Source organism: Mus caroli, unplaced genomic scaffold, assembly GCF_978045245.1.
Source record: "Mus caroli unplaced genomic scaffold, Mus_caroli_1 scaffold_18, whole genome shotgun sequence".
Lineage (NCBI taxonomy): Eukaryota > Metazoa > Chordata > Mammalia > Rodentia > Muridae > Mus > Mus caroli.
In genome coordinates, this window is record NW_028227273.1 from 68,428,024 (window position 1) to 68,498,856 (window position 70,833).

General features: G+C 51.7%; 1 protein-coding gene and 1 long non-coding RNA gene across 2 annotated transcripts; one reads left to right on the top strand and one right to left on the bottom strand.

Moving 5' to 3' along the window:
* Nucleotides 1-3,916: 3,916 nt before the first annotated feature.
* LOC115029716 (uncharacterized) lies at nucleotides 3,917-8,012 on the bottom strand. The gene is made up of 3 exons (XR_003835267.1): nucleotides 7,781-8,012; nucleotides 4,403-4,629; nucleotides 3,917-4,221 (listed from the first exon to the last, which is right to left on the bottom strand). It is a non-coding gene; the product is annotated as an uncharacterized LOC115029716 (long non-coding RNA).
* Nucleotides 8,013-8,202: 190 nt separating this feature from the next.
* On the top strand, nucleotides 8,203-12,925 carry Sox8 (SRY-box transcription factor 8). Its single transcript, XM_021149037.2, has 3 exons — nucleotides 8,203-8,759; nucleotides 9,834-10,066; nucleotides 10,777-12,925. Exons 1-3 carry the CDS (start codon nucleotides 8,347-8,349, stop codon nucleotides 11,523-11,525), a joined length of 1,395 nt encoding a protein of 464 aa, XP_021004696.1. The 5' UTR covers nucleotides 8,203-8,346; the 3' UTR covers nucleotides 11,526-12,925.
* The last annotated feature ends 57,908 nt before the right edge of the window (nucleotides 12,926-70,833 follow it).

Sequence of the window (70,833 nt, forward strand, 5' to 3'; positions counted from 1 at the left end):
AGGACTCAGATTTACCCTCCAGTGGCATGCGCAGAATCCCAAGGAGACACACCTTCAATGCTGCTTTTATATTTGACTTTATATTTAATAGCTTAGACTGGCCTTGAGCTATAAAGCCCAGAATGACAGCAAAGAAATTGTCCTCATGAGCTGCCTCCCTCGATGCTGGTATTACATGCCACTTGCCTGATAGCAATTCTTTTTTGTGTTAGGGGCCACTCCAGCACTGCCCACAAATGATACTAGAGAGGCGTTCTGCAGCAGAGGAAAGGAGGGCCACTGGTTGTTGTTTGTTTGTTTGTTTTTTAACAACTTATCCTTAGCATCTCCTTTTTGTGATTGCTGCTTTGACATATAAGTTACCAATGCTTGCATGGTTAAACATGGCATCACCAGCCAGAGGGATTATAATGCCAACTACAGGGCTCTCTGGAACAAGGGTTATTTTCATCCATCTTTCAGAGCTTTCTATGTATTAAAGATCTTGTGCCTTTCTGAATTATCACTGTTTTTTTTTTTTTTAACAACTTATCCTTAGCATCTCCTTTTTGTGATTGCTGCTTTGACATATAAATGACCAATGCTTGCATGGTTAAACAACCCATTAATATTTATATCTCTACACCAGCAGTGAGCCTTTTGTGGGTAAGGACTGGTGTGCCGTTGCTGGGACTCTTCCCAGCCTCCAGGCTTCCTGATACTAGAGTGCTAGCATAGAAATACAGCCTACAGCGGGCGTGGTGGCACACGCCTTTAATCCCAGCACTTGGGAGGCAGAGGCAGGTGGATTTCTGAGTTCGAGGCCAGCCTGGTCTACAAAGTGAGTGCCAGGACAGCCAGGGCTACACAGAGAAACCCTGTCTCAAAAAACCAAAAAAAAAAAACCAAAAAAAAAAAAAAACAACCCCCCCCCAAAAAAAAAACAAAAACAAAAAAAACTAAACAAACAAGAAATACAGCCTACAAAGTGCTTTGGGTGTTTTTCTTTAAGTTCCCTTTTCTTTTTCTTCAGAAGCACTCCCTTGGGAGCCCAGCTGAGAATATGCCCCATTACAGATGTTGTGATAGGTAATACTAATACTTCCCACCTGCCAGGCCTCCTACAGGCCAGCATTTGCCCAAGGTCTCAAGAATTTAGAGACTGAAGGAACTGTGTATCCAGATCTTTCAATAGGAACCCTTAGCCCTGCCTCTCCTCACTGGCATATGCCAGGCATGGGATGGGCCAGCAGAGACCTTTGGGGAGGGCAGCTTTAGTCTGCACAACTTCCTCAAATTATTTCTGGAAGCCAGAGCTATGCAGGGGATAGAAGGAGAGGAAGGACCGCTCTGCCATCAGGTGTGACCCTGGGTGCTGTGGCTCAGGTGGGGACCATCCTCACAAAGAGCCCTTTGTCCTCAGCTTCCCCTTGCAGTGGTAACATTGTCCTCCCTGCAGAAGGGCACAATGGGGCATTGTGAAGAGCACAAAGTGGACCTCTTGTTCCAGCATCCAGCGCTCCAGCTGGGACTGGGACTCAGCTCTAGGGTCCCTCTTGGATTTGCCCACGGTGGGCGAGGCCAGCAGAAGGGGTCTGCAGGAAATTTGGGTCCTCGGTGGCTGGAGATTCTTGCCCCTGGCCTGCCTTTCTGGGATGCCATCTGGAACCAGCTTTCAAGCAGGTCACACAGGGCAGGGTTGAGTCAAGAAGAGGTTATCATGCTTGCCTGTTTCTGCCCGAGTTTAATACAAAGTACATTGGGAAGCTGGGTATGGTGGTGCATACCTGTGATCCCAGTACTGGTGGTGCTGAGGCAGGAAGATTACAGCAAGTTTGAGCTGAAACACACTGGAGTGTCGCTCACCCATAAGAAGTGATAAAGCCGAACATGCTATATAGTATGGATGAACCTCAGGCTGAGATGAGCCTGATACATTGTAGGATAACATGCTATAGTATGGATGAGCCCTAAGACCTCAGGCTGAGATGAGCCTGATACATTGTAGGATAACATGCTATAGTATGGATGAGCCCTAAGACCTCAGGCTGAGATGAGCCTGATACATTGTAGGATAACATACTATAGTATGGATGAGCCCTAAGACCTCAGGCTGAGATGAGCCTGATACATTGTAGGATAACATGCTATAGTATGGATGAGCCCTAAGACCTCAGGCTGAGATAAGCCTGATACATTGTAGGATACTTTTTTTTTTAAAGGCACTTCCATTAGGAAAGACAGATTTGTGTTTTCCTGGGGTGAGTAAGAAAGAAGGGGATATGAGGCTTCCTTCAAGAATGTTGTGAAGCTAGATGGCTACATGACCATGCTGAGACCCTGCATGCTGCTGAATCCTTTGGCTTATGAGAATCGTGAATCCCTGACACCCCCCCTTTTTTTGAGACATCTTACTATGTAGCTCAGGATGGCCTTGAAATTGAAGCCATCCTCTTGCCTTTGTCTTATAAGTATTAGGATTACAGATGTGTATCATCATGCCTGTTTTTATCAGTGTTAAAAAAATGTAGATAAAAACTATGAGTCCCTTAAGTTTAATGTTTTACAATTATCTAGAAGGAAGGCATCCCTTATACTAGTCAGAGCAAGCTGTGGCTTATACCACGTGTGTGTGTGTGTGCATGTGTGTGTGTGTGTGTGTGTGTGTGTGCGCGCGCGCGCATGGATTGAACATCTGGTAGTTGAGCTGTTCCATTCAGCTGTGGTTCACATAGAAAGCAAAACCTAGACTGAGCTAAGCAGCTGGAGGCTCATATACTGGAGCTGGAGGGGGTCACAGAGAGAAGGGGCTGAGGTTTGCTCCTGTCTCCTAAGAGGCCACCATCATGAAGCAGGCTTCTAAATATCACTTTTAGCCAAAAACTACACAAACAGTCAAGCTGGCGGGCCAGAAGGAACTGAGGTGAGAGGCCCTGAGGTCTCTGGTCGCAGCAGCTATTAAAAAAAAAGGCAAAGCAGAGAGGGGTCCCAAGAGGGACTTCCAGCTCTGGACCCGGCTGGTGTCTCCAGAAGCTTGGGGCTCACCATTCCTAGTTGGGTCCCGTGTCCCAGCTGTCTGAAACCTCCAGCACAGTGGCTAAGATGGGTACAGGGACAGGGCACACTGCCCACTAGCTGGCAGCTCTCCCAGCAGCTGCGGAATGGCTTCACAGAGGAATGAGCCCCCTGTCAGCACCTCGTCCAGCTGTCCCCAGGCACCCTGGCCCAGCAGTCCCCACTGTCTCAGGGCTATTGTCCCTGACATGCAGTCGCAGCTGTTTCTGGCTCCCCAAGAACCCAGCCTGGGCTGAATATAATTGTGCAGCCTCCATTTACCCCAATTTTTCTTGTCTTGAAGTCTGCTTATGAAAGGAGGGGCAGGATCCACATCTGTTGCTTTTTCCTAGAAGAGTGGTCAGTTGAACTGGACCCCCGCCACCCCTGCCCTGACTGTCCAGCGGCCAAAACCCATCAGAGCCCAGCAGGTGCGGCAGTGAGCAGGTGTCATGCCATTTGCTGGTTGGACCAAAGCTGTGACATACAAGCGGCTGTTCTCCTGGCTACTGTCCTCTTCTGCTACACCCTCAGTTCCCCCATGTACCCCAGGGAGATGATGCCTTGTGAATCTCAACAGCAGCTGTGACTTCAAGGTCAAATGGAAGTAAGATGTCTGGGGTAGGGCCTTGAGCAGAACACGGCTGTGAGCTGTGTTCTGAACTGATAGAATTCTTGGAAAGTCCCATCCTAGAGATCAGAGCCCAGAGGCCTATGGATTGGACTCTGCCCACAGAGCCAGACTGTCACTAGGTCGACCACCAACTGTCCCACTAATGCAGCATACAGCTCCAAACAACTGTATATGGCCTGCTGGAATCTAACTGAAACCTTCTCACCACATTCAAGGGAATAAATGCAGGACAGACACAAGAAAGCCATTTATTGATGTGTTTAATTTGCCCTGGACACTTATAGGTATCTGGAACAGCAAATCATGGCAGAAAAGGTTTGGGCTATGGGGCCATTTGTTACATTTTTATTCTAAGTCACCCTTTGCTTTTCAGCGGAAGCTGGAAACAAAGTTCTGATTAGTAAAGTTGTAACTGCAGACACCAGGGATGGGATCTGAAAGGTGGAGCCTGGGAAGATGAACACAGAAATCAGGTGGCCCAAGAGTGAGTCCCCATCAGCATCTGCTCCAGGATATTATGTCTCACTTCCGAGGGGATCAACAGCCGTAGGATCCTGGCATGGAGCAGGTAATGGGGAAAGCCAGGATCAGTGTGGTGCGGAGTTCCCCAGACAAATCCAAGGCATAGGGCTAGAGACCCAGGTGTCTAGTGTCAGCATGAGTCTTTCCCCATCCACCGTAGCCCATGCTGACACGATCACTGGACTTCCCCATCCCAGTGACAGATGCCGATACCTTTGCTGAAGGCTGCATGGAGTCGGTTTCCACCCAGGGAAAGCCACTTGTGATCCCCAAGGAGCCTAGTGAGGATGGCTCTGACTTCAAAAACACCAACTGTCGAATGCCAAGGAGGAAGTACCAAGACCCACTGTATACTGTTGGGAGTCAGCTCTACCCAGGGCCCTGATAGGGTGAAGGATGGGGCCCAGCTTGAAGTTCAGGAACCCAGGAGCTCCAGAGGCCTGGGACAAAGCAGTAGAAATGATAGCTGTTCCCAATACATCTTGGGCTCCGCACACACCTGTCACACCGCAGAGGCTGTGTTGGACTCCAGTGCTTGGGTTAAACAGAGCCCCTTTCCAGAATCCTTTCAGACTGAGAACAGCTAAGTAGCCGGTCCCACCCTGCTGTTACCAGTCTCTTCCAAAGCGGTGCCTCCCGAGGGGTGTCAAACACCCAAGTTGCTGCTGGGCTGGATGGAGCATGACCACACACACAATACTGGAGCCAGAGGCATGCAGGGCTGCAGATGTGGTGCTGCAGAAAAACTGCTCCTGTGGGTCTGAGGGATGGAGCACGAAGCAGCAGAGAGGGGTGGATACCAACACCTTATCGATGACAATTCTATTGAGGGACTAGCTCTGATCCCAACTGCAGCTTCCACTGCAGACAGTTCTAACAGCATCCCTGAGACCACTGGATTACCATGGGGGTGGAAGGTCGAGTGCTTGGCCCAGTGCCCCGAGCATGTTACTGGGAGGCCAGCCTTCTGGGATTGACAAGTAGACTTTAAAAGCATCAACTGTCCAATCCCTAGGAGGACCCATGGCCTCTTGGAACCCAGTGGTCAGGGCAGCAGTCTACAGGAGCTTTGCTCTGAGTTCACCCTTCACCACCTCCACATTTGTCTCTTCTAGGCCCGCAATTAAAAATCTCCACGGCTATGCTGGGATGCCCTGCCAACTGCCTGACATACGGCTCTGGATGCAGGGGAAGAGGGAGAAGCAGGCCAAGGCTGAGGGCACACAAGCCAACCTCAGGTTCACAGGCCCACTCCATTACTTTTCCCAGGCTCCAAGACTGGTCCAGGAATGGGCACCTGAACAGAGTTCAGGCAATGATATCTTCACTCTAGAACTGCAAAACCCACGTGACGATGGGGAAGCCCAGGCTTAGGGAAAAGCCAAGGAGGCAGGTGGGGGCAGGAAGAAAAAAAGAGAGAGAAGGAGGAACTGGTCCACACCTGGACAAGGTCCGATGCCCCACAAGGTAAAACAGAGAGGCAGTTTCAATAGCTTCCACTCATGTTTTTAAAGATCTGTAGATTCCTGTGTTATTAAATGCCCTGTGCTGTCTGGGACTTCAGGGCCTTTTGCATATGATGCTGCCTACAGGGACTATTGTTTTCTCCTTTTATAGTAGCAGCAGGCTTCAGATCACAGCTAAACCATCACATCCTTCTAAAAGTCTCCTACCCTACTGGGTGCATCTTGAGGAAGGACTAGCTCTTTCCCTGCCCTCGACACTAGGAACTCCAGGTCAGAGACCATGAAGCAGGGTCCTGATGATTTGGTTCTAGGAGGCCCTGGTATGATGCTGTGTTTGATCAGTCCTAGAGAAGACATGAGCCCACCCTATTCAGCAACTTTCTTTCTAGCAGCTGCAGCTTCACGTCTGCTCAGGGTCTCTCTGGTGGCTGAGGATGTGAACCAATTGGCTTGAAAGGAGTCTAAAGATCTGGAGGGTGTACTGATCTTTTAAGATGATCATGGGCTTGGAGCTTGGAGCACTGTGTGCCCACAGATTGTACTGGGCTCAATTCTGAGCACAGAGCCTGGAAGAGCTCAGGGCACCCCTTGCGTGTCAGTGCTTGTACTGAGCGGGACTGGATGAGTTCCTGACAACGCATAGTGGTCTATACCTGTATAACAAGGGCTGACTACACCAGGGTCCGCCAGGGCCCTGTCAGGGGGTCACGGCAGCCCAAGGGACAGGAAGATGCAAACTGTAGGTAGAGCCACCTCCTTTCTTCCATCGTCCGAGCAGTCTGGGGATCAGACGTGAGTATATTCACAATGGGTGAGGGCCAGGAAGAGCTACCCAGAGAACCTGGAATACCCAATACAAACTCAGATTTGTGCTTTCTTAGAAACGTGGAGGTCTCTGTTAAGGCCTGCAGGTGTGACAGCATGGGTTCATGGAGACTCAGAAGGTAGAGACTTGAGACCTTAGGGGTCAGGTCCTGAGAGGAGCTAGGCCTGGTCTCCGTCCTCAACTCTGCCGCTAAGCCTTCTTTTGCTGGGATGGATGGTGCACCAGATAGCAGGGTTCTTTATGCCTCTAAGACAGCTTCTTTCCAAGAGGTGGGACCCTGAGTGGAGGGATCCCCAAGGGACAGGATTGCCACTACAGATGTACAGGGAAGGGTCTTTCTTGGCAGGTAATGGTTAAAATATGGAGAGAGTTCAGCAGGCAATGGCAGCTAGCTCTCCATCCACACAACACACACACATACACAGTGAGAGAGAGACAGAGACAGAGACAGACAGAGAGGGGAGAGGGAGGGAGACAGAGAGAGGTGGGGAGAGAGAGAGAGAGAGAGAGAGAGAGAGAGAGAGAGAAAGAGAGAGAGAGAGAAGAACTAGAATAAGGTCACCATTAAGGTAGTTTCTCTTCCTTAGCTGTCCCCTCAGCAGGAAGCAGGGACTTGGACCTTCTCCCTCTGTCCAGAGCTGTAGATGCCCTAAGGCCACACTGCACAAGACTGGCCTTTTCCAGGTCTGCAGGGAAAGTCTGATTGGAGGTTGGGATCCCAGACCTGAAGGTTAGGGCACCACTCACGGCTTGGGTGGAGTTGGAGATTATTAGAGACCACAGTTCTTCCCTGCAGCCGCCTCCACAGGCTTGGGAAACAGGTGGCCTCCTTTAGGGTTACCGAGCTCTCAGGAGCCACAGCTCTATGCCACCCAGACAAGCTTAGGGTGGCAGGTACATCGCCTCCTTTGAGTTTGGCGAGAGACTCCTAGCTGCACTTGGAGACCTCCAGGCTGGGAGCCAAATCGCGGGGGCGACCTCGGGCGCGGTTTGGAGTCAGGCTTGGCGCTCGCCTCGGGAGAAACGTCCCCTCTCCGACCCTGAGCACTCTCCGCCTTCTCTCTAGGCGCTGAGGAGAAGCGGCCCAGCGTGGTTTCCGCCTCCGCCAGACCACCCAGGCCCGCCCGCCAGGGCCTCCGCGCCCCCACCACAGGTCATACCCGGAAGGACCCGAGCCCCCGCGTCCGGCCCCTCCATCCGCCTGACCGCCCTCAGGGACTCAGCAGTCACTGCCAGAGCAGACCCGCCCAGCGCCCCTGCCCTCCCACCTCTGTCTAGCCCCGGGGTCCTCCAGCTCACCTAGGTGCGGGAGTTACCAGGGTCACCTGGTGGCTCTTGTCATTGCGCCACCCTGCGGGCAGAACCCAGGCTTGGTTGCAATAGCGGATTCGAGCCCCACATTGGAGGGAGGGATGTTGGACTCAGGAACCTTGTGGATTAGCATCCTCGCCTGCCGCCGTGCTGCTGAGATCCATGCACTAGGCAGTCAGTCACCCTTAGCCCTCTGACCCAGCCTCAGCCGAGGGATCAGGCTGCGGGGCGCCTGGCCCACGTGGTACGGAGGGTGGAGCGGGGTCGCAAGGCTTCTTTGGATTCGGGGAGGGGCATACAAGCTCCGCCTGGGGAGGACCTGCCAACCCGGACCGGGAGGGGCGGGGTTTCGGCCACGGCTTAAAGAAACTTGTTGCGGGTCCCAGAACTGAGACTGAGCTACTGCGGCGGAGGAGCGGCTGCTGGGCCCCTGCGGTGAGGACAAAGATTGGGTCCTGCGTGGCAACCTTGGATTCCAGAGTGTCCGTCCACAGAGTGACCGGGCGCGACCCCTGCGTCCATCCCCACTGAGTGCCCCTCCGCGCGTGGCCCCGATGCTGGACATGAGTGAGGCCCGCGCCCAGCCTCCCTGCAGCCCGTCTGGCACCGCTAGCTCCATGTCACACGTGGAGGATTCGGACTCCGACGCGCCACCGTCGCCCGCGGGATCAGAGGGCTTGGGCCGCGCGGGGGGCGGCGGCCGAGGGGATACTGCTGAGGCAGCAGACGAACGCTTTCCAGCCTGCATCCGTGATGCCGTGTCGCAGGTGCTTAAGGGCTATGACTGGAGTCTGGTGCCTATGCCGGTGCGCGGCGGCGGTGGCGGCACGCTCAAGGCCAAGCCACACGTGAAGCGGCCCATGAATGCCTTCATGGTGTGGGCACAGGCGGCGCGCCGCAAGCTGGCGGACCAGTACCCGCATCTCCATAACGCAGAGCTCAGCAAGACCCTAGGCAAGCTGTGGCGGTGAGTGTGGGGACTCTTGACACTCTGGCTGAGGAAAGGAGTGTAGGGGCTGAAGGAGGTGACTTCGTGCCCCACCTTGGGTTGTGCTCCTGGGCTGGTTCCAGGGTGGGTCTGGTCAACAGAGACACCAGGTGTGGGACTTTGGAGATGGACGGAGGCCAGTGCCTGGAGTGTGACCCTCCAGTCCTTTCTCCTCTCCTGGGATATCCTGCTGAGAACTGCAGAACTGGGGATCGTAGTATCGAGTGGTCACCACGGCCTGTGGGCATACTGGGCAGGCATCAAGCTGCTTTGTCCTGGGCAGAAGCTGGGACCCCAGGGTCCATGAGGAGTCCAAGTCCTCTGGCAGGTATTGCTCCCAGGCCACAGCAACCTGGAATTGGGGAAGGAAAGAGCAGGTGAAAGTGACAGCTCAGTGAGTGCTTTGGCCTGAGAAAGGCAGGCATTATTGAAGACAGCTGCACAGTCCCACCTCCCAAGCTGCCTCTATTCGAGTTTGAAACAGTGTGTGGTAGTGATACTGGGTTGAGCAGGACAGCCAGGTTGTCTTGCCCTCTCAGCTTGGCCGGCAAGTTGAGGTTCAAGGTCGAGAGATTCTCAGGGTGTGTGTGTGTGCTCTGAGGACAATCTCCCGGAGTTTCTCCATCACTCCTGGCAACTTGGGATGGCTGGTTTCCAGAAAGCCTTCCTTGCCTTTGTCTAAGTATAGTTTTCACTGGGTCCTGTTGTCTTTCTTGAGAGAGATTGGTGGTGGTGGTGGTAGTGGCGGCAGTGGTAGCGGTGGTGGGTGACTGGATGAGCAAATAGTGCTGGAAAGGGGGACTTCGAGAAAGATGGAGAATTGGGTTTTTTTCCTGGTCTTTAGACCACACAGGCCTGTTGGGCTCTGCCCCACTGGTGTCGGAGTTCTCAGCAGGAGGGCAGGTTACCCCTTGGAGGGTATCCTGAACTCTCCGGCACCCTATCCTGTGCTCCAACTGTCTGACTGCAGGCAGCAGTGTTTGCTGGCGCTGCCTAGGTCCTTGGCAAGCCTGGAGCTCCGTGGGCATTCTCGCTCTACTGTGTTTTCTGTAGCTTGCTGAGTGAAAGCGAGAAGCGACCATTTGTGGAGGAGGCCGAGAGGCTCCGTGTGCAGCACAAGAAAGACCACCCAGATTACAAATACCAGCCAAGGCGAAGGAAGAGTGTGAAGACTGGCCGGAGCGACTCAGACTCTGGTACTGAACTGGGCCACCACCCTGGTGGTCCCATGTACAAAGCTGATGCAGTGCTCGGCGAGGCACACCACCACAGTGACCACCACACAGGTGGGCTCCAGGACCCTTAGCATGGGGGACGGGCTGATCTGGAGTGTGGGTAGATCTTCCCTCCAGGGATGGCAGTCTGTGGAGGGCCGGGTCTTCCCCGATCCCTTGGAAAAAACCTCTGGATGTAGCTATTTCTTATGTACAAAAGGAGGGGGTTGCATAGCTCCATCTAGCACTCTGGAGATGTCTATCGTCACCAGGACTTACTCACAATCTGCCTCCACTCTACAGTAACAACAGCATGGGTCAATAACCCCAGCCTCAGAATCAGGCTGGTGGGTGGGGTCCTAGCAGCTAAGCAGCCGAAGTGAAGCTGGAGGCAGGCCGGCCGTGAGCTTCCGTTTACTGGGCTGTGGTGGGGAAAGAACGGGGTTGTGTGGGTTCACCTTGGTCCAGTGCCCAGGGCCAAGCATTCCAAAAGTGCCCCATTAATGCTAGTTCTGGTGGGGCTGGCTGGCCACCTTCCATCCCCCCACCCAGGTCTTCAGGGAGGAGCCTTGGGTCTTCCCACAGCACAGTGCCAAATGGAATTTTCTCAGCCAGTAAGTGAGGGCTAGGTCTGAATTTGCAGGAATTTCTGGGAAGGTAAGGAAACAAAAGGCCGTTGATTTGTACCTGTGGCAGTTACCAGGGTTCCTGGTGTCACCCACCAGCTCCACCCTGGTCCCACAGAAGGAGCATTCATCTTTGCAATATACTTTCTTCCTCAGGCCAGACCCATGGGCCACCCACCCCACCCACCACCCCCAAGACGGACCTGCACCAGGCGAGCAATGGAAGCAAGCAAGAGCTAAGGCTGGAAGGGCGCCGCCTGGTGGACAGCGGGCGCCAGAACATCGACTTCAGCAATGTGGACATCTCCGAGCTCAGCAGCGAGGTTATCAGTAACATGGATACCTTCGATGTCCATGAATTTGACCAGTACTTGCCCCTCAATGGCCACTCAGCCCTGCCCACAGAGCCCAGCCAGGCCACTGCCTCTGGCTCCTATGGAGGCGCTTCCTACTCGCACTCCGGGGCAACCGGCATAGGGGCATCCCCTGTGTGGGCCCACAAGGGAGCTCCCTCGGCTTCAGCTTCGCCCACAGAGGCAGGACCCCTTAGGCCACAGATCAAGACGGAGCAGCTGAGTCCCAGCCACTACAACGACCAGTCACATGGCTCACCTGGCCGTGCTGACTATGGCTCTTACAGTGCCCAGGCCAGCGTCACCACAGCTGCCTCTGCCACGGCTGCCAGCTCCTTCGCCAGCGCACAGTGTGATTACACTGACCTGCAGGCTTCCAACTACTACAGCCCCTACCCTGGCTACCCTCCCAGCCTCTACCAATACCCTTACTTCCATTCATCCCGTCGGCCCTATGCCTCGCCACTGCTCAATGGGCTCTCTATGCCACCCGCACACAGCCCCAGCAGCAACTGGGACCAGCCTGTGTACACCACCCTGACCCGACCCTGAGGCTGCTGCATCCAGGAAGTCTAGCCAGGTCTTTGAGTTCTTCCGGAGTGTACTCGGTAGAGGTTGGAGGCAGCCAGCACGGCCTTACTCCGTCAAGTGCCTGCTGAATGTGCAGGAAGCCAGGCTTTGTCACCCTGTGTCCCTTTGCTTCTGGATATCCAAACTTCTGCCAGGGGACAGAGCTCTCTTTTCCCCCTCTTCTTTCTCTGAGGTGACTGGTGGTTTCCAAAACAGGCATTCCGTTGCTCTCCGGTTTGGATACATGTACACCAGCTCCCGAGTTTTGCATCTCAGTAGATAAGAAGATAGTTATGCCTAAGGACAAAGGAGAGAATGGGCTTCATGTCCTTACCAGCCTACCCAAGACCTCCCTGGGACCAAGGGATGCTGTTCCCACGGTGAAAGCATGAAAGGACATCTGTGGATGCTTGAGGATACATCCAACCCGGAGACTCTCTTGGGACCAATGTGAGATCGAGGGGTTTCTCATTACCACCGTTCTTCCCAGCAAGGTTTGGCTGAGATGAACACTTTCTGTGTTTATTTTTATTTTTTGTTATTTTTATTTTAAGGCTTAAACATGTTTGTTTTTGAAAGGTGTTGAAGACGTATTTATGTTCCGTTGTTATTTTATCTTTAATTAATGAAGTCATTTGTGCAGAGAGTAGAATTTAAGACAAAATTAAAGTGGGGAAGCTTGCTCTGTAAAGGGCAGGAGGGAGGTGACTCAGAATCCCGAAGCATCTCTTTGCTTGGCCTTCGGATGTCCCTGGAGGCCTCCACCAGGCACAGGAGGAAGTGATCAACCTCTTAGGGTCTAGTTAGACCAAGAAGCCTGGCACCATCCTTGGGCCAGACATTGAAAGGCAGGAGTAGCATCTCTGCCTTCATGGTGCCAAGCAGTAGAAGACGGAATTTCCTGCAAGCTGGGCAGCTGCAGAACCACGATAATCTTGGCTCTTTGGCACCAGGCGCTACTTACCAAGCTGTGAAAGGAGAGCCTCCCCGACTAACCTGCTTAGGTTCCTAGTTAGAGAGTAACATCTGCTTCCCTGCCTGCGTCGCTGTGTCGAGTGTATAAACCGGCTACGTCACGGAAACTTGTGCCTTGAACACTTTGTATATTTACTCACATTTGAGAAGTTTCGCTTCTTTTTAATTTTTCTACTTTTCCTACCTTTTTTTAGAGGGGAAAAAAATCCTGCCTTTTTTTTTTTCTTTCTTCAGCTTATCTCCTTCCGGGGGCCGAGGTGGGAACCACAGCAAACTCATTTTTATGCAGTCTTTTTTTTTTTTTTTTTTTTTGGTGTTGAATTCAGAAAGACATTTGCTGTCCTTGACTTGCTGTGTTTTGTTCCTTTCTGACCAGGCAATGCTAACTTTTGTACAGATCAATTTGATAAAATTAAAAAAAAAATGTTTTCTCTACTTGGAGCACGTTTTGAGTATTACTTCTTTTAAGCCTGGGGGTTCTTGCAGGAAGGTTCCTGACAAAGATGAATACAACGCTGCTGAGAGCCTGGGTCCCGCTGCCTTAAGCAGGCCACTGGGGGGAGGGGAGAGAGCCAGCCTGGACTCCCTAAGGTGGGAACTTCCTCACCTTAGGGAGTAGCCAACCCTGTCACAACCACTTGGTCTGAATTTAAACATCATGCCTTTAGCCTTGTCTGGCTTCCTCATTTTGAAGGTTTGCTCCAAAGCAGACAGATACAGGTCCAGACGGGCCATTCCAAGCCATGCTTTCCTCCCAGCCGAATCGAGGCTGGTATCTGGGTGGCAGGACAGTGTCTCAAATCGATGGGCATTTTCTCTTCTGGGAGCAAGGTCCTGGCTCAGAGCCAGGCTGGGAGCAGAGAAGAACCATCCCAAGAGAGCCTGCTGCTTGGAGCAAAGTTTCTAGGGAGAAAATGGTTGTGAGGAGAGAGAGCAAGTAGGGGGAGGGGTTCTGGCCAAGTCTCCCGGGTGCATGTGGCTAGCAGGGGCTGCCAGAGCTGGCTGCATCTCAGCTATGTAGACTTCAGTCTTGGTCTGGGAGTGGGGTAGCCATGTTTCTCTAGAGCCCCAGTGTGTGTGTGTGTGTGTGTGTGTGTGTGTGTGTGGTGTGTGGTGTGTGGTGTGTGTGTGTGTGTGTGTGTGTGGTGTGTGGTGTGTGTGTGTGTGTGTGTGTGTGTGTGTGTGTGTATGTGTGTGTGTGGGTGGTGTGTGTGTGGTGTGTGGTGTGTGTGTATGTGTGTGTGTGTGTGTGGTGTGTGATGTGTGTGGTGTGTGTGGTGTGTGGTGTGTGTGTGTGTGTGTGTGTGTGTGTGTGTGTGTGTGGTGTGTGTGGTGTGTGTGTGGTGTGTGTGTGGTGATTTATTACTGCCCCAGTTTAAGAAGCTTGACTCTAGAGCCTGCCAAGAACAGCATTCAGAACGTCACTTGGGTTTATAGGAGCTCGTGAGGTCTGAGTGTACCAAGCTTCCAGGTGTAGGAGATTCTGAGGATGGTGCTCTGAGAACCAGGTTCATGGATGGCTGATGTCTTCGAAGGCTACTGTCCATGTAGACCCAAACCCTGCCAGTCCTGCATCCAGCCAAGGGTTGTCTGAATCCATATGGTCCCCAGAGTTCTCTCATTGACACCCCAGACCAAGGAGAACCCCAGGTTCCCGGCTCGCTGACAAAGCCGTGAAACCCTGCTGTTGGGTTAGGATTAGCTTTGGGGCTTGCCAGGTTCCCAAGGGCCGAGTGGCCCTGCCAGTTCTGTTGGGACTTGGCAAGCCTCCTGAGGATTAACTCCTGGGGCCCAGGGCCCTTCTGTCTTGCCAGCCAGCCCTGATTCTGGGTGTTGCTTCCTGCGAACCTCTTGTATCTGAACATCATGACGTGGGGGCACCAGTGTCCTGGCCTGGCTACCCAAACTTTCTTCTTGTAGATTCTCCGTACTTTGTACCTCCCTGCCTGCTTCCACCTCAACTCCTGGGGCTTCCTACTGGTGCTGTCTGTCCTCAGAGATGGAACCTTCCAAAGTTATCATCCATCCTGGGAGGCTCCCAGTGCTGGGGGTGCTGGGGCTGGGACTGGGACAGACAGCTTGGGGAGGAAGGAGTTCTGATGTGCTGGCCCATAGGAAGAGATTGTGTGGTGTCTCCTGAGAACTTTAGTCTAAAAATAGTTCCCTGGCCAGCTTCGCCCTGAGTCCAAGCTTTAGAGTCCTGTTCTTTCAGAAAGCACCCATCCTGTTAGCCCATCCCAGGGGCAAATTGGCAGAAAGTCCCTCCTCTTCATTTCTTTACCCAATACAATGTTAGCTCTGACCTCAGCGGAGGTCAGAGCTAACCTCTGTTCAACAGAAAGGGGGTAGTGGTCTTGTCGGCCCCAGCATCCGAGAGACTGGGAAAAGCCCCCTCCATCCCCTACTGATCTTCTTGGTGTAGTATCAGCTCTTGGGAGCTGGTATCTATTTGGTCAAGTTCATGTCCATCCTGGCTATCAGTAACTGATAGAGGACGTCTGTCCTCCGGGCACTCCCTATCTTTACAGACTCTCCCAGGTAGTCAGTTTGACTATTCAACATGCTGTATCCTATGGCCTCAGTTAAGGCTCAGCACAGAGAGTGGTTACCAGAGGTGCACAGTCCTGGCCTGGGGTCTCTACCCCCACCTTTCCTTCACAGTGTCTGACCTCATGTCAAGGGACTCCAGCCCTGCCAAGGACTGAGGCTCTCTGCCCACCTCACATTTGCTGTGGCTGCTGTCAGTGGCATTGGGCCCCAGTGTACTCTTGGGAGGTAATGTCCCAGCTGCTAGGCACTGGACAGATATGGACACTCATCTGTAGGCTGTGAACCAGCATTATCTCCAGTCTCCCAGTGTTACTAGGCCCAGTGTGACTCTTAAGACAAGGAGATAAATTGTCTGGCACCCAGGCAAATAACTGTCCTGAGGGAGGAGGGTTGGCTAGGACCTCATGCTGTCCGTCCCTTTTTATGCTAGTGGCACGTAAGGCGGCCTTCATCACCTAGTAAGGCCATCTGGTACTGGTTTTGCAGCCCGGCATTGCCACTGATTGGGCTGGTGGCTCCCAGTCACCTTGTCCCCCAGCCAGGAGCCTCCCCACTGGGTGCCCTGATATTTCCAGGGGTTGCGGTCAACAAAGGGATGTTAGTCACCCCCTCCCGCAACATATACCAAATTTTGATTCTTAGGGTATCCTGTAACCCAAGGCCATTTGGACTGAAACCTTCACAACTTTGGGGCCTCTGTACATGATGGGTGTCCAGGAGTTGTGCTGCCTGTATATGAGAGGCATCCAAAACACAGCCGTGCATGACTGAGTGCCTCTTCTCTCCCAACCCTAAGTCCCTCAGAGCTCCTCAGCTGTGACTGGCAATGGCTTGCTTGCTTTCTTCCTTCCTTTCTCTCTTCCTCTCTCTCTCTTTCTTCCTTCCTTCCTTCCTTTCTTCCTTTCTTCCTTTCTTTCTTTCTTTCTTTCTTTCTTTCTTTCTTTCTTTCTTTCTTTCTTTCTTTCGACAGGGCCTCTCTCTACATGGCTCTGGTATCTATCTATCTATCTATCTATCTATCTATCTATCTATCTATCTATCTATCGACAGGGTCTCTCTCTACATGGCTTTGGTACTCACTATGGAGACCAGGTTAACCTCGAACTCAGACCACCCTGCCTCTGTCTCCTCGGTGTGTGCCTCTACACTGGGCTGAGAATGCTGCTTGGGAGTGCGGGGCACTCACTGAGAATAGGACTTGCCTGTGGCTAAGCACACTGTGCAGACACCCAACAGTGACTATCAGAGGGATCGTCACTCCCTCAAACCTCTTGAGAATCTTTTTGGTCATGTGCAAAATGAGGTGGGTGTTTGAGACAAGGAAATAGCCTTCACTTTTTCCTCTCTGCCTTTTCCCAGAACTGAAGCCCAGATGCCCCTCAAGAGCCTCTTCTCCCCCGACCCCTCAGACACCCACTCCCTCCCAGCATCCAGGCATATGGACCAGCTTCCTGTGGGGAGGCAGGATTTCACAGTGGTTAGAGAAGCTGCCATTTACCAGTTTCCCCCATGCCTATGGAATGCTGACAAGCTCACTGAAATCCTGGGAGAATTAGCCAAGCCACTGGCCACTGGCTGACCTCTGTGTAGCACCTTCCTTTCTTCTTGACCCAATCTCAAGGGCACGTGTCTGGATCCTTGTCCGGTATCAGATGTCCCTCTACAAGCATTTCTGTTCCCCTAGCCCCCTTTTCTTCACCAGGTTGGAATCTAGGTGGGTCCCCTTCAGTTTGTATGTAGGGGCAAAGGGGCTAGATCCTCAAATGTACATCTGGGCCCCCTAGAGAAATCCTGGCAAAGTCTTCATCTTTCAGGAGACCCTCCCACACCAGGTTCTTGGACTAGCTCACTTCTAGATTTTCTGGGATGTCTAGCCCAGAGGACCTTGTAAAGGGTTAAGGGGCGCAGGCAACTATGCCCACACTGGGTTGAGCGGCTGGTGCCCGGCCAGGAGCTGGGAAGGCACTGCATTTTAATGAATCATTATTGCTGGCAAAGCCTTTGTCTTTCTTTATCCGGTGCACAATAAAAGAATTAATTAGACAGAAAATGGCAGGCCAAGGAACTGACAGGTCATTAAGGGCTGCTGAGTGACCGATGAGACACAGGCCAAGCGGAGTTCCGCCCCGGAATGATAATGGCCAGCCGGGTGCTTTGTATGCAGGACCAGTGGGCCCCGGTGGACAGCACTGTGGCTGCCTTTATGGGCTAGGCAGACACAGGCCCCCGATGATCTGGATAGCGGGGAGAGAGAGTTGGATAGATGAATGAAATTAGGTACTAATTTCTGTGTTTAGAATCAGAAGGGATCTTGGGGAGATGGTTCTGTCCTTTGAGCTTTCCTTCCTGGATTAGGGAGTCAGATGCAGTGTGGATACAGGGATGGTGCTCCCTGTATTACAAGAACTAGATGGGGCAGGAGGGGAGAGATGGGACAGCACAGGAGGGAGGAGCCAGCCTTGGCTGCTGCTGGCTTTGTCATTCAAACATCACCAGAAAACACAGACGAGCTCTCACACTCAGAAAATTTGAGTTCCCTGCAGATTGGTGTTCTTGCCAGGGATCACCGAGTGTCCAGAATGGATGAGTCCAGCTCAAAATAGGAGCAGAGATGCAGGCCAAATAAGAAGCTCACAGCTAGGTCCTGCTGCCCGCAACCTCTGGCCAACAGGAGGTTCAGCTGGCCTAGTCTCTGATTCAGTGTCTTATCCTCTCAACCTCCGTGAGAACCACTGGGGTTCCAATTATTGGGTGTACCCTTGTTTGCTTCCCTGACCTGCAGGTCTGGGAGAGAGTTGTAAAACCCTAGACTACTTTGAAGAAAGACCTTCCCTGCTTGCCTGCTGATGATGTCAGAACCCAAACAGGGTAAGTCAGCCTGTCAGTCAGCAGCCATTCCTGGGGAAGATGATATCACCCTCCAGCTCTGCTGCACCCAGAGCTGTGCTGCCTCCTCTCATCAGCTAGGAGTCGGGGGCAGGGACGAGGCCAGCAGCCACCATGGACTTTTATCTATGAAAGTACAGCTGCCAAGATCTGTCCCTGGGACACCAGGAACAACAAGGTTGTGTGGGAGGAACTGCCCTGCCCGGAGACCATCCCCAAGCATAGACAGAGGCAGGCACTGGAGGACCCTGGGGGACAGGCAGGCACTGGAGGACTCTGGGGGGACAGGCAGGCAGTTAAGGACCCTTGGTGGGGGGCAGGCACTGGAGGACCCTGGGGGACAGGCAGGAGGTATGGCCCCACTTTGTTCCAACTGGAGCAGTAGCCAGACCTGTTTCCAGGTTAAGGAGACATCATCTGTCCATCCTCCACCCTCCCACCTCCCAATCCGTTCTCATAGCAGGACACTGGGCACTGCGTGAAATTGTTTCATTACTTTCGCCATGTGATATCTGATGAGGAAGTTCATATTCTTTGCTCTTCTGTGTACGAGGCAGAGGAGGTCCTGGGACCCTCCACATTATCCCCTTGAGGTGTCTTTGGTGATTGGTATTGGTTGTCAACTTGACAAGATCTGGAATCCTCTAGGAGGCAATTGTCCAGGAACACCCATGAGAGATTATCTAGATTATGTTAGCCTCCGGGCTTGCCTGTGACGGATTATCATGATTAAGTTAATTAATGGGAACAGACCCACTCTAAAATGGGTGGCCCTGTGCTTTGGTCCTGGACTGTGTGAAAAGGAGCAAGATCAAGTAGATCCCAGCAGTCACGGTTCCTTACCACTGCTGTGATTTGCCCAGCTGCCTCAAAGTCCTACGGCTCTGCCTCCCCTGCCTATGACCAGCTTCCCCCAAACTGTGAGCTGAGCTAGAATCTTTCTCCCTTAAGCTGCTCTTCTCGGGGTATTCTGTAGACCAACTGCAATGTGACACAGTGCCCTTGTCTGCCTTCTCTCCCAGTTCCTGGGGCTACTCAGTTCATCCAAGAAATGTATTTACAAACAGCATAAGCAGGGGTGAGGTAGGCTAATGCTTGGGGACCCTAGCTTTAGCTGCTCCCCAACAGAAAGAGAGGTGTTGAGGAGGTTTAGAACATCTCTGAGATGCATGTGAAGTCTGATCACCTCGGCAGGGAGAGGACCGAGATGCATGGAGCTCCTGCCAACCTCCAAACAGGGTTGACCGTGGAGAAGCTACTGGTGGTCTCTTGAGCTTCATCTGTAAAATGGGAAGGTCGACATCTGTTCCCCAAGAATGGTGCCCAGGAGGTGTGTTGGGCTCAGAGGCTTAGAGCAGGGTTTTGTAAGGAGCACTCATTAGACACCGCCCAGAGTTTTCATTCCGCCTTAGAAACAGAAACTGCACCAGCATGTGATAAGCAAGGATATAGCAATTTACAGGGTCATTTTTTTACTCCATATGTCTATTCTGCCATAGTCCACTTCCCTTCATCCATCCATCTACCCATTCATTAATCACCCATTATCTATCTATCTATCTATCTATCTATCTATCTATCTATCTATTCACCTTCCCACCATTTACCCCCTTCTAATTAATCCATTGCCCATCTGCTCACTTATCCCACTATCTATACATCTTTCTATTCACCCAACCAACCACTTCCCACCATATCTCATCCATCCATCCACCCATTCATCTGTATCTCCACTATACATACATGCATCCATCCTTCTATGCATGTATGCATCCTTGCATCTGTCCATTCATCCATGCATCCATTCATCCATCACATCTATCTATCTATCTATCTATCTATCTATCTATCTATCTATCCATCCATCCATCACATCCATCTATGCATCATCCATCCATGTATGCACCCATCCATCCATGCATCCATTCATCCATCATATCTATCCATCCATTCATCACATCCATCCATGTATGCATGCATCCATCCACACATCCATCCATCCATGCATCCATTCATCCATCACACCTATCTATTCATCCACGCATCCATCCATCCATGCATCCATTCATGCATTTACTCATTATCCTCCCATCTACATCTCCACCATTCATGGATCCATCCATCCATGTACCCATCCACTCATCCATCCATGCATCTATCCTTCCATGCATGCTTCCATCCATCCTTCCATCCATCCATAAATCCATCCTTCCATGTATGCATGCATGCATGGAAGGATGTATGCATGCATGCATGCATGCATCCATGCATCCATCCATGCATCCATGCATCCATGCATCCATGCATCCATCCATCCATCCATCCATCGAGTTCCAAGCACTGGACTTTGAAGGAGAAGAAGACAGATTCTCTTCTGCACTCTCTCAGTCCAGCAGGAAACAGTCCGATGGGACAAGTGCAAGACACCATAGGGACAAGGCCCTGACATGGTTGGAAGGCTTGAGAAAGTCATAGTTCTCTGGGAGGTTTCCACTGAGTGCTGTCTGTCCCTCATCTGGACCTGACATGAGCTCGAGTCATCTAGACAGAGGAAACTTCAATTGAGAAAATACCTCCATTGGATTGACTTGTGATCAGATCTGTGGGGTTGGTTAGTGATTGATGTGGAAGGGCCAGCTCACTGCGGTTGGTGCTACTCATGGCAAGCAGTCCTGAGTTGAATTTAAAAAGCAGGCTGAGTGGGTCACAAGGAAGGAGCCTGTAAGCTAAGCGACATTTCTTCATGGCCTCTGCTTCAGCTCTTGTCTCCAAGTACCTGCTTCTAGGTTTCTGCCCTGCCTTCCCTTCATGGGCTATAAGATGAAATAAACCCTTTTCTCCCCAAGCTGCTTTTGGTCATGGTGTTTATCATAATAATATATAATAAACTAGAACAGGAAAAGAAGCAAAGAAGGCCTGGCAGGTGTCTGTCATCTGAGGTGAGCTCTGTGCTGGGACACAGGTGGCATCCATATCCCATAATATGTATATGGGATGACCTGCTTAGCTGGCACATTGCCAAGATGTTTAATACAAAAGAGTCGGTGACAGCCATGAGCTACCAAGAAATTATGGAGGGTTTTGCCAAACCCCTTTCCTTTATAAAGACATGCCACCAGCCCTTTCAGCCAAGTTTAAACGACTAGATAGATAGATAGATAGATAGATATAGAGATAGATAGATATAGGTATAGGTATAGGTATAGGTATAGGTATAGGTATAGGTATAGGTATAGGTATAGGTATAGATATAGATATAGATATAGATATAGATATAGATATAGATATAGATATAGATATAGATATAGATATAGCCGGGATTAGGTGCTTGCCACGCAGGCATGAAAATCAGAATTCAGATCTCTAGGACCTACACAAAGCCTGGTACAGTAGCATGTGTCAGGAGGAGACCTTGCCTCAAACAAGGCAGAAAATGAGGAGGAACATCTGAGGATGTTCCACATAGGCAGGGATGAGGGCGAGCAGAGAGAGCCTCCTCCTCCGGGCAGGATGTAATGTGGTGAAATCATTTCTAAGCGACCTTGTGCTCTAACAATATCACTCCCAGTTGAAATGTGTGCCTGTGTTCACAAGAAGGTTCCTTGCGGATGTCCTTGGGCTCCTTCCCCCTCCAGCATGCCTGTCTCCCCTTGGCAGGACGGCCTTAAAAGGACTATGCTGAGACCCTGAGCATCTCTCTGTCCCCCGAGCCCTGACAGAAAGGCCTGTGTGCCACCTTATGAAAACACCCTTGTTCATGAGGCTCCCTCAAATGCAGACCTCTGGACATGCATCTGGTAGCTGTCCTCCTCCATGTCCAGGTGCAAGAGGCAGCTAGGACTGGCGGGCGCTGCAGGGATAGGTTGCTGCAGAGACGGGACACTAGGCAGCCAGAGCAGGAAGCTGCCGGCTAGGGCATTTCCTTTCATTAAACACCATTCCCTGCTTCCCCAGCCCCAGGCGAGAATGGATGTCACAGGCAGCCCTCTGCAGGCCCAGGCTGAGCGAGGCATTTTTCATCTCCTCAGGAATGCATGGGGTGTCGGGGGAGTTAGCGGTTCTGTCGCCAGAGGAAGACAGAAACTGTAACGGTGGCGGCAGAGGTGGGCGTCCTGCGCCCATCTGGCAGAAAAGTCATACTGTGAAGCAGGGACCGAGCCAGCTCTGTCTCCTTTGAAAAGGAGACAAATTACACTTCAATTATTTGATAGGGTCTCGCAGCCCCCGCCCCCGCCTCCCGTTCCGCACACCCTGGAGATTTTGGAGGAGCTGACTCCCCTCAAAGAGGGCGCCCGCCCTGTCACCTGTTCCTCCCATACTCGAGCTAATTCCGCAGGGCCCGTGGGAGGCAGCGGGCGCGCAGATCTACGTGTGGGCGCTGCCGCTCCCTGCCTCAGTGTCTTTGTGCCTTCTGGTTACAAAACAGGCTGAGCGGGCTCATTTGCATGAAGCCCGAGGAGCCGACTACGAATCCTCCTTGGTTCTTAGTCTGTGAAGCTGGAGTCTTCAGGCTGCACCCCCAACCACCGGGGGATCTGTGGGAGCTAGAGTTTAGCTGCAAGGGTAGATGGACGGAGTTCTTTTCTGTGGACTAGGGTTGGGCATCCACGGAACAGCTCAGACACAGTTCTCAGCTTGAGAAGTGGGCATCAAGTGACCCTGCTTGAGGCAACCAGAGGGAGACTGTCCACAGTGAAATGATACGTCTTGGCCCAACCACAGCTCTGAGCAAGCCGATTGATTGGCTGAGCCCTGACAAGTCCTGGAGAGTGGACAGCACTAGGAAACAGAGCAAAGAGTGTGCTAAGTCCTGAGCTATTGAGCAGGGCTCACGGGGACCTAAGGGTTCAAATCATGACTCCTGCCTCCTCCCACGAGCAGCAGCAGCGTCAGCCCTGTGGGTCCTTGCCAGGAGCACAGAGGAAAGCATTGCTGTCTTCCTGGCCCCAGGGTTCAGGACAAGGCCTGGGGACAGAGTGCAGAATGCCCTTCTCAGAGAACCCTTATAAGTGACAAGCCAGATGTGAGTCCTGAGGCTAAAAGGTAGATACAAAGCGAACCAAACATGTGCTGGACCCAGGATTTCAGCTCAGCTCAGCATCCTCTTTATCCAAGGGTTAGAAAGGCCCCAGGATGGAGTGTGGTCCCAGCTTCTATCAAGACATGACTCAGCTCTGAGCTTCTCATTCCCTGTCCGTGTAGTGACCTTAATCACGGACCATCTGAGCTCTGACAGCTGAGTCTGGTTCTGTCTGGGGCCAGAAGGGGAAGCACCATTTTTGGTTGTAGGACCAGGCCACTGCTTCCCAGTGTCCTGATCTCAGGATTGGCGCTCGCCAGTCCTGGGGGGAAGCACAAGATCAGACCTGCTGAGTCTGCCTCAGGCTGCTCTGGAAAATCAAAACCACATTTCCTCTCCTGGAGCTTCCTTCCCAAAGGCTTTTAACCCAGACTCCACAAGCTGCTCTGGACAGATGCTGTCTCTTCTGGGAGGACTTCCCCTTTCCCCACATGCTAGTGAGAAAAGCGGCTGAGTTAGGGACAGCTTGGGGGGAGAAGGCTACATACTTCAGCCTCCCATAGATAAGTGCCTAGGAGCAGGTGGCAATACCTGACAGCCATTGGAGAGCGTTTGTTTCTGTTTGCTTTACTTTTTTTTTTCTTTGTTCAAGGCAGGGTCACTAGGTAGCTGTGGTGCATGTCTTTAGTGCGCTCAGGAGGCAGAGGTAAGTGGATCTCTGAGTTTGAGGCCAACCTGGTCTACAGAGCAAGTTCCAGGATAGCCAGGGCTACACAGAGAGAAACCCTGTCTTGAAAAAGAAACAAAAAAACTCCAAACAAACAAAAAAAGAGGGTCACATGTAGCCCAGGCTGACCTTGAACTTATTAGGTAGCCAAGGATGATCTTGAATTTATTTTTTTAAAGTAAAAGAAAATTGGTAGTGTGCGTGTGCAGCAGACATGTATGTGTGCAGGTGTGTGCATATGTGTGCACATGTGTGTTTGTGTACATGCTCAAGCGTGACCCTGTGGAGGTAAGCTGCCTGGTAGAGTACTGGGAACTGAACTCAGGTTCTCTGAAAGAACCATAAGTGCACTTAACCACTGAGCCTTCCTTCCTGCATCCCATCTGGGGGTTAATGTTTTTATTTTAATTAATTTGGTTTTCAAGCCAGGGTTTCTTCTGTATAGCCCTAGCTGTCCTGAAACTCACTCTGTAGACCAGGCTGGCCTTGAACTCAGAGATCCGCCTGCCTCTGCCTTCCAAGTGCTGGGATAAAAAGTGTGTGCCACCACACCCTGACCCCACTGAACCAAAACCGTTTCATTTTGAACGTTGATCCTTCTCCCTCTCTCTCTCCAGTGCTGGGATTGCAGATGTGCACATCCATGCTCGTTTACACGGTGCTGGGAAGTCAGCCTAGGGCTTTCTGGAGGTTTGATAAGTTCTCTCCCAATTCCTAGCCTCCTCCTTTAAAAATTTCTGAAATAAAAATTGGGCTCTATAATCAAAGTTGGTTTTCAACTCACTCTGAAAGCCAGGATGGCCTCAAACTTATAGTATCCTCCTGTTGTGCCTTTCATCTTAGTGTTTTGTACAGTGAGGGCTACTTGTGAACAGGGTGTCAGCGACTCCATGTGATGGGGTTGGCAGGGAAAACCCCAAGTCTCCAACACACAGCACTGTGCTATTAAAAACCAGTGATCCCAAACTATTTGGATTCATAAAGTCTTTAACCCTGATATCTCCAGGAAATGAGGAGGGGCAGGGGTGTGGCTGAGAGCCACCTAGGAAGGGTTCATGCACATGATTCTAGGAAAACTGGCCTGTAAAGGGTATTGGGGCCATGTTTCCTGAGAATGAGGGCTTTCTGAGCTGAGACCCAGAGTCCAGGGTAAATCAGAATGGCTTGTCACCCTCTCCAGGCCCAGCCTGTAACACCCCACCTCGGCCTTAAGGCTTGGGAGGTGCTACTCCTTCAGTTCCTGCAGCCTGCTCCCCAGGGCAGGTAGGACCTAGAAGAGCACTCTTTTCCTGCCTGGAACCTTGACCTGGGGACCCAGCTAGCCTGGGTTGGGGGAGATTCTGAACCTATAGGTAGTACGGTAGTTGGCATTCAGCACTGATGGCTTCTGGGAGGGAGAGCCGGTCTTTCCTGTCTATTCTAATCTCCACCAGAAGAGCTGAGTGCTATGAGCTGCTGGTATAAAACAACTTACACACTTTGTACCTCCATTTGAGGTCCAGAAGTCCACAACCAAGACAAGGGCAGGACAAGACTCCATCTAGAGGAACCAGGAGGTCCTTCCATGTTCTCCAGCTCCTTGGGAGTTCCAGGTCCCCATGTTTGTGATGGTGTCTGTTTGGTCTCTGCCTCCATCTTCACAGACTCTCTTGCGTCTCTCTGTTCCCCAAATCTCACTTTATCTTCTGTTATGAGGTCACAGTCATTGGGTTATGGGCTAACCCAGATAATGCAAGAACAGCCCATATAGAGATCCTACCCTAACTGAACCCACAACAAGGTCCTGCTGCGAGTTAGTGGCCACGTGATGGGCTTAGGGAAGTGACTGGATCGCTAGGGCTCTCACCACATGTGTAGATTAATCCATTGACTGTTTTGTCACTGACTGATGGCTTTACTGGGAAACTAGGCCTGATTGGCAAGGTGGTCCCCAGGAATGTAGCCTTGAGGATGCTGTCTTGTTTGTGATCTCTACCTCTCTTTCTCTACTACCATGAGGACTGTAGCTTTACTCCATGCTCCTCACAGGAATGCCATGCCTCATCTCAAACCCAGAAGCAATGAATCCGATGACCAAGGACTAACTCTGAGACCATGAACTAATAACAAATCTTCCCCCTATTTCAGTTTTTTCCTTCAGATGTTTAATCACAGGAACAACAACAACAAAAAAGCTAACACCGTCTTTCTAAGCAGGGATCCAGGGGTGTCCACATGGACACACCTTGGGTCTTTCTTAACTTTCTTTAGCTCCACGATCTTTAGCACACACAGCCTGACCTCATAAGGAAACAGTCAAGAAGGTAAGTCAGAGTCTCAGGGCCAAGTAGACTAGGCTGGCCACAAGTGACCTCTGAGGGCTGACACTGACCCTGCTTAGTCATGGGGACCCTGACAAACTTCCTACTCCTGAACTCCTGAATCCACTTAGATACCTTCTAAAGAGTATTCCCCATCAGGACTCCATGTCTCTTTGCACGGCTAGTATTGGGTGGCCATCTGATTGCACCTAGGGCTAAGTGGGTTCAGTCTGGCTGGCATCCATAAATTGGATCTCTGCCACCTCTTTAGCTCCACAGGCACCTTAGGAAGCAATTTCATGGGGAATGGTATGGCTGAATCCTCTGTAGTCCCCAGGGCTCTGTCACCAGGGTTTGAGGGGAACAGTTCTCAGGGTGATCAAGATATGAGGAAGTATCAGGGGTGACAAAGACATACAAGTGGAAACCTGTTGATAAAGGCATTCTCCCTCTCAGGGTGTCTGCATCCTTGGAGAAAGGGTCTCCCAAATCATGGAGATAACTCAGAAGACACTGTGAGGGACTAGCCGCTTAGGGTGCAGACAGAGACAGCTGACAAGCCCTTCAGACTAACCCTTTACCTGAGAGTCTCACAGTGAAGGCAACCCCTAACAACCATCAGTGGCTGAATGGACAAGTAGGAAAGCTTACTCTGTCATGAAAGGAACAGAGCATCAACATGCACCGCTACATAGGTCAGCTTCAAGAACACGGATGCAGGAAGCCAGACTACAGGACGAACGCTATTGTTCCCACTTATGCCCAACGTCCAGGACAGGCTGGTAGAAAGAGGCAGGACCTGAGCAGGGTTATGGTTCTGTGGTAGAACACTTAGTATCTGTACAGCCCAGGGTTCAGTTCCCCCATTCTTCCAAAGACAAACAAACAAACAAACAGATGCAGTCAGGCAGATGTAGGCCAGAGGTCACTAGCAGTTGGGAATGGACAGCTAAGGGACATGGGCTGTCTTTGAGGTCCAGAGAAAGTTCTGTATCTCCCCTGTGGTGGTGATCACACGACATTAGGAATGGCAGACATGCTTCTGAATCTCTCAGTTTAAGATGAGGTGTATATTTACGAGACCGAAGTAGGAGGGTCGGAGGTTCAAGGTCAGCCCTTGAACCAACTTAGTGAGACCCTGCTCAAAATAAAGGCAAGGGGCTAGAGAGCTGTCTCAGTTGATGAGATACTTGCTGCACAAGTGTGAAGTCTGGATCCCTCTCACTGACCCAAGGCATGGTGATTCATGCTGGAATCCCGGGACTGGGGAAGCAGCCAGATCCTTGCACTTCCTAATTCGCCAGTCTGCTCAACCAGGACTCTCCAAGCTCAGTGAAACACTGTCTCAAAAAATGAGGTGGCTCTGACATGGTGATCGGTGGGTAAAGGCACTTGCCACCAAGCTTGATGACATGAATTCGATCCACAGAATCCACATGGAGGAGGGAAAGAACGCATCTCCATAGGTTGTTCTCTGACCTTCATACTCTGAACAAGGCATATGGTCTCTTAAGAGATATTTTTAATTGTGAAAAGGGAAAGACTGAGAGTGACTGAAGGAAACATCCAACATCAGCCTGTGGCTTCTGTGTATAAATGCACACATACACATGTGTATTGACATACATACATGTATATACATACAAATGTGCATATATACTCGAAATCAGTAGAATAAAATAAAGCAAAGATTAAAAAAAAAGAGGGGCTAAGGATGCAGCTCAGTTGTAGAATGCTTGACCAGCAAGCACAAGGTCCCGAGTTCAATCCCAGAATAAAAAGAAAGGGGGGCGGGGAAGAAGGCGTGTGTGTGTGTGTGTGTGTGTGTGTGTGTGTGTGTCTGTCTGTCTGTCTGTCTGTCTGTCTGTCTGTCTGCCTTGCCTTTCACCTCAATAAAGTTCAAGGCCCATCTGACCACTGGTGGTCACAGAGCCACCTGATCTTTCCCAAGAGTTCAGGGACAAAGTGGTCCCACCAGCATCTTGCTGGGGTGTGGATGATGCTGGGGCATGGATGAACACCTCATCCAGGGTTGGTCCTCACTGAAGCTGTGAGATGCTTATTTAAACAGTGAGCAGGGCTGAGTCTTCCCAGGCAGAAGTAGCAAATTTCTCACCAGAGCTGGGCCAGGTGGGTGGTGGACGGGAGTCTGGAGGAGCTAGGTCTTGGGTGGACGGCTGCCTGAGAACACCCTGATGAGCCCAATGCAGTGGGCCTGTGCAGGCACCAAGAACTGTGGATCTGAGTATAAAGATAGCGTGGGTCTAGGCCCCAGCCCTCTGTTTCTGGCTTATATAACACGGGTCCCGGCCTTGAGTTCTGCACACCCTCATTTACTCACTTAGCATGGCTCTGCCACCTCACCACCACCACCACCACCACCACCACCACCATATGCCAGATACATTTTCCAGACTTTGGGGAAAGCACTGCCTGGATCCAGAGTTCAGGAGGGGCCTGCACTGGCTTTCTGGGTCAGGAGCCAAGATCTTACTCTGAGGGGCTACGGAGACTGCAGGTCACTTTCCTAGGAAAATCCCAGCATGCCTCATCCTCACACACTCTCCCAGCTGTACCTGGATGCAGTACAAGGCAAATAATACTCCCTCTAGAAAGACCAACCACATAATGGCCTCTTTCAGCACACAGTTGATGGCAGTCAGGCTTCATTAATGGCGGCCAGTCTCCGAGGGGCTGAGCCGCTGTTGCTTGTCCAAAAGCAGGCAGTCTCCAGTTGAGAGCCCAAGGGCCGAGGGCCTCCAGCAAGTCATTGTACCCGGACCTGTGATTCCCAGGGAGGGTATGACTTCTCTGGCAGGCTCCATGGCTGGGGCTGCCAGGTGGAAGCACAGTGGCACGCCCCCCGGAGGCTCCTCAGTACAGAGCAGAGCTGGGTAGATGTAAGGCTATCATGAGAAGCATACGACCCACACGAATCCCAACACACCTGACTTTGGAATGGGGACTCTGGCTAGGTCTATTCTGCAGATAGAAAAACTTGAGGCTCAGGGAGGCCATGGGCCTGCTGGCACTAGAACCTGACAGGGCAGGGTTGGCGGTGTAAAGCCTATTTGGAACTGGACGTGTTAGGGCACTCAGACAGCTTGAACAAGTGGGCTATTGCAAATTGAAGGCCCTGTACTATATAGCAATATTCTGTCTTGAGAAACAAAAATAACAAATTGATTAGTTTATTTTAAAAAATCTGAAGCATTTTCCCACTGCTTCTTTTCATAGGCAGGAGGTCCAGGATCTGCTAGGCCGTTTGTACGTCTCCCCCTTACCTCACCCAGTCATTGAGGAGTGCTGGCATCACCAGAGCTTCTCCTATTGCTGCCTACTTCCTGCTGGGGACCTTTACGAACCAGATCCGAGCAGCCTTCAGGGAGCCATGGCTTCTAGTGGTGACTTATGCCAGGGCTGACCACCAGCCCCTCATGGAGGCCTCTTATGTCAGCCTACCCGCCCTTGTTCTGTGTAGCCCAGATTCTCATCAGTTCTGCAGGGATGCTGCCAACCCAGGCAACAACAAGGGAGCTCGCTCAGTGGGTCTGATGGGACAGATGCTGGCCCCGGAAGTACTCCTCATGGGTGACACTATCTCCTGTTAGCACCATGGGAGGTTATGCCTGGTCTTTACTTCTACAGAGACCCAGAGGGGACTGAGAAGGAGGAGCAGGCTCCTGGTGGGAAGGCTGTGACCAAGGAGGAATTTCAGGGCCAATGGAGTTCACTGCTGCTCAGCCAGAGGTGACAGACTGGTCTGAGAGTGTGCAGGTGCCTCCTGTGTCCATCTAGCAGGTCCCTATGAAGGCTGGAGTGCACAGCCAGCCACTGAGGGCTGGTCAGCAGCTCCACAGCGCAGGCTGGAGTCACCACTGAGGGGCCCTGAGTTCTTCTTTGGAGGAATAAAGGCAAAGGGAATGTAAAGGAGGGAGGAAAACACAGTTCCCACATGCCATCTCTTGAGGTTTTTACTCTAGCACAGTGCCCGGTTTGGTGTTTGGGTATACTAGTGGGCACTGTGAGTAAAAGATACTGGTGAGATAGACATAAGTACACGGGTGTGGGTCCTGTACACAGATGTAGGTCCTGAGTGGTGGTGGTGGTGGGTCTTCCCAGGGTTCTAATGACGAGTTTATATCTTGTGTTGAATACTTCAGCTTCAGAACACATTTTAGGAGAGGGATTTTGTATAAAATACAGTAACGGCATGTTAATGTTCTACTTAAGAAAAGAAAATGTCGGCATCGCCTAGCACTGCCAGCAGACTCAAGACTCCAAGGCTCTGGTCTTGGAGGGGTGGTTGCTGGGGCCATCATAGCTGGGGTGCTCCTTAGACCTTCATGGTCTGGCCCTGCCCACCCAGGTCTCAGAATGTGAGTATACTTGGGGACACAGCCTGGGAAAAGATGAAGCTCTCCATGAAGCCACTGAGGTGACCTCCATTCAACAGGACCAGTGTCCTCATAGGACAGGGACATAGGCATGTTCAGGGATGACCCTGTGGGGACACAGGACAAGGAGGGAGGCCTGAGGAGGAACTGGTCTACAGTTTAATCCCAGACCTCTAGTCCCAGTGAGAGAATGACAGTCTATGAAAGTCACAACAGGCCCAGAAGACCACACAGAAGCCACTGACTGGCACGCTTGCAGGTTGAGGGTCTGTCGACCTGAGGCCCCCAGGGTTCTGGAGCGTCTCTGCCTGTTGGGCTTGCTCACTGTTAGCACTTATGGAGACTTGGGTGATAGGAATTTGGTTAAGCTGTGTAGACTTAACCTGTGCCTAAAAGGTGGACACACACAGTTCTCTGTTCAGACCTCACCACTAGAACTCTGAGGAGGATGGCCCAGAGGGACAGCCCAGGGTGGGGCTACCACTTTGAGAATTTCATCTCCGTCTCTGCCCAGCCACTAGGTGTGTCTCACCTTCCCAGTCGGGCCTGATCCTGAGGCTTCCCTTTCCTCCAGGCATTAATGAGCATTTCATGTTTTTTTTTTTTTTTTTAAAGTTGTTTTCCCAAAAGTAAATGAGAGAACTTTCAGTCTAGCACAGCATTGCAGCCCAGAGCAAGGTCTGTCACTGCGCCGCTAGCATCACCCGACCCTGGAGACCTGTCCTCAGCCACAGCCATCTCTGAGTGGAGAGGAGGAAGAGGATGGGAAAGAGAGTGGGTGGAGATGGGGTCGAAGGTGTTGATAATGGAGCTGAGAGTGGAGCTGGGCTGGAGGGTAGAGACAGGTGCAGGTAGAAGAGATGTGGCTGAAGATGGGGAAGGAGTCACCGGTAAGATGTGACTGAGAGTGGAAGTAAGTCTGAAGGTAAGGATGGAGCTGAGAGCAGAGATGGAGCTCTGGTGAGCAGATGAAGTCCTGAGGGAATTTCTGTTGTTGAGATGGGCACAGCCATGTCAAATACCCCATTTTTTCAGACCTGTAGGAATAACGAAACCCTCCCTGGCAAAGGCTTCCTCTAGTCCATTGTGTGGGTGTTGACAGTGTGCAAAAAAGACTAGCAATGGCAGTTTCCTCCTCTCTGTGATTGCAACCTGAGACCTGTCAGGGAGACTAACCCTTCCCCCTTGGGCTATGCCTATTCTCTTGTTCCCGGGTTGCATAGCAGTGCTCCCTGACAGGGAGCACAGCCCACCCAGTTCAGCCTTCTTTGCATGTGTGTCTGTTGTTTTACTAGTGTCTGACATTTCTTCATTCCTGAGTCAGGTTTTCAGGACCAAGGGAACCTTAAATAGCTGAGGGTAGAGTAGGAGACAGAGACAGACAGAGACGGAGACGGAGATGGAGCTTCTGGCGGAGGTACGTCTGAGGGAAGGAGGCAGGGCTGTGGGTGGAGGTAGGCTGTGGGTAGAGATGGGGCTGTGGGTAGAGATGGGGTTGAAGGCAGACACCTGACTATTGGTAGAGGAAGGGCTTTTGGTAGAAAGCTGGGACCATGGGCCAGGATGGAGCTCTGTGTGGGCATGAGACTGAAGGCAGAGAGGAGGTGTGGCTAACACGAAGGCCTCGGAGATCCGAGGCAATGCTCTCGATGGAGAGACACCTGCCTTCTCACGGGACCCAGTAGACTTCTGAAGTTATTCCACTTTGCCTTCAGTTTGACTAAAGTCCCTTTCCCTCCCCTAACATTGTGTCCGGGAATGTTTTGAGGTATGCTGGATAGGTTTTTGTCAATTGACCCAAGCAAAAGTTATCTGGGAAGAGAGAGGCCTAATTGGAAGTGGGTGGGAGGCATGTCTCCATCAGATGGTCTGTAGGCAAACCTGTGGGGAGTTTTCTTGATTGATGATTAAAACAAGAGGACATTGTGGACGGTGGGCAGGCATCTTACGTGTATAAAAAGTCAACTGAGCAAGCCAGGAGGAGCAGGCCAATAAGCAGGATTCCTTCATGACCTCTGATTCAGGTCCTGCCTCTGGGTTCCTGCCCTGACTTTCCTTCAAACGATAAGCTGTGAACAGAAATAAACCCTTTCTTTCCCAAATGGCTTTTGGTCATGGTGTTTATCACAGCAATAAAAACCAAAGTAATACATGAGACGACCCTGATAATCAGGCTTTTCAGTATTGAGACTATGTCCCGTCCTGCCCAGCTCTGGTCTCCCCATGTGTGAGCTCACAAAAACTGAAGGTAATATCATTAAGAGTTGTATTAGCTACTTGTTGTAACAGGATACCCAACAAGAGACCCAGAAGGAAGGAAGGACCATCATGGCAGGAATACGTGGTGATGGGCGCTCTCAGAAGGAGAAAGACCTGAGTGCTGGCGCTTGGTTCGCCTCCTTCTTTTCAACCTTTTGAATCCACTCTAGAATTAATCATGGCAGAGTGCCATCCACATTTAGGATGTGACTTCCCTCCTCAGTTAAATATCTCTAGATACTGTTAATCCCACCAAATAAAAATAATCCCACTACCATATTTTTGAGCCAAACTTGAAGCAAGTTTTATTTAATACTGTCCAGGGTGGTCCTGGGCAAGTCCATATCAAGGCTTCCCAGAGAAGGGTGTCGACTGCCGTAGTCAGGTGCTTATAAAGGCAAGACCTGCTCTCGTCTAACTGGGGGCAAGCTTACATCCTGACATACTTCCTGCCTGTGTGATCAAGTACATCATGTGCAGTGAGGGCAACCAATGTTGTTTACTGAAGTGGTAACATGTGGACAACATGTGTATCATACATGAACAACCCCCCAGCATCCAGGAAGTTATCTGTCCCTGGGAATATGGAGTTTACAGGTGGGGTTTACAGGCTAGAGGCATTTTTGTTTTATAGATCTCTTAAGTACAACAATTAAAATTAAAACGTAACTTCAGTTCTCATAATATGGGTTTCAAGGTATGCCCATAGGCGCACCTCAGAGGACCTCAAACCCAGTCAAGTTGACAATGAAAATTAACCATCAAAACTCTACTACTTGTCAGTTTGATTGATATGCTGTAGTAGTCTGGACTTTCTTCCTTTCTTTTTCTTTCTTTCTTTCTTTCTTTCTTTCTTTCTTTCTTTCTTTCTTTCTTTCTTTCTTTCTCTCTTTCTTTTTGTGTTTTTGAGACAGGGTTTCTCTGTGTAGCCCTGGCTGTCCTGGCACTCACTCTGTAGACTAGGCTGGCCTCGAACTCAGAAATCCGCCTGCCTCTGCCTCCCAAGTGCTGGGATTAAAGGTGTGCTCCACCACTGCCCAGCCAGTTCCTCATTTTGTGGTTACCCTTAACCATAACATTATTTTTGTTGTTACTTCATAACTATAATTTTGCTACTGTTATGAATCATAATATAAATATTTATTTTCTGATGGCAAAAAGTCACGCCCCTCCTAGTGTACAAGACAAGCAGTAACCAGCTATGGAAATCTGAAGCAGCCCCATATAATCCATACCTGTGATTAAAACAAAAAAATCATATTCACATAAAATAACATGGTTTTTAAAGAAAATAAACTTTTCACTACAAATACAAGCCCTGGTTTAGTCGACTCCCAACAACTAAAACCTTATCCGACGTGGACTTGGTACTGGAAGGGCTCGGAGCTCTGATGCCCCATCCTATGTGGCTGGGGCTGAGGTGGACTCTCCCTGATTATACTCCATTAACTGAATGGGGACTGGTGCTCAGAGGTTCCCCTTCTACCCTGAGCCTTATTCTCCTGTCTATGTCATGCCTGGGACACTTCTTCCTGCGGGATTTTGGGGCATCAACTCCACTATTTCCAAACTAGGAGCTGGCTGAGGTCCGTCCACCTAGTCAGGCCAAGTCTGCTCCAGAGCACAGCTACCCAGCAGCCTTTGGGCTAGCGAGCTGGAGAAGCAGCATGCTCACCTGCCCAGTGGGGTGCTGGGTATGTGGCATGGACCTGCTCACCGGGTGGGAGGGGCTAACAGGGATTCTGAGTTGGGAGGTGGATAAGGTGCCAAAGCTGAGGGACCCTCAGCTTTTCAGCCACACTGGGCAATGTAAGCCAAGTGTCACCTGACCATGGTGGCTCTCCATCTCAAGGAAGAGGAGGGTCTGGGGTACTCAACCTGGCTTAAGATGATGAACTCTTTAGAGAGATACCGTCCCACCTTGTGGGCTACTGCTCAAGGCAAAGAATGTTCTAAACCAAAAGGCCGGTGGGGACAGGATTCAAGCATGTTGACGGACTGGGCTGGAACCCCTGCTGTGGTTGGTAGTTTATGACAGACAGCCCATACTTTTCAGAGCATTGTGGTTCATCATGATGAAGGAGTATGGTCTAGGCCAGCTCCCTGAAAGTTTTGGGAACATTGAGGATGGTGACAATATGACTGGCTAGCTCCAGGAAACCATCATGATGGCCATGAACAGTTTTCTCAGGGAGGCAACTGTGGGGTGGCACCCAGGACTGTGTGTGTTGGGGCCAGGCCCATTCTCTGTGGTGAAATGCTCGCCTCTGAGTATGCTCAGTGCAAATGGGCAGGCCAGCCACTGGGGCTTATGTTAGCAGAGGACAGTGGCCTTCAGAGCCAGAATGGGACAGGAAGGTGCTTATAGCATCTCAAGGTCCCATAGGACCCCATAAACTCCCATGAATCCTCATGAGCTTCTATACACCTTAGCGCCCTCATATTCAGAAAGCCCTTCTCACTGGCACACTCTCCCTTGCCTGATCCCCACAGTCTGAACATCCAGCCACAGACAGAAGAGGGCATGTCTAGCTCTGGCCCAGTTCCTCCCATTCTCCTTGGCTTGGGTCATCTGGTTCTATCCTTTTGTTCTTTATCAAGGTGCTGACCAGACCCTGTAGAGAATGGCTGTAGAGAATGGCTTGCTTGCTACACATAGTCTCAGGACCTTAAATTGGGTGTGGTGATGCACATGCACACCTATAACCTCAGCACCCAGGAAGCGGAGGCAGGAGGGATATAAATTCAAGGTCAGCCTATGCTACATAGCAAGACTATGCCTCTAAAAAACAAACAAAAATCTGACTGTTCTGCAAGATGCTTTGTCCCACCACACTACGGTCATCCATCCACTCACCACCCAGTGAGACTCAGCAGAAGGGTTCACAGTGGCATTCCCTTGGGATTGAGACTGAGGCCTCTGAAGGTTCCATAAAGATGTCGCAGGGTTGGGGAGAAGCAAGACAACGACGGGCCCAAAGTCCACAGGACTCAGGATGCTGGGTGTGAGGATTAGGTACAAGCCAGCAGGAAGATGGGAGGGTCCCAAGGAAGGAGCAGGGTGCAGGGGCCTTGTTAATGCTGGGACTATCCCAGTCCTTCCTCTCTATACTGCACAAGGCTGGTGGGACAGCTGGTGTCTGAGGATTGTTGTAGATGTGACAAAAACACAAAACAGCCCAGCATGCTCATAACCCAGCATTCTCACAGCTCAGAATGCTCACACCAGCATGCTCATAACCCAGCATTCTCACAGCTCACAGCTCAGCATGCTCACAGCTCACAGCTCAGCATGCTCACAGCTCAGAATGCTCACAGCTCAGAATGCTCACAGCTCAGCATGCTCACAGCTCTCCATGCTTACAGCCCAGCATGCTCACAGCTCAGCATGCTCACAGCTCACAGCCCAGCATGCTCACAGCTCACAGCTCAGCATGCTCACAGCTCACAGCTCAGCATGCTCACAGCTCACAGCTCAGCATGCTCACAGCCCAGCATGCTCACAGCTCAGCATGCTCACAGCTCAGCATGCTCACAGCTCACAGCTCAGCATGCTCACAGCTCCCCATGCTTACAGCCCAGCATGCTCACAGCTCACAGCTCAGCATGCTCACAGCTCACAGCCCAGCATGCTCACAGCCCAGCATGCTCACAGCCCAGCATGCTCACAGCTCACAGCTCAGCATGCTCACAGCTCAGCATGCTCACAGCTCACAGCTCAGCATGCTCACAGCTCAGCATGCTCACAGCTCACAGCCCAGCATGCTCACAGCCCAGCATGCTCACAGCCCAGCATGCTCACAGCTCAGCATGCTCACAGCTCAGCATGCTCACAGCTCACAGCTCAGCATGCTCACAGCTCAGCATGCTCACAGCTCAGGATGCTCCCAGCATGCTCACAGCCCAGCATGCTCACAGCTCAACATGCTCACAGCTCAGCATGCTCACAGCTCACAGCTCAGCATGCTCACAGCTCACAGCTCAGCATGCTCACAGCCCAGCATGCTCACAGCCCAGCATGCTCACAGCTCAGCATGCTCACAGCCCAGCATGCTCACAGCTCACAGCTCAGCATGCTCACAGCCCAGCATGCTCACAGCCCAGCATGCTCACAGCCCAGCATGCTCACAGCTCAGCATGCTCACAGCTCAGGATGCTCACAGCCCAGCATGCTCACAGCTCACAGCTCAGCATGCTCACAGCCCAGCATGCTCACAGCCCAGCATGCTCACAGCTCAGCATGCTCACAGCTCAGCATGCTCACAGCTCACAGCTCAGCATGCTCACAGCTCAGCATGCTCACAGCTCAGGATGCTCCCAGCATGCTCACAGCCCAGCATGCTCACAGCTCAACATGCTCACAGCTCAGCATGCTCACAGCTCACAGCTCAGCATGCTCACAGCTCACAGCTCAGCATGCTCACAGCCCAGCATGCTCACAGCCCAGCATGCTCACAGCTCAGCATGCTCACAGCCCAGCATGCTCACAGCTCACAGCTCAGCATGCTCACAGCCCAGCATGCTCACAGCCCAGCATGCTCACAGCCCAGCATGCTCACAGCTCAGCATGCTCACAGCTCAGGATGCTCACAGCCCAGCATGCTCACAGCTCACAGCTCAGCATGCTCACAGCCCAGCATGCTCACAGCTCACAGCTCAGCATGCTCACAGCCCAGCATGCTCACAGCTCAGCATGCTCACAGCTCAGCATGCTCACAGCTCACAGCCCAGCATGCTCACAGCCCAGCATGCTCACAGCTCACAGCTCAGCATGCTCACAGCTCACAGCTCAGCATGCTCACAGCTCAGCATGCTCACGGCCCAGCATGCTCACAGCTCACAGCTCAGCATGCTCACAGCCCAGCATGCTCACAGCTCAGCATGCTCACAGCTCAGCATGCTCACAGCTCACAGCTCAGCATGCTCACAGCCCAGCATGCTCACAGCTCAGCATGCTCACAGCTCAGCATGCTCACAGCTCACAGCTCAGCATGCTCACAGCTCAGCATGCTCACAGCTCACAGCTCAGCATGCTCACAGCCCTGCATGCTCACAGCTCAGCATGCTCACAGCTCAGCATGCTCACAGCTCACAGCCCAGCATGCTCACAGCTCAGCATGCTCACAGCTCAGCATGCTCACAGCTCACAGCCCAGCATGCTCACAGCTCACAGCCCAGCATGCTCACAGCTCAGCATGCTCACAGCTCACAGCTCAGCATGCTCACAGCCCAGCATGCTCACAGCTCACAGCTCAGCATGCTCACAGCTCACAGCTCAGCATGCTCACAGCTCACAGCTCAGCATGCTCACAGCTCAGCATGCTCACAGCTCAGAATGCTCACAGCTCAGCATGCTCACAGCTCAGCATGCTCACAGCTCAGCATGCTCACAGCTCACAGCTCAGCATGATCACAGCCCAGCCATGCTCACAGCTCAGCATGCTCACAGCTCAGCATGCTCACAGCTCAGCATGCTCACAGCTCACAGCTCAGCATGCTCACAGCCCAGCATGCTCACAGCTCACAGCTCAGCATGCTCACAGCCCAGCATGCTCACAGCTCAGCATGCTCACAGCTCACAGCTCAGCATGCTCACAGCTCAGCATGCTCACAGCTCACAGCTGAGGATGCTCACAGCCCAGCATGCTCACAGCTCACAGCCCAGCATGCTCACAGCTCACAGCTCAGCATGCTCACAGCTCAGCATGCTCACAGCTCACAGCCCAGCATGCTTACAGCTCAGGATGCTCACAGCTCAGCATGCTCACAGCCCAGCATGCTCACAGCTCACAGCTCAGCATGCTCACAGCCCAGCATGCTCACGCTCACAGCCCAGCATGCTCACAGCTCAGCATGCTCACAGCTCAGCATGCTCACAGCTCACAGCTCAGCATGCTCACAGCTCACAGCTCAGCATGCTCACAGCTCAGCATGCTCACAATCCAGGCTGCTCAGACTCCTGGTTTCTTGGATCCTGCCCTCCTGCAGAATACTAGAGGCCAGGTCTTCAATCTGTGTTCTCAAGCTTCGGGCCTGTCCAGGCACCAGTGGGCTCCCACCGACATTTCCATGTTCTTTTATTAACAGATATGCCTAAGGCTTGAGACGGTTAAGTTTTAGTCATAGTGGTTTCAGAGTCTGCCTCTCTGGCCTGCAGCATGTCATGGCCTTGACTATCCCCCAAGGACTGACCTCAATCCTTGGCAAGGACTGCCAGGCCTGGAATGTATCTCCCACAGGGTCCTCCCTATGTGTGGGGAGGCTTCACTAGGGTTGACGTCCCAACAACCAAAGTACTAATATGGGTTATTTCACTTACCTTTTGGTGACCTTGGGCTTACCTCAGTTTCTCCATCTACGAAGGCCTCATTCCTGTCCAGATCACAGGAGGGTTGACTGAGTCAACACATAAAATGTCTGAAGTGAGCTCAGGCAGAGCATAGGCTAAACAAACTGAGAGCTGAGAACACCATCACAATGCAGGTGTTTGTCTTTGCTGTGCCCCACAAGCAGAAGTTACAGACGGCCGCCCTTCTTAGGGGTTCTCCTAGCTCTCTGACCTTCTCGGCTCCTTTTGCTATTATTTCTTCCAGTTTGTTGCTGTTGTTTTGGTTTGGATCACCTGTTTGTTTATTTTTGTCATCATGTAATGCTGGCTAACCTGGTACTCACGACATAGCCCAGACTTAACCTTGAATTCAGGACAATCCTCCTGCCTCAGTCTCTGTGTTGTTGAAATTACAGGTATAGACCACAACACCCAGTTCATAAAACCACACTCCTGGTGTTTCCTGTTGAAGCCCAGGTTAGCCTCAAGCTTACCATAGAGGTAAGGATGACTTTGGACTTGAAGTCCTTTGGTTTCTGCCTCTGAGTACTGGGATTAAAGCCACAGGTTCCGGCCTTGAGCTTAGTAGGTCCTTCTGGAGATAGAACCCAAGACTTCATGCCTGCTAAGCAGGCACTCTGCCAACTGAATTATAGCTCCAGCTTTCCTTAATTCAGCTCCTGTCCCCGCAGTTTTAACATACGAAGCTCAGTGGTCTTTGGCATGATTTTACCAGCATTGTGCAACCAGCATCACAGGCAACTTTAGAACATATCACCACCTCCTAAAGGGAGCCCCAGCCTGGATCTGTCCTTCCCTGAGGCACGACCCCAGACATCCATTAATACTTCATCCTGCCCATTCCAGTCTTCTCATGAGAATGGAATGAGGTGATTTGGCCTCCAGTGTCCAAACCTCTTCCGAGTATCTTGTTTTCCAGATCTCTCATGCGAGCCCACTCTTCTGCACAGTTATTTCTCCAGTGTGGCCAGCCCTGCATTTGCTGGTGAACACTGGGCCTCTCACAAACATTCCCAGTCAGGTCTGGTGAGGGCATTCTGGGCAGATGCCTTAGAAAGGATGTTAGGCTTGGGGGATCGTGCATCCCAGCTCTAGAGTAATGTCAAGCCATGTGCAGAGTTTGCATCTCGTTGTTTTGCTTTGTCTGAGAAGGGGTTTCATTCTGTAGCCCTGGTGAGCTTGGAACTCACTATGCAGGCGTGTCTCAAAAAGCAGAGATCCACCTGTCTCTGCCTTCTAGGTGCCAGAATTAAAGGCATGCACCAACATGCCAGACCTTCAGGGGCTGTTTGTTTGTCTGTTTTTCTGGAGACATGATCTTGCTGTATAACTCAAGTTGGTCTGTAACTATCAGTGATCCTCCTGCCTCAGTCTCCTATCACATGCCCGATTTATAGGCAAGGACCACCATTCCTAGTTTAAGAGGTTCTCTCTTGTTGCTGAGCTCTGTGGTTGTCCATGGTGGTTGATCCTGGCTCCTTGTAAGAAAGATGATCCAAAAAGCTTCCCCATTTGGAAGGGTTTTTTTTTTTTCTTTCTTCCTTTTCATTCCCCTGGGTTCATCTTATAAAAGTATTGGCCTGGACAATGAATGTTCAATTTATCTGTTTTTTTCTTCTGTCACCTGCGCTGTCTGTGCCTCTGTTCTTTTTAGAGGACATGCGTACTTCATGAGTGGGGCTGGCATTAGCATGGGCTTGTGCACATGTGAATACGGAGGAGGGAGCACTGCTCCTGATGTTTGGGGCAATGTGGGCAAGCTCCCTAGTGGGAGTGACTGATTTTTATGATGCTGGGTGTGGCACCTTGTTCCTTCTGTCTTGTGAAGGCTCCTTGGCATAAACCTATGACCCCAAAGCCCATTCATGTTGTGGGATGTCTCCTCCCCTCTCTGCCTGCCTGACCTCCAACCTCCTCTTTTCTGAGGCCACCCTTGAGCCATGAACAGAGAGGCCACAGGACATGAATCACGTAGGATAACTAATTTTGACTCACAGAAGCTGTCTTAAATTGAATAGAAATGAGGAAAAATAGGATTAAATAGAAAGCCAAGCCAAGAACAGACGAAGAAAAAGTCCCGAGGAGCCGGCCCCTGGTTACACGGGCACTCCGAGGCAGCCGGGTGGGAAGAACAGTGGACATTGCTAGGCGATTACATCACACCCCTGGGCAGCTGCCCACGCCACCCCAACCAGACTGTGGCCGTCTCGGGGTGGGAAGATAGGATGTGTGCTGCTCTCCCTGTGACAGGTTTATCTGCACAGAGCTCACTCCGTCCTGAGGATTAGTTTGAAAACAATTAAACTTCTGAGCAAAACGAGCAGAGGCTGGTGAGCAGCAGCGACCCATGAAGGGCCTTTAGCAACAGAAATCTCAACTGGACAACCAGAGCGCAAGAGCAGCTCAGAGCAGCTCAGCAGGCAGGAGGAGAGGGGAGCAACCGAGGGGAGCAACCTAGAGGCTCTTCTGGACCCCCCTGCTCCTGCCGCCCCCTCCCAGGAATGGCAAATCCAGGTACAATTGGTAAAACGCCTGCACCACACCAAAACTGACTGAGTTGGTTCCCAGAGTCAGGGTGAAAGAGTCCAGAGCGGCTGTAGATACTTGTAATCCCAGCTTTGGGGAGATAAAGACAAGGGGATTCCCAAGGCTTGCTGGCCGGTCAGCCTAGCTTTCTAGGCAATGTCCAGAATAGCGAGAGACCCTGTCCAAAAAAGAAAAAAAAAAGAGTGGAAGATTCTGGTAAACCACAGCAGGAGTAATTGTCCTCTGGCCTGCACACACACATACACACACACCATCACCACTACCACAACTACCACCCACAGAGACTGTGTGTGTGTGTGTGTGAGAGAGAGGGGGGGGCGGGGAGGGGAGGGGGAGAGAGAGAATTGGAAAATCCAACTGACTCTCAAGGGGTTGTAGCCAGGAGGCTGTAGGCACTGCAGACTGAGCCTCATTGGGGTCTTTGCTTTGCAGCTGTGTGACACTGCAGGGACTTGCAGGAGACTAACAGGTGCAATTTATCCCAAGAGTACTTCCAGAGTATTTTCGAGCCCTCGTCCTCTGTGAGGCCGCCAAGATGCACGTGGTCATCTTTCTGGCATCTGAAGGAACCAAATTTAGTCAAGATGCAGCCGAGGACAAGGTGGCTCTCACATCGTCAGGCATCCTCGGGGTCCCTGGAGTGCAGGTACACGAGGACCAGCAGGCCGTGCTGAGCTCACCCCTTCCTCTCCATATTACCCCTTCTAGCTTCCTCAGGTCTACGGTGCAGACATGGGCAAGGGGCATAGAGAGCATCCTGAAGACCATCCTCAGGACAGTGGTAGCAAGTCTTGGGTCAGCATCAGGAGGCTTCTCCAATTTCCCTTGCTCCTGTTTCCCCTGCCTAGGGTCAATTGGAAACGTAAGGGTTCTTTGGAAAGTCAGTGGTGTTGGATGGTGTTTTGCTGGGGCAGACACGTGAAGGAGTGTTTTCCTGATGCAGACACAGGTGAAAGGATGTTTTGCTAAAACAAAAGGACATGTGGTGGAGGATTCTTCACTTGTTAGAGACATGCATTGGTCTGCCTTACATTGTTTAATTGAGCTCCATTTGTCATGACTCCATAGAGAGAAATGCATCAAAAAACTTCTGGTGGTGTGCTGGTGGGCTCTTGCCGCTCCCTCTGACTTGGGACGATTTGAAGAGTGATGTTGGCTGATATAGACAAACATGCTGAGGCAAGACACAAGGTGCGGCAAGACCTGTGGTGGTGGGGGGCATGTGATGTTGAGAGGGTATAAATAGGACTCACTGACTGTGAGAGGGGCTTGCATAGCTGTGAGAGGGGCTCGCTTGCATAGCTGGCTTTTCAATGCTTCCTAATCTCCTGTCTTCACTGATCTTTGGCAAAGAACTTCTCTCTGGCATCCCTAATGGTCCCAGTAGCCTCCTGCTGAGTCAGCTGATTCAGCTGAGGCCTGGCTGTTCAGGAGAGTGAGAGAAGGGGCAGGGCTCCTCATCTTCCCCTCTGCTTTCCTATCCGGTCAAGGGCCTGGAGCTGGGGAGTGGCTTGCTCCACCACAGCACTGAAGAGTTTGTGATAAGCTGGGTGTCCCTTATCCTCATGCCCATCCAGGTACCCAACGCCAGTGTAGACAGGACCCAGTGATATGTCCTCCAAGGACCTGGCTGAGCCCATGTCTACACATAGGAATGAGTTTGAACACTGATCCAGGGTGGTTCTGGGAAGGACTTTACTGATTTCTTGCTATTTAAAAGCAGGCAAAGTGGCAGGTGGCAGCCAGACCAGTACTGGTGTGCAAGCTGATAAACTGTTAGTGCTCAGGACTCTTCCCAGGAGCAGTGACTATGGCAGCAGGAGGCTACCCAGACGATGTTTTTCCCAATGTGGGAGAGAGAACCCAGTTAGCCTTAGGTTACCATCAGGAGCAGGGAGCGGCTGGCCAAGGGTCATGTGGTGGCCAGAAACTGGACCTAGCCTCTTCCTCCTTTGGCTTCACTCATGTGTGACCTGGTATCCCTCACACCCTAAATGTAAACCTGGAATACCATCAGGTGTTCAGGGGGTTCCCAAATTTCCTCCTGCAGCGTCTGTCTGAGACTCTCATGGACCTCACCCCAATGTGACCCTGGCTGGGGGTTTCAAGGTATGTCAGCAAACTTCTGCTTCTGAGAGAATTCCCCAGTCAGGGAGGAGCGGGGCTTTCCTGCCAGAATGCAGAGTTCAACAGATAGTGTCCTGAATGACCAGCCGCTGTAGGGACAGTGGGCACTCATGTCTCAAAAATGAGAGCAAAGCAGAAAATGACGGGCTCATCCACCGGCAGCTGGGACCCTGCCCATCTTGGCATGAGTCCTGGAAGGTGACTCTCAGGGGTTTAAGATTTATGTTGGTGGGTCTTTAATTACATCTTGCCAACTCCAGCCTCCATCGCTGGAATGGGAGTGTGTAGAGTTCCTTTAAGGATCTGACACCATGTTTACCCACCTTGTACCATGTTTTAATCTCTGCCTGCATAGGAGAGGTGACTCCTGCCCCTAGGAACTAGGTCATGCCAGTACTTGGTCAGCACCATAGGACAGACCCTGGAAACCTTGATTCCTGCTGCTGCCAGCCAGCTCTGGGCCTGCCAGGCCCCAGAGTTCAGTGTTGGCTAAAGGTGTCCTTTCTTCTAGAAGCTGACTAGGGGTGGGTCAGGAGCATGCATGTGCACCATTCTCTCCCTGCAGTGCCTGTGAGTGAGTCCTGAGGGACTGGGCCAGGAGCAGATTCTAGTTCCTGGTTTTCCTGAAAAATTCCCTTGGAATCTACTTGGCCAGGGGCCAAGGCTACTCAGAGGCATCTCCTTCCTTCCCACCTCAAGCAGAAGCATCTGTAGCTGGTGGCTGCCACACCCAATAAAGACGGAACTCCCTGGGGTGATTCATCTGACCTTCAGAAGCCCTGGGCTCTCTTTGGGACAGGTAGGGATGGGGACACACTCAGAGCTGGTGAGTGACTAGTGAAGGCTAAGTTCTTCTGGGCCAGGCAGCATCTTGTGAGAGACAGGGGCTGTGCTCCCTGGTCCCTACCTCCCGAGAGACAGCCACAGCGCAATGTGGGGCACCTATGAATCCCAACCAAACTCAGAGAGCCTCTGTCCTCTCTCAGCCAAGCCCTGAGGGACAAACAGAAAGCACAAGGAATAGTCTGGGCCGTTGGGTGCTCTTCTGAAGGTCCTAAGCTGCCACCCAGCAGGTGTGGCTTGTGGGCGGGGTGGGGCTGGGCTGCTGGAGTCTCAGGTGGAGAAACTCCAACTTTGTGGGGGAATCCAGAGAGAACAAGCCTCGCCTTCATGCTGCGGCTCCATGACACTCTCCTCTGCTCTTCTCTCTTCCCAGTTCCCAGTTGGATTTTTCCTCTTGGCCTCAGATCCCACATCTGGGAAGTGGACACAGCAGCCTAAGCTGCCCTGAAAAGGGGTAGGCTGAGCATCACGTGAGTACCCTACACAGGAAGTGGCCAGGCCAGGTGGAGACGGAGGTCTTATTACAAACATCTACTCATCCCAAGAGACCCTAGATCTGAGCCCCAGCCTCCTTCTGCCAAGCTAGGGAGAACCTGGATCATTGGCAGGCTCCCGTACCACAATTTCTCTGTCTGTTAAAGGGGCAGAAACGCCAGGGTCGTGAATGAAGGGCATTAGCTTTATCACAGAAGTCACAGTAAAACGCTGCGATGTCTACCAAGAAAAGCTCTGGAGGTCTGAGAAACAAGGCTTCGGGGGTTAGGCACTTTGGGGCCTTGTGTGGCCTCTCCTGCCTCATTCCTGACCGCCAGGCTAAAGATACCGTGGTTGTATTTACTCACCTGTGCCCTGCAAGCCTGCCCTTTGCCTAGAGGCATCTTCAGGAGCTCCAGATACCACCTTCTCATACCTCCCCACAGAGTCTCTTCTACCAGATGACCCTGGAAGAAAGCAGTCATTCAGGATGACATCTGTGATTTAATCATGGCTGACAGAAGGGCTCTGTCAGCCCCAACCCTAGTCTTGGCCTCCAGGCCCGAGTCCTCTGCTCCAGTGGACTGGGGAAGAAGAAGGTGAGCTTCCTGAGCCCCTTGGTCAAGTGGTAACCTAGGGCCGGGCTGAGATCTGGACTTGCCAGAGGTGCTGGAATGGGAACCTCTGTTTTTGCCACTTAGCCCAGACATGGAGAAATCACAGCCCTGCTTTTCCAAGTGCTGTGGCCCTGGATGGTGACTTGCTCCTCTCTCCTCAGTTTCTCTGGCTGCATGGAATCTTTACAGTCTAGAGGACTCGAGACTCCCCGTCTGGGGTCCTGCTCTGGCCCTGAGGTGGAGTACAGTCAGCGTGATTGGGGTGAAGCAGTGTTTCTGGCCATGTGTCCTGCTGGCTATGATCTTTTCCCTAGCTCTTGAAGGTACCTCAAAAGAGAATTGAGGACATCATATGTGTAAAATACCTTGCCACCCAAGTACTCAGCTGAGAACCCCTCATAGGCCTGAATATCCCATACCCTGTCACCAGCCATCTCTGGAGTTGGCCACTGCTAGGCAAAAGGCACCCTGGGAGGAGGGGGTGAGGGCAGGGTCAGGTAGCTGAGTCTGTATTTGTCAGGGACACAGCTGATCAGTGCTTTGGGCCCCTCCACAAAGGCAGTTGGCAGGCTCAGTGCTTATATCACCTGAAAGGATCCAGAAACCCTCCCACCTTTTCCTGGATGTTCAAACTGATTCCACCCAGAAGGCCTGACTTCTGTTTGAACCATCAGAGCCCATTACATTCTCTGTTTTCATACTATCTGTCAGAATGCTGCCTCTGCAGCCACACTCTGGCAGCCCAGGGATGCAAGCATCCTGAGCAGGAGAATATGAAGGTAACAAGCGACTGAATGGGGCCAGTGGTCAGAGTGGGATTAAGGAGTTACTGCTGAGACCGTAGCATTCCTCTCTGTAGTGGTAAGAGTGTGCACACTTGGTTGTGGAGATGTGAAAGTGTGACAAGCCACAGCTGTACAGCTGGTGAAGGGCTGAACAACAGAGTGTAAGAAATAGGTATCAATGATGCTGGAGCCAGGGTTGGTGGCTCAGACCTGTAATCCCAGCAGGCGAAGCAGGAGGATTGCTATGTAATGAGATGCAGGCACACGTAGTCCTCACAGGCCATGAGATCCTCGACTCAGCACAGAGCAGCGAGGCCTTTGGAACACGTTGTGTCGACAGCACACCCAGGAACTGTAATATTCTGTTGCACCTTAAGTGTGGCCTTGGAAATCCAGTGTCTTTAAGGGGAATTATTTAAATAGAAGCCACAGAGAGTCAGTGGTATTAATCTGAAGATAGCATCATTATGGAAACTGGGAGGGGACAGATGCCGAAGAGCAGGGGGGCGGGGTGGACTGAGGGTCAAGATGGCAGCTCCAGGGCCAAGCACCTCTTCCAGGGCAGAGAAGCCCTCTCCATGCCCTGACTGTGCCACCCAGGCTATAGGGCTAGAGGGTAGACTGTGCCCTTTCGTAGTCTTTCATCTCAGGCCCTGGGAAATGGTACACCTCTTTGTGGAGGTGGTTGTGCCCCACCTAAGCACACCATTGTCCCATCATCCAGCCTCTTCCTACCAAAACCCAGCCTTTGCTCCCCCTGTGTGTGTGTGTACCAGCATCTCCACTCTGTAAATGACAGGACCATGTGGAGCAGGCTTCATCCTGACTGTGAGCAACAGAGGAGACGCAGAGAAGTTGTGTCATTGCACAGAGGCACACAGCAGGAGAAATCTTGTCAGATGTCGATCATTTTATATAAAACGCACTCAAGGACAAAGGATTGGGGCAGGGCAAAACCTCTTGTAGTAAGGTGACAGTTTCCCTTTCTGGATGTGTGTGTGTAGATGAGTGCATGTGTGTGTGTGTGTATGAGTGCATGTGTGTGTGTGTTTTGCGGGTTCAGAGTGTGAGAATCTGTAGACGCCAGAGAGCATGCTGAGTGTCTTTCTTTTTTTTTTTCCATTTTAAAAAATTAATTAATTTTTTTAATTAGGTATTTCTGAGTGTCTTTCTTAGCTGCCCTTTACCTTATCTTTTGAGACTGAGTCTCTTTATGAACCCGGAGCTCACCAATCCAGCAAGTCCAGCGGCAGCAAGCCCCAGGGATCCATCTGTCTCCACCTCCCCTCACAGGGATTAGAGGCTTAGGCCACAGCACTCCCGGCTTTTATATGGGTTCTAAGGACTCAAGTTTGGGTCCTTGTGTCTGTGTGGCAGGCACTGTGCTAAATGACCTGTCTCCCTAGCCTCTCTGGTTAGTTTTGGCATGCTCCAGTGAACATGATGCCAATCTATCTACAAGATCAACGTTGCCTTTAACCATTTGTCTTTTGCTGTTCTTCCTTGGGGCTTTGGGCTCTGAAGATGACGGTAGCAATGACCACGATGGTACCAAGGATGGTGGCTTCTCTGTTCAAGCACATGTAAGTTAGCATCACGTGACTTTTCCTTGAGAGACATAAAGAAACATCTTCTCACTCCAGATAGGGAACTATGAGACCAAAGTATGATTCTATTCATGTCCAGCTTGCTGAACCAATGAGCTTATTAGGATTAATTACTTACAAGAGTACTGGTGACCTTAAACAGCTGCATCACAGAAAATCCAATCCAGAATGGGGACAACTCATGGAAGCGCCATCTCTCGTGACCATGCCTGCCCATTTCCTAGACCACGGTCAGCCAAGGCAGGAGGGACTGGTGTCAGGAATCTTAGGTAATGATCTAGGGATGCCTCCTTCTTCCATAGGGGAACGTTAATCGCCCATCACTATTACTGCAGACCCAGCTGCCACTGCATGGTTCTGCCATGGCCAAGATGACCTGTAGATCATGGCAACAGCTTGTTCCATGACAGTGATCGTCATGTGCCTGGTGAAAAACAGTGCCACTACACAGCCATACACTGTTGGACCTCACTAAACCAAGTGAAAAATTTATTCCTCATAGCAGCCAGTATTATATTGACTGCTAAACATAATCAATATCACAATTTTGATGTATAATAATCTTTTGTTATTGGTTTTTGGAGACAGGGCCTCTCTGTGTGCTGGAGGTCACTATGCAGACCAGGTTGGCCTAAAAATCAGAGATCTGCCGCCTCTATCTCCCTCATGCTGGAATTAAAGATGGGTGCCACCACACTACCTACATAGAACTAACTATGACTTCTTTCTTTTTTTGCAGATGAGCAAGGAGGCCTCCAGGGGTAGGATCTTCTGGACAGGCTCATCCTGAAAGCCAAAGAGCCCAAACTACCTCAAGAGAGGCCAGGGAGATAAAATCATGAGTATATGACTGTCTGGGTCTCAGAATCAGATCCACTGGGGTTCTTGCCCCAGTGGTTTCTATAGTGATGATGCCTCTGTGTCCTGTTGCTTGGGGGTGCTCTCCTCCACATAGAGCTGTCCCACTTTCTGTCCCAGACTCTCCTCAGCAGGAGGACTAGAGGACATAGTGGGGAGACATGGCAGAGACATGGGGACTGGGAGTTACAGGGATGTGAGGCAGGTCCATGGGGAATGGGAATACCTGAATGCTATTTTGTTCCTGTGTCGCATCAGTATATTAGAACCTTCTAGAACGCTCAATCCAGACACACCCACAGGGAAGAGGCTGGGGTGCTGAAGGCCAAGATGAAGGAATAGGGACATGAGTTCAGGCAGTTCAACACTGGATGCAAGAGGAAACCAGAAGAACATATTACTTATTTATTTTGTTACTGTGACCAAAATAGCCATTTTGTGGGATGCAATCTGTGGGAAGAAAGGTGTATTGTGGCTTAGCGGAAAATGTACACTGGCAGCTCCTCACATCTTGGCAGATCAGGAAACAGAAACCAGACTAAACTAAGGCTTGGCTCTAACTCTCAAAGTGCACCCCAAATGAGGTACTTCCTCCAGAGGAACCCTGCTTCCCTCAGGTTCTGCCAGCTCCCTAAACAACAGCAACTGAGAATCCCATCCCAAACCACGAACCCATGAGGAGGATGGTTCACGTACAAACCATAATGGGATGGAAGGCAGCTGAAGCCTATGGAGGGGAACCTGGCTTTGCCCACAGACCTTGGTTCCTGATCAGGGAACCAAGGGAACAGATCTGTGCCAGAAGCTTTGGGACCAGTCATAGCAGTAGCACCCATATCTTGTCCCTGCTGTTGGCCCTGTATACAGACCCAGTCTTGAACAAGGCTGCTGCTGGGCTTCAAATGTGAATAACACCACCAAGGAACCCCATGGGCCTCCACGAGCCTCCTGTATACAGAAGTATTTATACAAGGGGACACAAGGTTCACAGGTTCACTTGGGGAACATAAGGGTTCAGGGCTACTTCAGGACAAGTGATATGTTTGCCACATCAGATGGCCAGTGCACCCTGGCCCCATCTGTGTAGGTCTCAATAGCTGTGCACATATCCACATGTAGAGCTGGCTGCAGGTTCCAGTTCCACCCTGCTTGACGGACTCAGGCTGGGCTGCTCCTCATGGCCCCTTCAGCTGCTCCCTGGCAGCTGCCAGCTTCGCCTCCTGTTTTAAATTGCAGCCTGGTGGGGTTCCTGTGGCCCCTTGCCCGTGGCTCCCCTCCGGCTTGGCAACTGGGGAGTGCCTGGCCCTCTGAGGTGCTCTGGGAGCTTTCTCCAGCAGACGTGGGCTGGGTGGAAAATGACCTCAGAGGGTGGGGCAGCAGGGGCAAGCCTTGGGAGACTAGGGGCTCCTGGGGCCAGCAAGTTCCCACGCCTCAGCTGCATCCAGGCACTGTGCCTGGATCCCTGGTTCTGTGAAGGAGGAGGAAGACCCTCATCCTTAGCCCACTGGCAGCTTTGTGCTGCTCAGCTCCTTCAGGCACTGTAATTGTAGGCTAGTGTGAAGGAGGACAGAGGGCAAGGCTGAGCAGGGACAGATAGTGGGCACTGCTCCCACATCCCAGGCCTAGATATCAGAGGGGAACCTATCTCTCAAGCCACAGGGAATAAGTAGATACAGTCAGGGACCGGCATGGGCCTTCAGTGACATCAGAGCTCAGCGGGACTGTTGTGGTCACTTAGGCCAATAGACAGCAGCAATTGAAAGCTGTGACTCTAACCCAGGGAATTTTGGAATTACAGGGCAGTGATCTTTACCACAGGCCCAAGAGAGAGCCTTTCCAGAGCATTTAGACCAGGCAGCATTTAGGAACTCATGATAGGCTCACAGGGCAAGCAAGAGATACAGGGTACTAGCAGCTAATAGGCCACTCCCTGGCCAGAGGTCCAGGGCATAATAGTGAAGTTCTCTTCACTGCAGCAAAATACCTCACAGAAGCAACTTAAGAGAGGGAGGATTTATTTTGGCCCTGGTTCATTGGGTACAGTCCAGCACAGCAAGAGTATATGTGGCAGAAACTTGCAGTTCAATTTGTGGCTCCACTTGATCTTAGGGGATCAGAAATCAGAAAATTTGGGCCACAAATAAGGCTGGGCTATAAGCCTCAGATATAATATCTTCATCATGTCTCAGGGCCTCATGGCTCCATAACTTCTCCTATAGCCCCACCGGCTTGGAGCCAAATGTTTGAACACATGTGTCTAGAGGGAGGGCAGAGGGCATTTCATTTGAACCATAATACCATGGGGCAGGACTCATGCCCCAGTGCGATCTGGGATGCTAGCCTCTCACTGAGTATGAGATAGGGCATGGAGATGTGATAATCTGACAGAACAGGGGTCATTGAGCCAGAGAATAGATAGAGCCCCTTCTTTCTCCACCCAGGCTCCTAGCTGTGGGTACCACCTTGGGCAGGACAGGGAGGTTTCCTGCTGGTGCTGGACTCAAGAAAAGTTTGCTGAGGCTTGGGTGGAGTTAGCCGGCCTTGCCTCCTGCATAATTACTGTCCCCTATTGTGGTGGTTTGAATATGTTTGCCATGGGAAGTGGCACTATTAGGATGTGTGGCCTTGTAGGAGGAAGTACAGCGCTAAGAGGGTGGGCTTTGGAGTCCTCCGCTCAGGCTCCATGCTGGTTGCCTTCTGTTACTGTAGAACCCTTAGCTCTCTCCAGCGCCGTGTCTGCCTGCATGCTATCATGCTTCTCCCCATGAGGGTAATGGACTGAACCTCTGAACCTGTAAGCCAGCCCCAATTAAATGTTGTCATTCATATAGAGTTGCCTTGGTCATGGTGTCTCTTCACAGCAATGAAACCCTAACTAACACATCCATATAGATGAGAAAACTGAACCTCAAGAGGCCAAAGAGAGGCTTAAGGCAGTGCCCACTCTCAGCCTCATCTCCCTGCACACTCATTCACCCACATCACTCGGGATCATGTGGGAGAAGACTGCAGTCCCTGCGCTCTCTAGTAGGCTTCTGGGTAACAAACCAGCCACAAAGAGGCCCAGGATCCCTTGATTGAGGGAGGTGACTGTCTGGGTTGCTGTTGAAGGTTTTTCTCATTGTCCCCTAGTTCTTAGACACATGACTTTGGTCCCTTCTCTGTGTTGGTGCCTTTCCCAGCTTTGTGCCTTATACACCACCCGGAAGGACTTGAGGTCTTCTAACCCAGGGTGATGATCACTTCGGTCTTAATTGCTATTGGAACTATTTCTATTGCTGTGAAGAGACACCATGACCTTGGATGGCAGCTTTTATAAAGGAAAACACTTCACTGGGACTGGCTTACAGTTCAGAGGTTTAGTCCATTATCCTTATGGGGTTGGGGTGGGGGATACATGGCGACATGCAGGCAGACATTGTCCTGGAGAAGGAGCTGAGAGTTCTACATCTGGATCAACAGGCAGCAGGAGAGAGAGAGAGAGAGAGAGAGAGAGAGAGAGAGAGAGAGAGAGAGAGAGAGAGAGAGAGAGAGAGAGAAAGTCTGGCATAAACTTCTAAAACCCCAAAGCCCACCTCCAGTGTCACAACTATTCCAACAAGGCCACACCTACTCCAGCAATGCCACACCTCCAAATAGTGCCACTTCCTGTGAGGCTGGGGAGATCATTTTCATTCACACCACCACCACATCATGTAAAGACCTTCAAACTTCACCAGATCCCGATCCTGTGCCTGTTGATCCCCATACCACCCCTGTCATGGGCACATCAGGGGTGGGACCTACTCTCCACTTTCCAGGTGAGCTAACTCTGATTCCCATCGTGTCATGGGACAGAGAATTCAGTCACAACCTCTGAATCCTTGCAAGGAAGGGATGAGAAAACTTTTGGGTGATATGTGAAGTATCCATCCAAAGAATTGTTAAACAAATCCAAAGAACAGAACCAGAGATTCACAAGTACTTTGAGCCTCTTAGGTGAGGGACGGGAGCCTTGCAAGCTAGTGGCTCTCTCGCCTCTGGCATCAAAAAGAAGGGAGCTGAAGATGCTGCTTGCCCCTTAGGCCCTCTCCTAGATGCCTTTAAAAACTGTCCATCTACCCATCTGTCTATATATTTATCCAGCTTTTAAAACTTCGAAACTTGCAAATAAATAAAAACATCACACTGAAAGATTATCTAGACCCAAAGTCTATACAACTCAACGAATTTTCTGTACAACTAGAATAGGCATTTGGAACGAAAGCTGTGTAATTTCACATAAAAATTTGCGCTTTCAGTCTCAAACATACTTTGGGTACTTATCCCCCACCAGAAACCCTGAGAACTAGAAAAACACTTAGCTTTATATTCTCTTAGGCAATCTGTGTCCATCACCTGCACAGTCCTTCACTCCTATGTATTTTGTTCTGTTCTGTTTTCTTCATGCCATAATGTACCCACATGCATATTAGCTTACGTGTATACACATATTATTGGATAGATTCTAGATATATTATTGGCTGTTAACTCTATTCATCTATTCACCCACACATCCACCCACCCATCTGTCTGTACATTTATCTATCTATCCACCTACCCACATCCTCATCCCTCTACCCATTCATCCCCTACCCATCTGTCAATCTACCTAGCCATTCTTCTACCCACCCATCCATCCACTCATCAAGCCTGCCAGCCAGCCATTAGCCTATCTGCATATCTGATATGCACTAATCTAATCCACGTCCTCATCCACCCATCCATTTATCTGTCTGTTTGTCTATCTCGATGAACATCTGACCCTGGGAGTGTGGTGAGTGGGAGGGGAGCCCAGCTAGATCCCTAGCCCTTCACATCCCCCTTTTCTGGTTGTTTTCCTTGCTGGCCACCAGGCAAGCAGCCCAGCCTGCAGCTGGAGCTCTGGGTGGGATTCTGGGCCTTCTGGCTGCTGTTTCTGCAGCTGAAAAGCATTTCCAGTTTACAGCAATGTAATTACTCACCCTCCTTTAGATGGGAGTATGCAGGGAGGCAGATGTCACTGGTCCAAGCTGATCCCTACTACAGAGGACAGGAAAACTGGATATAGCTATGCCAGGGTGGAAGTAGCTCCCCCACTCCATGAAATCTATAGGTCAGGTCATATATAAGGCCTGAGGACACAGTGTCACCCCAAGCAGGAGCTGAGAGGGCCAGGCACCTGGACCTGAGAGTGGAGTGGGCTTGGCTGAGATGCTGGCCAGTGTAGCCAGGCTGCCAGATTCCTGGGAATCCAGCCAAGGGGTGCCAGGCTCAGGGTGGGGCTGGCCTAAAAGCTCTGGACAGTCAAAAGGAAGGGTGAGCTTTCTAGGGAACTGACATGCAAACTCTTGAAGAGGCCTGGCCCCAGTAGATGCTAGGGGATGGGGCTGTGGCTGACATTCTGACCCTGTTTTAACTTTGCTCCTGTAAGCTTGAAGGCAGCTCGACCAGATAGTTGAAGGCCATATTCCATAGAAGTGACCCTCCAGGTGCCTGGAAAGACCATTCTGGTGATCCTAAGTTCTAGAGAGATGTGTAAAATTGGGCTAGCCTCAGGCCTGGTCAACTGCAGACCTACTGGCCTCTGGGCTTCCCCCTTTCCCTGTAGATTCAGGTTGGGAAAAAGTGTGTCTCATTCAACTTGTTTTTACCACCCTGGACGGAATCCAATTGGGGTAGTCGATTTCCTCCCAGAGCCCATCACAGAGGCACCCCTGTCAGCCACTAGACTCTGGGCATGAGTGAACCAGGCCATGGCTTCTCCCTGCCCTGCCATTAGCCATGTGTGTCCTGGCAGCGGCCTGCCAACCTTTTGACGCTAGCGTGGGCTGCAGTGAACAACAAAACCCTGTGTGGTGCTCCCTGAGTGGGCACTAGGGAGACGAGGGAAGCTGGAGGGGTCAAGAGGGAACTCTCCAGCCCACCCACCTACTTATCATTAACCCCTTAAGGCTAGGAACCCAAAGTCAGGAAGCAGGGACCATAGGACTCAGCCTGGCACCTATGTGAAGCTGCAGAACCTGGGAGTCACAATAGATGAGTTTGTTAAGTGCCTCCTGTGTAACACTGCTGAGCTGAGCCCTCCACACAGGGAGCCATCTTGGTAGTCCTGTAAGAGGAGCCATAACCCTTGCCTGCTACAGTGTGAGTCTGTGGTGTTCCCCAAAGGCCTGTGTGTTATAAGCTTCTCAGTGATTGGGTTTATGGGGAGCAAGATTAGGTTGCCGGGGAGGGTCTTACTTTTCTTGTGTATTCCTGTGTGTGCAAGTGCACATTTAAAGGCAAGGAAGACAATGTCTGCTGTCGTTCCCTGGGTTTGTCAGCCAGTAGATAATTCAGCAGATTTTCAGACTAATGGGAGATCCTGATTCAATAAACAAGGTAGGTTACCTGAGGAACAGCACCCAAGGTTGACCGCTAGTTTCTCTCTGTCTCTGTCTCTGTCTGTCTCTCTCTGCCTCTCTGTCTCTCTCTTCCTCACTCCCTTCCATAAGTGAATCTTTCCTTAGTTTTGCCTTGTCACAGTGACAAACTGCCGACAGAACATAGAGCCTACACAGGTTTGCAGATGTTCAAGGGTCTGCTCCCATGGGTACAGTCCAATACCCAGCACCATTTCTACACTGCTCCTGTCACTAGAATGTGTCATTTGTCACTCGAATGTGTCATTGCAGGACTCTGGGACGTGGTGTTTAGACCTGTGTATGTCCCACTCACCCTGTAGGTTGTAAAGCCCCTCCTGACCGTCTCAACTGGATCCGAGCACCTGGGTCCTTACTTGGAGTCTCTTTGGGTAGGGACACCTATGCCCTGGGCACACAGCAGTCAGCTGAGGTGTGGGTGCTATGCCATGGGGTTCATCCATGTCCATTTGTCACAGGACCTCGGGACTGGAAGGGCCTGAAAGACCTTGCCTTCCTCCCTCCGGGCATGCAGACCCTTGAAGGGAAAGTAGGACTTGAGGGTCCCTGGGAACTTGACCCTGGATTTGCCCAACCCTGCTCCTATACTGGTTTCTGTCTCTGTAGGGCCTTGAGGAGATGTCAGAGCCACAGGCCTCTTGCACAGGATACCCCATTTCCTTCATAGCCTGTACTAAGGGTCTCTATTCCTTTGTCCCTTGTCCTTGGGTCACTGCTCCTGCAAGGCACAAGGTACCTTCTGGAAGCTCTGCCCTCACCATTTCCGTATAATCATGTTAGTTTTGACTTGGCAATGTGGTAGCCAGAAACAGCCTGCATGTCAGGACTTAGATTCAGGCTCTCTCTGTGTCTCTCTCCCCACCCCTGAAGCTAGATTACACTCTGATCCACAGGGGGTCATCATCTCTCCAGGAGCATGACAGCTCTCCCCATGGGAAGTCAGACCCCCCAAAACAACCACAGTGGTGAGAGGCTCTTCAAAGGGAGGTCTCTCCTGTGGCCTAACTCACTTCACATTGCTTGGTGCACCACATTTACCAGCTCCGCCAGCATGTAATCCCCCCATTTCCTAGGCCTAGCCTTATAATTAGAAAGGCTTTCTCTTCCCTCCCTGCACCAACCTCAGGCTCCAGCTACCACTTCGAGACGTGCCTGCTACCTCCCAGGCTGGGGAACAGAGCCTAAAGTCAGCTTCCTGAAGGGGAACATGGAATCCTAGAGTTGCCCCCAAATGAGGAGGGAGCTGTGAACAACGCTGGCGTTGATGGGAGGGGTGAGTCCCCTACCCCAGGAATCCTCATGGTGGGCAGAGGGCCCACTAAGATCTTGTGGCTGAGAGATGAGATCTGCCCGGAGCCAGCCTAGTATGACCCTCCTCCTCTCCCAGAGTGGCTGGTGTGGTCTCTGCTTTGGGGATTTGGGACAATTATGTACAGTGGTTTGTGGGGGTTTTGTTTTGTTTTGTTTGTTTGTTTTTGTTTTTGTTTTGGTAATTGCCAGTGACTGCAAGGAGTCTCAGCCAGAGGCAGGGACAGCACCCGGATCACTGCATTAGAGGGTCACAGGAGGGCCTGGGCTGGGTCCACATGCACAGGTTGAGGAGCAATCAGGATAAAGTGGCTGAAGAAAACCTACCTGGGGACATCTTCATGGGCTCCTTTCTTTTGGCTACCTCCAACTTTGGGGCAGCTGTATCTAGATTCTTTGTTAACCTCCAGTCAAACAGGTGCTGGTACACACATCAAAACTTTCACTGCAGGGAGCATAGGACAGTTGGAAACCACTGCAGGCACCCAAATGCTTACCAAGACAGCCAGAGCTGACTCAGCAGGTACATACAGGCACAGAGGGTCTCTGTCCAAGGCCACTGTCTCAGAGCCTGGCCACTCTTTCCATGGCATAACCTGACTCTATGCAGACCTCTGTTCTCAAACCTTCTCACCTTCTCTACATTGAGTTTGGAGAGAGACAGGGCTTGGGGCAATGCCCATGAGTGATAAGCCATGTCCAAGAAGTCCAAATGAATCTGAAGGACCTGAGGCCATTGGACACAGTTACTCAAAAGCCAGCATATACAGTCTGTCTTCAAGAGCCATGGAAGCATAGATTTTCATTGCTAAGGTCCGGTTGCCAAGGCCACCAAAGAAAAGCCAGGCTCCCCACGAGCCAGAGGAGGCCTCGGGAGTGCTTACGGGAAGGTGCTCTTATCTGCACATTGCCACAAGGCACACACATGGTGGAGATCTGGAGAAGCTAGGACATGGTAAGGGGCAGAGCTTACTGAATGGGCATAGCAGAATCAGCTGCCTGCCTCAGTGTGGCTTTTCATATCCTCTCATAGTCTTTGTACATTGAATGTGCACTTAAGATGCCAGAGACCCAGGACTCTAACAGCACTAACCTGTGCTCTGTTATCAGCGCAAAGTCCATGGGATTTTGTGGGATTGTTGCTGCCACGGAGAACACTCAAGGACCCTGTCCTTCCCTGCCACAAGGCAGGTGACAGCCTCTACATTGCTTGAGTAGCAGTCATTTATCTCAAACAAAGTGTGGGATCCACAGTGCTGGACTCCCCACACCCCTGGGAAACAGAGACAGTTAAGACATCCCATCTGGGCCTGGAGGCACAGGCCTGTCATCCTAACTGCACAGGAGGATGAGGCAAGAGGATGGAAAGTTCAAAGCCAGCCTGGGCAAGCTAATAAGACTGTCTAAAAGTAAAAAGGTGGTTGTTTTTGAAAGACCAGTAAATAGCTCAGTGGTAGAATATTTGGCTAGCATTGCAAGACCCTGTGTTTCATGCCCAGTACCCCTTAAAAGATAACCAGTCTCTTTTCAACAGGTGACCAACCAAACTTCTCCCAAGGGAAGGCTTGGTCCTTCTTGACTTGGTCTTTCCATTCTTGGCCATATTGCAGCTTTAGCACTCTGAGAAATTTAATCTATTTAGGAACTATGTACACCTTTATGGTTTCTGATATTGGCGTCATGTTGAGAAAAATTTCTCCAGCACATTTTTATTGAAATATCATGTTTCTTTTTCTTTGCAGTTAGGTCCCCATGCTCTCTGTAAAGCCATCCCTCCACCTGGACTCTGTTGTCGTGGGTAGCATGAGGTAGGGCTCTAACCATCTTACAAGTCCTTCAGCTCATCCTCTGTGCACTAGTTACCAGGGAACTCCTCCTCCCACCCTCTGTGCGTGCGTGCGTGGTCTTGTACCAGACTCTGCTCTCTTCCACCGACTCCAGTCAACCTACAGAAATGAAATAATCAGCCTGGTTATGCATGACTCCAAAACAGCTGGTTAATTCACTGAAAAGAATCGCGTACCAGATGTTGGGGGATCATATAACCCAAGGGTTGTTTCTCTATTTTCAGTTTTAGCCAAGGATTTCGATGACCGTTTGTCCACTGACTCACCCAGCAAATCCGTATCCATTGCCTTCGGGGTGTCAGGCGCTGGACTGGGTTATGGGGCCAGCACTGAATGGCACTTACGGTTTGCACCTTCTTGAAGTCAGGCACAGACAGTGGTAAGTGCATGCGCCAGGTCATTTCTGGAAGGGACATGTGTCATGAAAGAAACGTCAGGGTGTGGGCATGTGTGGCTGGTCAGGGATAGCTTAGTGGAACCAGCAACATTTTTTTTGGTCTGGGTCAGAGACATCTTAGAGCATTCAAAGTGGAGAAATTCAAGGGAGCAGAAGGAAAGATTCTGTGGTAGGACCACTGTCCCCTGGACATTGTCAATGGGACTGTAACAAGGACAGTGGTGACAGACTAGGATTGTGGGTGGTGGCGGTGTCCTGAGGCAGAAACTGAAAGCAACACAAACCTTCCATACAACTCACTGCAGTGGACATTCATCCAAGGCCAGGGTAGGAACTGGGCTGAGTGACAGGTCAGGGTTCTGTCTACCACATCCAGGTCAGCTTGCTGCAGCCTCCACCTCCCTGAGACTCTCAGCAGGCTTCAGCAGCTGACAACCCAGCTAGCCGTCTCAACCATTGCTGGCCAGCCCCAGGTCCCCTACTCAGTTTTTACCCACATGACTGTGCTTTTCTGTGCTGCCCTCCCATCCTGGTAAACCCCACCTGAACTTCTGCCCAGAAAGCCAGACCCTGAGCCTTGTAGAAACAAACTGAGGGTGAGCTGGGTGTGAGTAACTGAGCCCATCAAACTCCCAGGGCATTCTTAGTTGTGGGGTGTTTGTTTGTTTGTTTGTTTGGTTTGTTGGTTTTTCCAGGCAGGGTTTCTCTGTGTAGCCCTGGCTGTCCTGGAACTCACTTTGTAGACCAGGCAGGCTGGCCTGGAACTCAGAAATTCACCTGCCTCTGCCTCCCGAGTGCTGGGATTAAAGGCGTGCATCACCACACCTGGCTACATTCTTAGTTTTTAAGGGAAGATGATGCCTCCTGATTCAGTTTACCAAGTCACATACAGGAAAAGATCACAGGCTGGATGGTCATTGTGAATAGACATAAAAGAGACACAACCTTGGTCCAGTTTCTGTGGCCAGGCAGGGAGATGGTGAAGGGATGGACAGACCCAGCCTTTAGAGATAGTCGGGTGTCCCTGGGCCCAGATTCCACCTATCTGGGGTAGAAGGGTAGTGAGACTCCAGCCATTTGGCTGGGCCCATGCAGGGTAGAGGTGTTTGGGCCCAGCAGCTGCCCCTCCTAGGACCCCCGGGGCCCGTTGGGAGGCTGGTAATTGGTCTCTGGCTGTGATTTGGGCACAGCCGTGGGGGCTGCAGGGGGAGCGCTGTGGGGGAGGTGGCTCCCTCAGCATTAAGCCTGGCTCCACTCAGCCGGCTGTGGAATTCTTCCTCTGATCCGGCTCCAGATTGGCCCAGGAAGAAATTGGGGGAGAATTGATTGGTGCCATGTTATACAAGCACGTCCCTCCTGACAGACGCCAGGCGACTGTGGTGTGGAGCCCTGGCCCAGCCCCATTCTCCCCCCTGGGATCCTCTGGCTCCAAGGCTCAGAACCCCCCTTTCTTCCCCCATCCCATGTACCCCTGGCCTGCCTGCCAGGCGCCTGGGAGGGGAGTTGGGATGCCCCATTGGGCCACACTCGCTTGCCAGAGGCAGGACCTTGGGGGGTCTCCTGGGCGATATTCATTGTGTGGAGGTGGGGATTTATCCTGTCTACTGACTGCCTAATAGATCCAGGACCCAGAGCTGCAGAACCCTGGTCCTAAGCATCCACAAAGCAGAGATGTTCACACAGGACAGTATCGCAGACCCAGGCTGTGCTCAGGAACCTGCATCCTACCCTGAAGAACAGAGGTAGGCAACACTCGGTTCAGGTTGCTCCAGGCCTCAGTCACTTATTCTGCTCCCACCATGGTTGGGGACAGGGAGATTTGAAAGAGAACAGGTAAACTTTCCAAGGGAGGTGGCAAGAGATGAGCTGCAGAGGTTAGGGCTTTGTGCCAGGGTGCCAGGCCGGGTGCCACCATCCCTGGACTAGGTCTGGAGGAAGGAGACCTCATAGGCACAGGAGCCCAAATCTTTTCAGTAAATGAGTCATCTCTTCATCCTGTGGGGCACTGCCCTGGGCTCACATTCTTCATCCCTCCTGGCCTTCTGATATTCCAGCAAGCTGAAATCGTATATGGAACCCTGTCCGAGAGCTACCAGGCCTAGAGTGGCCTCCTCAGTTGGGCTCAGGACCAAGAACAGGCAGAGTCAGGCAGAGGGCTATGGAAAGGCCCATCCACAGTGCCAGGGAGGGAAAGCACCCAGTGGGTTTGGCTTCCAAAGACTGGATTCACAGTGTCTCAAGCAAGCCTGCCCCAGTGGCATCAAAGGCGGCATACAGGCAGAGCCTCAGAAAGGGTAGGCCAAGAGCTTGGTCCAGGACTAGTCGTGCACAGGCTCCTGGGCATCAATAGGTTCTGAGCTCCAGTTTTCTTGGCTGCTACAGCAGCCAGCTGGGCTCTGCTCAGCCTGCAAGGCCATTGTGTGGAGCCCTCCTGGGGCTGGGGGACGCTGCCTGTGGACACTAGCCACCTGCCGTGGGGCCTCTGAGGACCTAGGACTCACCCTCCCTTCCTGTTGTTTTGTGTTTGGGGCAGCTCAGGGCTGCCAACTAGCATTAACATCCGTGCCCCTCTCTAGTCCCAGGGAGCATCAAGTCAGAACAAGCTAAGTTTGGACACAAGTCTTGCTGTGGAGCCAGGGGGTTGGGACCCCAGAACTACAAAATCGCCCAGCTCGAGGGGTGCTCACTTCCTGCCAGGGTTAGTGACAGGGTGATCTGATCTCAGCACCCCAAGGCAACTGTGAAATGGCCCAGCATCAGCTGTCAAAAACTTAGCATCTAGAGGTCCAGCCCCAGTGGTCTGCCTCCAGCTGCCCTACCTTTACTCCAGTGGGGAGAGTTGTCATTACACAGATGTCCCTGCCAACAGGGTGGAGCAGCTCAGAGGAGCCAAACTAGGGTCTCCATCTTCACTGGAGTAGAAGGCTGGCCCACAAGGCTCCCTGGAAAGTAACACTTCTTCAAGCTCGTCTCTGTCAATTGCTGGAAGACGGGCTGTGAGGCAGAGCTATCAAGGAGAGGGCACCTTAGAGAGGGTGGGGTGGCCGGTAAAGGTAGGCAGGGGACAATGGGGACACTTTTCATCCAAGTTGACTCTGACTCTAAGTTTGATAAAGCCTAACTTGACCATGGGTTAGCTCCTGCCACAAGAACGTTCTGTTTTGTTCTAGATAGGACTATAAAGGCACAGATAGATGGCCGTGTGGTAAGTAAGGCGTGTTAGTTTGTGGCATCCTGTCTCTTGTTCTAACCAGCATTCCATGACCTGCAGTAGTTTATCACCTCCAAGAAGCTGCTTAAACCCCTCCACCAGAACTGGCCTCTGTTCCTCAGACCACCGCTCTGGTGCCCACAACCTGGGTGCAGCAGGGATGTGGGCTTGGGCTGCTTCACACACGCTGTCCCAGCTCAGCACAGTAAAGCAGGAGATGGGGCAGGAAAACAGGCAACTTTGCGCTGCATGCCTGGCTGTGTGCTGGTTGTGCCCTGACCTGGCCCAGCTTACCCATGCCCCCACCCTGCTGGGCCCGCCGTGCCCTCCTCCGCTCGCGCGGCTGGCGGCAGGGCCTCCCCGTGTGGGTTCGGGCAGCCACCTGCTGCCCACAGCCGCAGCCGCACAATGAAGCCCTTGTGAGTAACGGGTAGCGCGGGCAGTGCCTCCCAGCCCACCCCAGGCTCAGAGCCCCGTTGTGTGGGGCGGCTGCCCTGGATGGGCGGCAGGGATCCAGCCAGGCTGGCCCTACCCATCCTGGACCACAGTGTTCTTGCCTCTTCCTAGCACTCTGTTGGTCCCAACTGTCTCCTGGTGGTCTGCCTGAGAGGGCTGTACCATAGGCTAGCCCTCAGGGGTCTCCAACAGCCAGGAAATGGGGGCTGCTGGGTTATCCACACTAGCTACACCGTGGCCCTAAAATTCTGCCTCCTCAGAGCCTGTCAGGAAACAAGTAGCAGATAATTGAGCCACCCCAAGCAATGTTGGAGACTCATTCTGTTGAAAAAGGGGAGCCCTGCAAGGTACTGCTCAATGGGAAGCCACCAGACATAGGAGAGCTGGCAGTGGCCACGAGGAGGTCTGAGACTCTCCAGTCCTCAGTGTGGTTCAGGAATCGATGACGGGCTACACAGGTCTCAGGCAAGACTCTCAGGAAAAAAACAAACAAAAATCCAAACAGTCGTCCCACTGGGCAGATGCAACAAGCCTGCTGGGAGGCAGGTGTCAGCCAGGTTCTGTCTCCTAGCATCGGACTCTCGGATGTTAGTGGGAGGGAAAGAACTGTGCTTGATGATGTGTGGGGAAATGTCATCACGGTGTCCCTCTCCCCCCTACCCATGGGATGTGACGTATGGCCCCACTGATCAACAAGAGCTGTCCCTGAGCTGGACAAAATAGGGACAAGACCGTGCATGTAGGAGGCCCAGAGAAGCTGAGCTGAGGGAGGGAGGGGCAGAAGAGCTCAGAGCCTGGGTCCAACCCAACCTTACACATTTCCCTCTCTCATGACCATGGTCTATTACTGGAGTCTGGGAGGCTACCGTTTCTTTTGTCTGCCTTGGAGGACTTCAGGGTTTGAATTAGTCCCTGCAAAGGGTAGAGAGTGCTCAGGGACAGCTCAGTGGCCTCACCACCATCCCTCTTTTGTAGACCCTGGCTGGGTAACTGTAGCTGGGCATGTGGGACTCGAGGGCATCCTTGCTCTCCCTAACCCAGCAGTCATGGCGGGACTTCCCAACCCAAGCATCCCTTTGTCCACAGGACCTACAGAAAGTGTCAGGAGACAGAGTGGAGGCTGCCAGGACTGTGGAACAGGCTTGCTCTGCCAGCCTACAGGGGTCTCTGAGGGGTACTCTATGCTTGTCAGCCTAGGCTTGCTCATGGGCTGGAGCTCACAGATCTTCTGGTCAACTCTGACTAGGGCTTTGACTTCATTGAGAGGGCTCCAGGGCCAAAGCCCTGCCTCTCTGTCTTCTCTGATGAGAATTTCCAGGGTTTAATTTTTGAGCTGTTTCTTAGCAAGAATAAGCCATGTAAAGAGGAATGGCCTAACTTCATGGTGAGCTCTGGAAAGAGGCACCTCAGGTCCTCACCTAGAGCTGCTCTGTGGAGAGCCACAGCCCCTACCCGAGGTATGATGCTTAGTCTCCTATCTTCTCAGTTGTGTAGGTCAGATCCCCAAACTTAGAAAGTCTGGCCCCTTAGCAGAGGTCTCTCCTCCTCCTCCTCTGCTCCCACCTCAGAAACTGCCTCTCCTCCATCCTGCCCTGGGAGGAAGCACTGTTCCCCACAGGCATGCCCCAGCCCGGCTGTTGCAGACTGCAAGCTCAAGGGTCTCCTGGGCTTGTGCAAAGCTGAGGATTTCCTCTGGATCCTGGGGCCACAGCTGTGCTCACACGTGTGGGGGAGGGGAGGCACTATTTGGAGAGAACCGGTAAGGGTTGCAGAAGGCAGCTGCTGTGTCACACTGGGTGGTTGTAGTGGTAGTTCAAGGCATGGCCTGTCACTGGGAGTCAGGCTAGGAGGTGACACTTCCTCAGGGGACAGGAAGGTCATATGTCTCCAGAGTGTGGGGATGTCCCCTGTCTGGAGGAGAAGGGCACTTTGCACTGCAGTTTCCAATTCCTCTCTGGGATCTGGACACATGGAGTCTTAGGGTGTCTATTGCTAGGATGAGGCACCATGACAAAGAGCAACTTGGGGAAGAAAAGCTTTATTTCAGTGTACAACTCTCAGGTCACACTCTATCACCGAGGGAGGTCAGAACAGAAATTCAAGACGGGAACTGAAGGGGAGACCACAGAAAGTGTCGCTTACCAGCCTGTTCCTCATGGCTTGCTCAGCCTGCTTCCTTAAACCATCCAGGACCAGCTGCCAAGGGGTGGCACTGCCCTCAGTCGGCTGGACCTTCCCACATCCATTACTAACTAAGAAAATGCCCTATAGATTTGTCTACAAGCCTATCGTGTGCATGCATTTTCTCAATAAGATTTCTTCTTTCCAGAGAGGTCTAGGTTTGTGTCAAGTTGATAAAAACCAACCTGCACATGGGGTTGGGAGTCGGAGTGGATACTGAGCAGCAACATGAAACTGAAGAGCCGGGAGCTCCTCCCTGACAGCGGTTATCAGCCCCAGCCTTCCTCACAGGCACCAAGTACTGTGGTGTTTACCACTGTCTGAGCGTCTGAGACAGGCTACAGCAGCTGTGATCAACTGCCTAAGGGTGCCGGGCAGCCCTCTGTGCAGGCATCTTGCAGATGCCTTGAAGAGAAGGGGACCTTGATGGGATGGGTGGAGCTCTGGACATCTGGCTCCTGCCAACATTACCTGTCAGCTCTGGGGATCCTGGGAGTAGAGAGGCTGGGCAGCCTTGGGGATTGGGCAGGACTGGAAAGCGTGAGTTATCACGGGTCCTCATGGATCATCACAATGTCTGGGATACCGAGACATGACAGTAGGCTCATAGTGAGTCCATTAACTTAGGGAGTCCTAATCGGGAGGGTTGGGAAGGGAGAACAGAGATAGCTAGACTTCCATGGTCAAGTGGGGCTGGAGCAAGGCTACACAAGAGAAGGGGGTGTTCTCACCTGGCCCGGACCATTAAGACAGTCACCCAGCCTGTCCTGTACACCTAGACCAGTGGGCAAGTTCACTGGCCCTGAAGGGACTGAGCCTGGTCCAGCCTCAGGGGTCAGACAGGTAGAGAATGGGACAGGGGCTCAAGTCACTTGCCCACCAAGGCTAAGATGGCCTCCGGTGACAGGAAGTGGGTGGGTCCCTTCCACCCCAGAGTGCTGGACCTGAGAATCGAGGACCTCATAGCTCTGCTAAGCCTGTCACACCAATTCCAGGATACTGGAGGTGGGACTCCTTTGTGGCTGTAAGCCTCACAAGAGACAGTATTGAGGCCTATTACACTCCAAGCTGTATCCTATCCTATCCAGCTCAGAGGGTTGGGCTCCCTGAGATTGTGAAGATCCTTTCCCTGGGAAGACATAATCAATGTCAACCCTCTCCTCATAAGGTCCCAATGACAAACCCTTTGATCTTATCACATTCCCACTAAGACACTGAGGAACCAATGAGTTTGTTGGGCTTGCTAATAGAGGGTTACCGACAACAGTTGGGTGGGGGTGCCCAAAGCTCCCACAGTGAGATGTTTCCACCCCGTATGGATGATAGCTTCCCCATGGCTACATAGATAAAGGACTCTTTAATGATATATAGACTCCAGTCTATAGAGCCCCTCCCAAGACCTCACTTTCAATTAGGACAGAATTGCACACAAATGGCTTGGATGAGTGGCAGGAATCTCAGGTGAGGGTCCAGTGACGTTTCTCAGTTTCCTCTTGCTCTGAGGAGACTTGAGAGTCAACACACCTACTTTTGAGGATCTCCTACAAGCAGGCAGAGCTGATCTCATGAACATGGTGACTGGTTTTGCTCAGATGACTGAAGTAGAAATTTCAGGTTCTGTCATGTGATACAGACTCACATGATGTTTTGCTGAGGCAGGACACATGATGTTAGAGAGGGTTTAAGTAGGTCTCAATGGACAGTGACCTGGTGCTTGCATAGCTAGCTTGAGTCTTCACTGATCTTCACTTCATTGAGAGAGGCAGGCACAGCAGAGAACTGGCATTCCAGCTGGTCCTGGTCATTTCTGCTGACTCATGCCGATTCAGCAGAGGCCTGGTGGTTTCTGCTGGATCATGCTGCCATTGCTGATTTGTGTTTGGTGAAACTTTTGACCTGGACTGTTGTTATCCTGATACTACTGAACTGGGCTGCTGGTATCCTGACAAACGGAGATTGGAATCACACCAAAGAACTACTTCTAAACGGGTCCACATTCCCTTGTCCTATTTACCATTGTTGTTCTCTTACCTCTAGATGGTGGGCTAGAAGTTGGGGGGCGGGCGTTGGAGTGTTTGAGAACCCTTATTAAAGTAGGTTTTGAAAAAATTCGAAGCCTACAGATGACCATGTTTTACGCCAGAGGTCCACACCAGAGGTCTCAGATTCCATCGGTGGAGGTAGCCAGGTTAGAGGGCATGCAGGAGGCAAGGCAGAAGGTGAAAGTAGGCCCTACTCTGTGCCAACAAGTTCTATGGGACATCGTGAGCCTTTAGCTTGGCACTTGGCTCTTTAGCCTCAGTTCCTTCTGACGGAGTAAGGCAAGGATGTCAGATTAAGCTGTGGGGAGCAGGAGGCCAGCTGGGGGGGAGAGGCAAGATGTGCTAGAGGCTGCCTCCTAGAACCTCATCCTACCATGGTGGCAAGGGGTACATCAAGCTCAGGTATAACCGCATTCTCTGTCTGTGGCATTTAATTAGTGTCAAATATGTGCTTATTCCTCTTGGGAGTCTTAGCTGGTATCCTGAGAGGTGGGTCTTCCTCTGGGCATGGGTGGGACCCAAGGCCTGTGTAGGGGCCAAACTTTTCCCTGGGATGGCCCTGGCTTATGTATGGACCCTTTGCTAAGCCCCTGAAGGCATTTTCAGGCAGACCCACAATGAGCTGAGGGAGCTACTTGCCCACAGGCAGCTGGGGTCAGTGGAGAGGCATGGTAGACCGATTGAGCTGAAATGAAGGTCTTAATGGCAAAACCACTTATTTCAAGAGAAAACATGATCTGTGGCCAGCCCAGAGCAGACACACAAGGGTCTGGAAAAGAGAAGCCCCAAGGACCAACGACCTCAGGAGCTGCCGAGAACGTGCTGCTAAGATATTAAACGTCAGCCCTGGGGAAGGGATAAGATAAACATCCACCCAGCAGGTCTCTCAGAGGCAAAGGCTCCTGTGATGAGAAATCCAGACTCAGTCAAGGCCCAGATCACACCCTCAGAGGTTGGAAGATCCTGAGGAAGAAATAACCGAGAAGGTCACCTGCCTGCAGCCCTGACCCCCTCACACCCAGGAGAGCAAGGTGTCTGCCCCTGGAGTAGATGGTACTGATGGATCTGGGGCTGAGGCTGCCTGGGAGGAGGAAACAGTGACCTGGGGACTATGTCTGGCCCAGTCCTTCATCTCATGTGGGTCAGAACAGGACCAGACTCAGGGAGCTGATGATGTCTCCCCCCTTTCTTTCCTGCCTCCCTCTCTTCTTTTTGAGACTACATGTTTCAGACTGGTCTGGCACTCTTGATCCTCCTGCCTCAGTACCCCAAGGGCTAGAATTACAAGTGTGAGCCACCTACCTGGCTTCCTTCAAAGGTCACACCTAAGGAGTCCCAAGGTCTTGGGGAGTAAGCCACTAGGCAGTTTGCCTGAACATCTCCGGGTGTGCAAGGGCTCTGTTCTCTAGTTGGGTAGAAAATCTTATGTCACCTGGTTCTTTCTCCCTGTTAGCTAACTGAGCCACACTCCTGAACTCATCTGAGGCAGACATCATTCATCAAGAGCTGCATACTCACAACATGTTACATGTTCTCCTGAACAGCATGGCATCGTATGCTCTGGCTTGAACAATGCTACACACATGCATGCATACTTACACATATCTGCATTCACTCACCCACACACAGGAACGTGCACTCACACCGATCTGTGCCCAGACTAGCCAATGGACGCCTCTGCTCAGAAGGTAAGGTTTTCCTGCTCCCCCGGCACTCCTGACCCTCATCCTGCAACTGCTTCCAGGTGTTTACCCTGCCTCAACTCTGCTCTATCCACAAGTCCCCCAAGGTGCCACTGTCAACCCCCCAATGGGTTCTCATTGTGGATTTTGGATGTTAGCAGTGCTAAGACCAAGCCTGTCAGGCTTTTGTATTCAGGCCAAAGAAGCAGGACACGGCCAAGGCTCATCCCCCTCTGGGCCCTGACTTTCCTGGCTCAAGGACAGCGGAAGCTACTGCTTGGGCAGAGATTCAGGAGTCAAGATGGCTGCCAGAAGCCATTCCCAGAGGAAAGGTCACAGGGGATAGACTGAGGCTGTAAGCCATTGTGGAGAGGTGGTTGACAGAACATTTGAAGTGGGCTTACCAGGTCCTGGGCACTGTGAGCCCAAGGAGGACACAGCTGCCCCAGATCTCTGCCTTACCTATGCCGGCACAACCTGTGCAAGGGTCCTGGGGCTACCTCGCTTGGGCGGTGCAATAGAAGAAGCATGTCTCTTCCAGGTCTGGAGGGCACTCACCCAAACCCAAGCTTCAGTGGAGCTGACCCCGCCAGCCTGGAGAGGACTGTCCCAGAATCTTAGTGTATGACCTGTGGCCATGTTGCTCCAGTCTTTCCTTCAGTTGTCCTTGGGAAATTTATAACTGGATTTGGAACCACCTGATCCTACACGATCTCAGCTCTGTTTGTAACACCTGCAAAAATCCCATTTCCACTTAATGGTTCCAATGGAGCTGAATGTAGGGGGTAGTTTACCCTAGTGCAAGAACCAGAAGTAGGAGGGCAGCATGCCAGGACTCCCAGCTTCTCTGTACAAGGGTCTCCATTCATAACCCTGTCTGACCCCTCCATTCCCACTGGAGCATGCCTGGGTCCAGAAAGGGAGCTGTCTCCATCTTTAGAAGAATTGTGTTAGGCAATGATGGCGGAGCCTGGCAGGAACTGGGAGGTCAGGGGTCAGAGAGGGCAGCAGCATGGTGAGTAGGTCAGGCAGGTAGGAGAGGCTCAGGAGGCAGGGAAAGGATTGGGAGGCCAGGAGGCTAAGGAGGGGGTAGTTCAGAGGAAGGAGAGGCCAGAGAAAGATATCATTGCTCTGAGACAAGCACAGAGGTCAGAGGGAGACTTGGGATAGGTCCCAGTTTGGAGCCTTAGGCCTGTGAAATGGACAATCATATTGTGTGGGCTAAGGCCAGCCAGGGCTGAACACAGGTTTAGCCATCCCAAGGGCAGAATGGGTTGCTGGGAACATGGTGGGGACAGGGAGTAGCAGCTTTGTGATGAGAACCGCTCACAGGTGGTGTGAATGCTCCTTCACCTGACCGTAGCTGGGTATGTGGAGTGAGCACCAGCCACGGGCCATCAGGGCTTTGGTGGGGACAGGGCCCCCATTGGATCTGGACATAAAAGAAACATGCTTTTGTGTCCAGCCACACACTGCAGCCATGTGAGCCCTTGGCAGTTGGTGCTCATCCTGGTGGCTCTAGCAGATGCTACTCCACAGATCCTGTGCTCCCCTCAGGCCTGAGGCCCTCAGCCCATGCTGGCCCAGGACTCTCAGGGCCAAGTGGATGAGGTTCAGGGCTCTGCACCCCTGGGATCCATCTTTGGCTGGCTGGACTGGGGTAGGGGTCACACCTGCTCTGGGGTGGGATGAGGGGGGCACTTCCGGACCTGCAGCTGTTGGCCCTAAGGACAGACAAGGCCTCCACTGCAACAGCTGGGCCGGAGGCTTGGGAGCCAGGAGAGCCTGAAGCCCAGGCAGCCCCCACCGGGGATCGGTTACAGTGGCTGCAGATGCTGGGGGAGGTGAGGAGGGAAGGAACAGAGACTGCAGGCTTCCCCCAGACTACCCTCTTCACACCTACCTCCTACACTCCATGTGGCCCAGGGACCCCAGTCATTGCCCATTTGGGGCTGCCTTCTATGAGACAACACCAAAGCCATGGCACGCTGGTCTGCTTAGGAAATCCCTCCTCTAGCCTCTGGGCAATGGGCAAATGCAGCTGCTGTTTTCCCAATTGAGCGATGCCTATTGCCCAGCAGGTGTGTGCAGGACTGAGCTGGAAGAGACTTCATGGTGGGTGAACATTCAGGGATATCTTAGTGTGCACCATGCTGTTATTTGTGGACCCCCTTGGTGGGTTCACCCAGAGACAAAGATACATTAGCACACAGTAGGCACTCAGGAAACGCTTTCGGAATGAAGGAATACCAACGTGGTAAGGGATCACCATGCAGTATTATCTTCTGTACTGTGAGGCATGGAACGAAGCTGGAGTCTCACTCTGCTGGGGCCCTGGAAGGGTAGTGGGCATCACCTCCTTGTCCTCTCTGGCTCTGACTACCTGGCACCTAGCAAAGCACGAAGCAGACCCAGTCCAGCAG

Excerpts from the sequence above, each read along its gene's own strand:
- Sox8 (XM_021149037.2), top strand. The coding sequence starts at position 8,347 with ATGCTGGACATGAGTGAGGCCCGCGCCCAGCCTCCCTGCAGCCCGTCT. Across the intron at positions 8,760-9,833 it reads ACCCTAGGCAAGCTGTGGCG|CTTGCTGAGTGAAAGCGAGA; the intron begins GTGAGTGTGGGG and ends TGTTTTCTGTAG. Across the intron at positions 10,067-10,776 it reads CCACAGTGACCACCACACAG|GCCAGACCCATGGGCCACCC; the intron begins GTGGGCTCCAGG and ends TTTCTTCCTCAG.